The 61,376-nt window shown below is 40.2% G+C and overlaps 1 protein-coding gene across 1 annotated transcript; it reads left to right on the top strand.

The window, feature by feature from the left end:
• Window positions 1-2,443: 2,443 nt before the first annotated feature.
• LOC308394514 (NLR family CARD domain-containing protein 3-like) lies at window positions 2,444-37,098 on the top strand. The gene is made up of 10 exons (XM_080878869.1): window positions 2,444-2,557; window positions 17,633-17,688; window positions 18,003-18,287; window positions 20,023-21,814; window positions 26,542-26,715; window positions 27,000-27,086; window positions 27,238-27,411; window positions 32,669-32,842; window positions 33,352-33,398; window positions 35,576-37,098. The coding sequence occupies exons 2-10, from the start codon at window positions 17,637-17,639 to the stop codon at window positions 36,118-36,120; spliced, it is 3,330 nt and encodes a 1,109-aa protein (XP_080734995.1). The 5' UTR covers window positions 2,444-2,557; window positions 17,633-17,636; the 3' UTR covers window positions 36,121-37,098.
• The last annotated feature ends 24,278 nt before the right edge of the window (window positions 37,099-61,376 follow it).

Here is a 61,376-nt window from a genome sequence, read left to right as displayed (position 1 = left end):
AAGCACTTTGGCGAACGTGGGAAGGAAAAACTGAGTTTTAACATGAAGAAACCTCCAGCAGAACCAGGCTCAGGGAGGGGCGATCATCTGCTGCGACCAGTTGGGGTGAGAGAAGGAAGACAGGATAAAAGACATGCAGTGGAAAAGAGCCAGACATTAATAACAAGTGTGGTTCAGTGCAGAGAGGTCTATTAACATATAGTGATTGAGAAAGGTGACAGAAGAAGAAAAACTCAATGCATCATGGGAATCCCCCGGCAGCCTAGGTCTATTGCAGCATAACTAAGGGAGGATTCGGGGTCACCTAATCCAGCCCTAACTATATGCTTTAGCAAAAAGGAAAGTTTTAATTAAGCCTAATTTTAAAAGTAGAAATAGTGTCTGTGTCCCGAATCCAAACTGGAAGCTGGTTCCACAGAAGAGGGGCCTGAAAACTGCAGGCCGTCCCTCCCATTCTACTTTTAAATACTCTAGGAACAACAAGTAGGCCTGCAGTGCGAGAGCGAAGTGCTCTAATAGGGTGATATGGTACTACAAGGTCATTAAGATAAGATGGGGCCTGATTATTTAAGACCTTGTATGTGAGGAGCAGGATTTTGAATTCAATTCTGGATTTAACAGGAAGCCAATGAAGGGAAGCCAATGAAGGAGAAATATGCTCTCTCTTTCTAGTCCCTGTCAGTACTCTTGCTGCAGCATTTTGGATTAGCTGAAGACTTTTCAGGGAGTTTTTTAGGGAGAGTTTTTAGGACATCCTGATAATAATGAATTACAGTAGTCCAGCCTAGAAGTAATAAATGTATGAACTAGTTTTTCAGCATCACTCTGAGACAGGACAGTTCAAATGCAACAAAGCAGTCCTAAATATTTGTTTAATATGTGCATCGAAGGAGCTATCCTGGTTAAAAATGACTCCAAGGTTCCTCACAGTGTTACTGAAGGCCAAGGTCATGACATCAAGAGTAAAAAAAGTATATATATATTTTAAAAAAAAGAAAGTAAAAAAAAGGTTAGATACCATATTTCTAAGATTTCCAGGGCTGAGTACAATAACCCCAATTTTATCTGAATTAAGAAGCAGAAAGTTAGCGGCCATCCAGGTCTTTATGTCTTTAAGACATTCCTGCAGTTTAACTAATTGGTGTGTGTTATCTTGCTTCATGGATAGATAAAGCTGGGTGTCATCTGCATAGCAGCGAAATTGTATGTTGTGTCTTTTGATGATACTGCCTAAGGGAAGTATGCATAATGTAAACAGAATTGGCCCTAGTGCTGAACCCTGTGGAACTCCATAATTAACCTCCATTTACATAACTCTCCATTTACATAAACAAATTGGATTCTGAGCGATAGATGTGATACAAACCACTGCAGCTCAGTACCTGTAATATGTAATGCTCTAATCGCTCTAATAGAATATTAGGGTCGACAGTATCAAATGCTGCACTGAGGTCTAGCAGGAGAGGCACAGAGATGAGTCAACTGTCAGAGGCCATACGAAGAACATTTGTAACCTTTACTAAAGCTACTTTTTTGTGCTGTCATGGGCTCTTTTCGACAGAAAATAGAGCAAGTGCAATCATATAAATATCTTGGGACTGTAATCAATGAAAAACTGAACTTTGATGAGAATTGCAAATCGGCCTGTAAAAAGGGTCACCAGCGCCTTTACTGCCTCAGGAAACTTGCTCATTTCCACATTGACTTAAAAATTGTAACTTTGTTTTATCGTTCTTTTATTGAGTCTGTTTTATCTTTTTGTTTGGTAGCATGATTTGGTCAGACCTCTGTCACAGAGAAAAACTCACTGAATCAGATAGTGAGATGGTCCAGTCGCCTGATAGGTGAGTCACAGTCCTGTTTAGCCTCCCTGTACTCTACACAGATACAACAGATGGCTTAATCAATTCTTAAAAATGGTTCTCATCCTGTACGGGGTGAATTTCAGCTTCTTTCCCCAGGAGGGAGGTTTCTATTTCCAAGATGTAGAACAAAGTATTATAAAAACAGCTTTGCCCCTGTTGCTGTCACTGAACTAAATAAGATATGTTTTTTATTTGATTCATATTGTTCAAGTACTATATATGTGTTTTTTGTGAGGTTTTAACTAGGAATGTGTGTTCGTGAAGGGATGCCAAATGCTATCATTTTTCTGCAAAGCAAATTTACCTATGGGTATAAACAAAGTAACCTTAACCTCAAGGTCAGCTAAAAACAACTTTCACTAACACACTGAGTGTTTCTTTGATCTGTAGTCAAACCAGTTTAAAGTGTCACTACAACAGAAACTACAATAGAAACATAATTTTAATGCTTCGCTCAGTAACAGGACAGAAAGCCTCCAACAAACATTTTTACATGTTTCTAAATTGCAAACTTGAGAATTTCTGATATTGCTTAATCCCTGGTTCCCCACAAGCACCTCCCTTCCTGCTCTTCCTGTTTCGCTTCTCTTTGCTGATCTCCGTGTCAGACGACCTTCTTTAGCACAAACAGCACAGATCTGCCGGACTCACAGCTGGACCAACGAGGCAGAGTGGAACCAAACCAGCAGCAGGTTTGAATTCATCTTTTCTCTCAGACATTAGAGGCAGCTTGTGCTTCTGTAACTTAAAGCACTGAAAGTTCCTTCAGCACATTTCTTCTCTGCTCTCCTTTATTGACCGTCATTGTTCTTGCTTTCTAATGATGCACCATAATGTTTCGTAAAGCCCATCTTGTCGTCTTTCAGTAACCGTTTGAAATGTCCCTCTAGCCCCAATAGTCGAAGAGTTACATTAGTGCGAAGCGCACATTAAGTGCACCACTAAGCGGTGTTCACTTTTCTTTTTCCAGTCAGCTGTAGCTTGTGAACGCTTTGTGCTACCGTAATACACTAAATATCCCCATAAAACTCAGTCTCTCTTCTTTCAGTAACCATGTGAATTTTTTCCCCTAGCTCAAATGGTCAATGAGTTACGGTAGTGCGAAGCACACATGGTAAAATCTAGGCGGAGTTGAGTTTTCCTTCTGTGTTTAGATTTTTTTTTTTTTTAACTCTTTATTTTGTACTTTTTCCTTTGTATTACATACGGACAAGACAATAATAATAATAACACAACAACAAATACACAAAAAAAAAAAAAAAAAAAAAAAAAAAAAAAAAAAAACCACGAGAGGTCCCGCCCTATAAGGCTGACTGAGACTTATAAATTATCCATTTTGTCCACTGTTTTCGGTGTTTGTCAGATTTCAGTCTCAGAGTGTAAGTCATTTTTTCCATTGTATATATGTCCTCGATTACGTCCATCCAGTCTTCCAGTTTTAAAGGATCGCTTTTCAGCCAATTTTTTGTTATCACCTTTTTGCTTGACAACAACATAATCTTAAACAAATACCAGTCCTCCTTTTTTACATTTTCCCATATTCCAAAATACATTACTCGTGCCTCACACAGTACTTCATACCCCAACACCTTCGTCATTGTTGCCGCGATTCTTTCCCAATATGATTTAATATATTTACACTTCCAAAACACATGTGAGTGATTGGCGTTCCAGTCTCCACATAATCTCCAGCATTGTTGGGGTGTTTTCAACTGCTTGCTTTTGATATACGGAGTAATAAAAAACCTAATCACATTTTTCCAGCCATATTCTCTCCATCGTCTAGAGCTAGTGGAGTTATGCTGTGTGAGACATAAGGATCGCCAATCATCCTCTGACAACTCAATTTGTAGTTCCGATTCCCACTTTTGTTTAATATATAATGTTTCATTCCTATTCGAATTTTGTAGGCCATCATATAATTTCGAGAGAATTCCTGATGGAAGATTTTTATATGCACCTGTTATTGTTCCTATTATACGATTTCTTTCTCTCGAGAGCTTCTTTCTAATTTCTGTATTGTAAAAGTGTCTTAATTGAAAGTACCTAAATAAATCTGATTTATCCAATCCGAATTGTTTCTGTAGATTCTCAAAAGATTTAAATGTTGTCCCATCTATTAATGTACACATTGCTGTAATTCCTTTATTGACCCATCTTAAAAATGTGCTATCCCATTGTCCACTTTGGAATTTTCGAGAGTATGCAGGCCAAATCAGCAATTTACAATCTTCTGTAATTCTATATTTCTTCATTATTGTCCACCAGAGTTTAATAGTAAATTCAGTGATGAGATTTTTGTTCGTGGGCTGGGTAGTTTCTTCTCCCAATCTTGCTAGTGGGTGACATGATAGGCAATAATTTAACTCTATATGCTTCCATTTTGAAGTATATTCTGATGAACACCAGTAAACAGTATATCTCAGCTGGGCTGCATAGAAATATTCCTTGAGATTCGGGAGGGCAAGTCCTCCTTTTTCTTTTCCTGATTGAAGTATTTTAAATCTTATTCTTGGCTTTGTCCCTTTCCAAATAAATCTACTAACTAATTTATCCCATTTACCAAACTGTGCATCTGTTATTTGGACTGGTAATGAGGTGAATAGGTACAATAACCGGGGAAGCACATTCATTTTTATTACCTCTATTCTTGAGCTAAGGTCCTTGACAAGCGGAGCCCATTTAATCAGATCTTTTTGGATTGTGTTACTAAACTTCACATAGTTTGCCTCGTATAAAGTACTTGTATCACTAGTTAAATAGACACCTAAGTATTTGATCTTATTTGAATCCCATTTTAGTTTAAGTTCATTTTGTAATAATTCTTTGGGGAAATAATTCAGACAGAGTACTTGAGTCTTTTCGATGTTTAGTTTATATCCTGCGTTTTTACCAAAATATTTTAATGCTTTAAACAGCCAAGGAAAGGTCGTATCAGGATCCTGTAGATATATAATTATATCATCTGCAAAAAGACCTATTCGTTGTTCAAGTTTGGAAACAAAAACCCCTTTTAAGTCTGTACTTTGCCGTATATACTGAGCCAAAGGCTCAATATACAAAGCAAAAAGAGCTGGACTCAAGCAGCAACCTTGCCTAGTTCCTCTAAAGAGCTCAAAGCTGTCTGTCAAGTCCCCATTTATTTTAACTCTAGCCATTGGCCTATGATACAGGGATTGTATACACTTAATGAAGATACTGTCAAAGCCCATTCTCTTCAAAACAGCAAAAAGAAATATCCAAGAGACTCTGTCAAAAGCCTTTTCAGCATCTAAACTCACTAAGGCTGTTGGGATTTTTTCTCTATTAACTTCATTAATTATATGCAATGTGCGTCGTATATTGTCTTGTGTCTGTCGCCCCTTAATGAACCCTGTCTGGTCTTCATCCACCAGATCAGGAAGGAACAGCTCTAGGCGTCTTGTGATTATAGATGTAAATAGTTTATAATCAACATTTAAGATGGAGATTGGGCGATAAGAATCACAGTTTTCCTTGTTTTTACCTTCTTTCGGTAAGACTGTGATGATGGCCTCTTTCCAGGAAGGTGGAATTTTAGCGTGTTTTATTGTCCAATTAAAAGAATCTATCAAAATAGGGGCCAAAACCTCTTTGAAAGTCTTATACCACTCATTGGGGTACCCATCACTCCCTGGACATTTATTCGTCTTCAATCTCCTTATTGCCTTATCCAGTTCTTCCTTTGTAATTGGTTTAGTTAATAGTTCATTTTGAGTTGTCCCTATTGAAGGGAGGTCTAACTGATCCAAAAACTCTACAATTTCTGGTCCATTTTTCTGATCCGGTTGACTATACAATGTTTTATAATATTCTTGAAAGGTGTTTTTTATCTGTGTTGGTTCATATAGTAGTTCCTTGGTATTTGGATCTCTAATCTTGTTGACTGCATTAGTTATTTGCATTAATTTTAACCGTTTAGCCAATACTTTAGTTGCTTTGGAGCCAGACTCATAGAATGTTTGTTTTGTGAATCTCAGTTTCTTTTCTATTTCCTCCATAGTCAAATCACTTAGTTGTTTTCTTACGTTTTTGATTTTTTCGGCCAAATCAGGACTCAAATCTGTATGCTTTTTTTTTTCCAAATCCCTTAATTGTTGTTCTAATTTGGACTGTGTAAGCTTCTTCATTTTTTTGAGGTAGCTGGTCCTTGATATCAAATACCCCCGAGTTACTACTTTCACAGTATCCCAAATTATTGTTGGGTCTATCTGATCATCCTTATTGTGGGCAATACAGGTTTGTATTTCTTTTTTGATCTCTTTTACCTCAGATTCATTATTGAGAATACCAATGTTCAATTTCCATAATAATTTCTTATTCTGATTATGTAGGTGAATAGTCAAATGAATGGCGTTGTGATCCGACAAGTCGGCTATACCAATATTGCATTCTGTGACTCTATGTTTATCACTTCTATTTATCAAAAAAAAATCTATCCTAGAGTGAACCTTATGGGCTGCTGAGAAATGGGTATAATCCTTCTCCAGAGGGTGTAATTCTCTCCATACATCACAGAGATCCGCTTCCTTTATTAATGAGTTAAGAGATTTAGATTTATTATCTTTGCGTCTTTTTTTGCTTGTAGTATCTTTAGTATGATTTAATATACAATTCCAGTCGCCCCCACATATCAAGGTCCCTTCACTAAAGCTTATAATTTTTTCAGATAGTTTTTGATAGAATTTTGAGTTGTCCTCTGGAGGGGCATACACATTTATCAGGGACACCACTTCATTATTAATCCTCCCTTTGACAGCAACATATCTACCCTCCTTGTCACAGATTTCCTCTAACTTTTCGAAATTTACCGTGTTAGCTAATAAAATTATAACTCCTCTTCGTCTGCTATTCTTACATGAGCTATAAAAGGAATTTACATAGCCAAACTTTTTAAATTTTTCATGTTCTTCTTTTGACATATGAGTTTCTTGAATGAATATAATCTGTGCCTTGTGTCGTTTCAATTTAGATAGCAATCTACTCCTTTTAACTGGATTCCCCAGACCATTGATATTGATTGAAATAATTTTTATTTTACCTACACCACTCATAATTCGTACAGTGTGCAATGATCATCCCCTCTAGTTTAAGAAAATAAAATAAAACAATATTACTAAACATTAAACAAAAATTAAACACAAACTTGCGACTCCCAATTAGTAGGAAGAAACTGTCTCCCACCATGACCCCGTTGGTAGATCTAGGGTAAAAAACCTCCGTAAAGGAGGGCCCTATGAAATATTTGAGAACTGAAAAAGTAGTTCCCAAATTTTAGTCCAACGTATTTACCTCCATCCGGTGTTGCTCCTCCAGAACTTTGAATTTAAGAGGCCTATAATTTTCTGATCAGTAACAGGGGGAAGATATCCCCCGAACTAATCAGCATTTCTCTGAAATTCCTCCAATTTTTTTTTAACTCTCTGCCTCGGGGAAGAAATTTGCTCTCGATGGGAGATTGAGGCCCGTTTCCACTCTCGACACCTTCTGCTTAGCGCATCGTCTTCCTCAGATGCCGCCGGGATCTGGACATCGTATCCCCTCCTCTGCATCTCCATAGCCGCCTCTCGTACGTTACCGTAGTTTCTGACTCCGTCCTGCCAGTGGATCCGAATGCTCGTGTAGGGAGTTTGGAAGCGCACTCCCGCTTCCTTTAGTATCCGCTTAACTTCTCTGTATTGTTTGCGCTTTTGAACAATATCTGATGCATAGTCATGATCAAAGTAGATCGTCTTGCCATTCACCTGGATTTGCTTCTTTTTCCAAACTTCTCGAAGTATGAATTCTTTCGTTGTGAATTCCTGGAAATTAATAAGAATCGGACGTGGGAATTCTCCAGGGCGCGGTTTCTGTACAGAAATACGATGGGCCCGCTGGATCTTAAGTTCTAGCCCGGCCGGTATAGGTATCTCGTGCTGTAGCAGCTCCGAGACAAAGTCTTGGACAGATCTCCCCTCGGAGCCTTCCTCCACTCCAACCAGGCGTATATTATTTCTGCGGGATCTTGACTCCAGGTCCACCAGCTTGTTCTGAATAAATTTCTGTGTTTTCAAGCTTTGGAGGAGCGCTTCAATTAACTCCATTGTCACATCTTCTATATTTCCCACTCGATCCTCGGCTTCCCCCACTCTCTTCGACAGAGTTTTTATGTCCTCCTTTATCTTGTCGAGCTTACCGCCCAATTCCCGCTGTAGCGTGTTAATGCCTTCTCTCAGCTTTTCATTATCTTGTTTCATTTCTGATTTCAATGATTCGATGGCTTTTAGTAATTCGCCAGCCGAATCTCTAATTATGCCATCGGGGCTCGTGCAGTCTTGTCCTGTTGCGTTATTGGTATTTATTTTTGCGGCTTTATCATGTCCCCTTGGCATTTTGGCCTCCTTTTGCCTTATTCCTCACCAATTATATTCGTTTTGCTCAATTGAATTGTCTGTTGACGAGTTTTCGGTGTTTTAGATTCCTGATAGGGAGCTACCACCAAACGCGTCCACTCAATCCGCCATGACACCCGGAAGTCCAATTTTTTTTAATGAACTTTATTGAACACACAATGAGTGTACAACATACAAACAGATGAAGTATACAAAAGAACAGAACATTTCTGTGTTCAGACAGCTGTAGCTTGTGAATGCTTTGTGCTACCGTAATACGCAAAATATCCCCATAAAGCGCAGCTTCTCTTCTTTTCGAAACCTAGCTTTCTCTAGCATAAATGAAGAGTTACAGTCGTTTAAAGACTGCTTGTGAAATGGGCCCGTCGGCTGGCCATTGGTCAATAAAGCGTTAAGTTCTTCTGCTTTGTTTGAGTATTTCACCTTTTTCACTGATGCACTCACTTCAACCCAGAGGTCTCCTCACACTTTCTCCTTATCATCTTTTTGATGGACATTATGGTAAAAACTCTCTCATGATGTCATTTTATCTCTATGTGAATCCATATTTACTATGAAAGTCGTTTAACAACGCTATTATTTGAAAATAAGTGATGTACAGCAGAGTAAGCATTTCTGAGGCCACTGAGAGAAAAGAGGGACACACTGCCTGTGAGCTCACCAACACACACATTTACACTTGGTTTGTCTTCACAGCAAAAAAACACACTTCCTGCTCCTGATGTTCTGCAATTAAAATCTATTTAAGAATTGACACTGTGATTTGTGCTTTTAATTTGATTTTAATTCAACACACAGGAAATGTAATTTGTAGAAACAATGTAACGCAGTGTAACAGAGCAGAAGCACTAAAATAGACTGATGGATTATTCTAATATCAAGGATCAAGGACAAGTATGTTCAGTTCAGTTTTTCTTCTATAACATGTAAACGGCAGCTGCCTGTAGCTGTTAAGGTGGAACCTTTTCTGATATGCTACTTTAATATCAGTGTGACAGCTCTGACCATCAGTCGTTGTCTTGCCTGCTAATTTCAGAGGATTCAGCCTTTACAGAGCAATAAATCAAATACAAAAAACATCCTGTTAAAACTGTAACTGTAACAGTAACACGGTCATTATTTTTATTGATTGATTTATTGATTAACATTCAAATATCTCAGTGAATACAAAATAAAGATTACCACAAAGCAAGAAAGCATAAGACAAGGCTAATCAAAAGGTATTGGCTGAAGCATATGCTTTACACCAACACTTTTAACAAAAGATCTTTTAACATGCAGCTCATGTAGGGCTCAAAGCAAAGAATAAAACAAAACAAAGCAAACAAACAAACAAAAAACAAAAGAAAACAAAAAAACTTTGCACCTTAGATTAGTAACTACATTAAATTAAATTTCATTAAAATAATTGAAGCAAAACAACCAAGAGTTTCAGTATTATTATTTTTGCTCTTTTCATTCTTTATTTATATATTATTTTTCTAACACTCTATTTTTAAACATGCTTTCAAACAAGGAAAATGAACTACACCTTAACTCCTCTAACAGAAACACATCTGTGCTTTATGTTTGTCCTTATCTTGTTTTTTTGGGTTTTTTTTTTTAAAGAATTCTGTTCCCATTAAGTCATATTGACTCTCTCTGACTTTAAACAGCTTCTGAGTACTGCGGCAAAGCAAGTTATTTTGTGCTTTATACAGTATCTGTGCCATTTTATATTCAACTAAATCATAAAATAGAGAGCAATAAAGTGTGTATAATGATTTCTTGTTCAGGACATGCTTTGTTTTGTAGAGAATAGCAACTTTTGTTTTCACATGGTTTATATGAGACTTCCAGCTAAGCTTATCATCAATTATCACTCCAAGAAATTTATTTTTCCGCACACGCTTTCAATTTCAATTCCATTAACCCTGATTTTAGATTCATTTTTCATTTGTCTAGTGCCAAAAATAATAAATTTTGTTTTGTTTATATTTAACGATAACTTATTTATATCAAACCAGTTTTTTAATATATTTAACTCCTTTTCCACTGTAGTCAGAAGCTGTTCTAGGTTTTTACCTGAGCAATACAGAGTGGTATCATCAGCAACCAATACACATTTTAACAATTTGGAAACACTACATATGTCATTTATATATGATATGGATACTTCAGGGCCCAGCACAGAGCCCTGAGGAAAGCCACAAGTTACCTTCAACTGATTAGATTTTACATTATTGATTTCAACATATTGATATCTATCATCCAGGTAACTTTTCATCCACTTGTATGCTATGCCTCTTATACTATATCTCTCTAGTTTATTCATTAATATAGAATGATCAATTGTACCAAACAGCTTTTTTAAGTCTATAAAAACACCAACAGTATATTCCTTATTATCTATTTCAGTAGATATCCCTTCTACAACTTCCATCACTGCCATCCAAGTGGACCTTTTCGCTCTGAAGCCATATTGGTTATCACTTAGGAGATTATGCTTCTCAATATATTTATCAAGTCTATTAACAAATAACTTTTCTAAAATTTTTGAGAACTGTGGGAGTAGTGATATTGGCCTGTAATTAGTAAATTGACATCTCTCTCCATTTTTATGGATTGGAATAATTTTTGCTATTTTCATTTTTGAGGGAAACATACAGTGGGGCAAAAAAGTATTTAGTCAGCCACCGATTGTGCAAGTTCCCCCACTTAAAACGATGACAGAGGTCAGTAATTTGCACCAGAGGTACACTTCAACTGTGAGAGACAGAATGTAAAAAAAAATCCATGAATTCACATGGTAGGATTTGTAAAGAATTTATTCGTAAATCAGGGTGGAAAATAAGTATTTGGTCACCTCAAACAAGGAAAATCTCTGGCTCTCACAGACCTGTAACGTCTTCTGTAAGAAGCTTTTCTGTCCCCCACTCGTTACCTGTATGAATGGCACCTGTTTGAACTCATCATCTGTATAAAAGACACCTGTCCACAGCCTCAAACAGTCAGACTCCAAACTCCGCCATGGCCAAGACCAAAGAGCTTTCGAAGGACACCAGGAAAAGTATTGTAGACCTGCACCAGACTGGGAAGAGTGAATCTACAATAGGCAAGCAGCTTGGTGTGAAAAAATCAACTGTGGGAGCAATCATCAGAAAATGGAAGACATACAAGACCACTGATAATCTCCCTCGATCTGGGGCTCCACGCAAGATCTCATCCTGTGGGGTCAAAATGATCATGAGAACGGTGAGCAAAGATCCCAGAACCACACGGGGGGACCTGGTGAATGACCTGCAGAGAGCTGGGACCAAAGTAACAAAGGTCACCATCAGTAACACACTACAACGGCAGGGAATCAAATCCCGCAGTGCCAGACGTGTTCCGCTGCTGAAGCCAGTGCATGTCCAGGCCCGTCTGAAGTTTGCCAGAGAGCACATGGATGATACAGCAGAGGATTGGGAGAATGTCATGTGGTCAGATGAAACCAAAGTAGAACTTTTTGGTATAAACTCAACTCGTCGTGTTTGGAGGAAGAAGAATACTGAGTTGCATCCCAAGAACACCATACCTACTGTGAAGCATGGGGGTGGAAACATCATGCTATGGGGCTGTTTTTCTGCCAAGAGGACAGGACGACTGATCCGTGTTAAGGACAGAATGAATGGGGCCATGTATCGTGAGATTTTGAGCCAAAACCTCCTTCCATCAGTGAGAACTTTGAAGATGAAACGAGGCTGGGTCTTCCAACATGACAATGATCCAAAACACACCGCCCGGGCAACAAAGGAGTGGCTCCGTAAGAAGCATTTGAAAGTCCTGGAGTGGCCTAGCAAGTCTCCAGACCTCAACCCCATAGAAAATCTGTGGCGGGAGTTGAAAGTCTGCGTTGCTCGGCGACAGCCCCAAAACATCACTGCTCTCGAGAAGATCTGCATGGAGGAATGGACCAAAATACCAGCTACTGTGTGTGCAAACCTGGTAAAGACCTATAGTAAACGTTTGACCTCTGTTATTGCCAACAAAGGTTATGTTACAAAGTATTGAGTTGTATTTTTGTTATTGACCAAATACTTATTTTCCACCCTGATTTACGAATAAATTCTTTACAAATCCTACCATGTGGATTCATGGATTTTTTTTTCACATTCTGTCTCTCACAGTTGAAGTGTACCTCTGGTGCAAATTACTGACCTCTGTCATCATTTTAAGTGGGGGAACTTGCACAATCGGTGGCTGACTAAATACTTTTTTGCCCCACTGTACCAGTTCAAAAGGACAGATTACAAATGTATGTGAAAGGTCGCAGTATATATTCTATAATACTTTTAACTAATATCATGTCAATACCAAAACAGTCAGTGGACTTTTTATTTTTAAATGTTTTCACAATGTTCATTATTTCTCTATGAGTTACAGGACCAATAAACATGGAGGACAAATTCTGAGTAAAATATATATTAAAATAAATAAATAAATAAATAAATAAATATATATATATATATATATATATATATATATATATATATATATATATATATATATATATATATATATATATATATATATATATATAATTACAGTGAAAAGGCAGTTTCTATACATTGTATTGATGAAATCTGTTGTTTTCTGATGTCTATTTGGGTTTCAGCAAATTTATATTAAAATCACCACAAATTATTGGTGCTTTTTTTTATCATTTAGGTGGCTAAACATAGCAGAAAGTTTTTCATTGAATGTGTCAAGGCATGACCCTGGTGACCTATAGATGCAACTTATAATTATATTGTTAGCTTTTTCAACATGGATTTCAATAGTAACACATTCCAATACGTTATCTATGGTGCTTGACGTACATTCAATCAGACATTTGATTATACTCAGACTGACAGCAGCTTCAGTGCATTTACTTCATGTTTGTCTGATTAGACACAATCACTGCTGCATTTTAGTGTCTCTGCTGGAACTGCACCAAAACTCCTTCATTCACCATCCCAACACTGAGAGGGATGTTAGAGACACAGGGACACCTTCACCTCTCCCCCTAGAAGTTCCCCTGGAGCTGAGAAAGTACCAGAACACAAAGAGAAGAAAAGACGTCTTTTCAGGAGGTAAGAAGGAACCCACTTCAGTTTTCATCCACTCAAGCAAAAGTTCCAGCAAAACAAATATTTGAAAGATTAGAAATTAAAACATCAAATCTATCACATAGATCAGCGGTCCCAGACCTTTTTTGCGCCACGGACCGGTTTATGCCAGACAATATTTTCATGGACCGGCCTTTAAGGTCGCGGATAAATACAACAAAATAAAACTAGTACTGGTACCGAAAAAAAGAAAATTTATTCATAACACACGTGAAAAGACCAAGGAAAACCGAGTAAACGATAAAAACAATAACAAAAAAATGCTGAAAACCAATAAAAACCCTGAAAACTATACATTTCACACCTGAGCCTAAACTCTCGCGGCCCAGTACCAAACGACTCACAGACCGGTACCGGTCCGAGGCCCGGGGGTTGGGGACCGCTGACATAGATGACCTTTGACCTGAGCAGGAAGAAGAGAACAGCCTGAGGTTTCTCTGGTTTATACTCCACCTTATCCTAGTCTGTATGACATCAGAAACATAGCAACCGCTTAGACACCCCACTTCCTATTTTTTTTCACAGCTCTCTGAGCCACTAACAGTCACATGACTGTAACAACATGAAGTTGATGAACTTAATGAAACGAGAAACAAGTTCCTCTTCTAACACAGGCAGATGTGCAGAGACATCTTTGCTCTTGGCTCTGTGGGTTTGCACATCTGGTTTAGATGAGATTCTGCTTTCTGTCCAACATTTTTGGACCCAAATAAAAGTTCAGATTGTACTACAACACACAACACAGAAAAAAAGTACTAACCAGGTAATAGTAATTGTCACAGAACACGGAGTGTTCAGGTAACCGCAGCTCAGAACTATGTACAAGTTTTATTTAACTGAGGAATCTTTTAACAAAGCTAAGGAAAAGAAAAACTAAGGCTCATGCCACGGGGGGAAACAAGGAGCGTGGAGCCCAGGAGTGCCGTAATCGGGACCGTGGGGAAACTGCAACAGAAAGGGGAGACACAGTTAACAGCATGCAGGTTCCCAAGAAATGAACAGCTAGACTTCATACAGTAAGTTGCCGAGGCTTACAGGTAGAGCAGGACCGTGGAGCTTGGACGGGAGAGGTGCCCGTGAAGGGAATCCTAGGGAGGGAGGCAGTCAGGCAGGAGGACAGGCAGGCCACAGGCTTCCACGCCGAATGCTGGTCACACTGGGAGGAGACTTACGGACTGGCGAGGAGAAGCCGTCAGAGCTGGCTGAAGTAGTCCTCTGGTGATTGCCTCAGATGAGACGCATGTGGTTTGGAGGCGGCACAGCCCGAGGGTGTGGCCACGGCAGCCTCCCACGGCTCCCTGGATGCCGAGCCACGGGCCGTGACAGCAATAATACCAAACGTGTTTTCAAACAACTTCAGTAAAACATCCTGTTAAAACTGTAACTGTGTTTAACAGGAACAAGGTCATTGAAATCATCACTTGGTGCTGCTGTCTCTTGTGTCTGTACAGAGTTTGAACCAGAAGGCTGAACTCTTTTTCAGTCACATGATGTTTCTCTGTCTCTGCATCTGTTTCTCTGATTGCAGCTGCATTTGAATGAACTGGAACGTCCAATTCTCCAACACGTTAACTCTGCTGATCCTTGGTGTTTAAATAACATTTCTTTCTTTGACTCAGTCTGCTGTCACTTTGTTTTAGAGAGACAAAGAGATTTCAGATTAACTGGTGTTCCTGTTGCTCCAGCACTAAAGGACAATGCATGTCACCGCCAGAGATGGGCAGTTTCTGATTACTTTTTTCAAGTAAGATAAGATGAGATAAGATAGAACTTTATTAATCCCTCGGGTGGGTTCCTCTGGGAAATTCGATTTCCAAAAAAGCACAGCACCGACAGAAGTTACAGAGTTACAGAATATTATATATATATATATATATATATATATATATATATATATATATATATATATATATATATATATATATATATATACAGAAACAAATATAAATAAAATATACAAAGGGGATAAATAGAATAAATAGGAATAAAAATAAAAATACAAGTGAATTGCACATTTCAAGTATTGAGGACTATTGCACTGTTGACTATTTACAAAAAGTATTGCACAAGGTATTGTACAGTGAGGTGAAGAGGCACTACAGCTTAGTTGTTCCCCCCTCCTTTGTCCTCCTGTCTCCCCTCCCTCTCCCCTCCAGAGAGGAGTTAAACAGTTTGATGGCGTGTGGGACAAAGGAGTTTTTAAGTCTGTTAGTTCTTGTCTTGGGGAGAAGTAACCTGTCACTGAACAGACTCTTCTGGTTGTTTATGGCCGTGTGCAGAGGAAGCCCAGCATTGTTCATAATGTCCAGCAGTTTCTTTAATGTCCTTTTCTCTGCCACTGTCACCAGAGTGTCCAGCTTCATGCCGACCACAGAGCTAGCCTTCCTGATCAGTTTCTCCAGCCTGGATGAGTCCTTCTTTGCTGTGCTGCTCCCCCAGCACACCACAGCATAGAGAAGTACTCCAGCAACCACCGACTGGTAAAACATCCTCAGGAGCTTCCTGCAGATGTTAAAAGACCTCAGCCTCCTGAGGAAGTACAGTCGGCTTTGGGCTTTTTTATACAGGTGCTCTGTGTTGCATGACCAGTCCAGTTTATTGTCCACCCACAGCCCGAGGTACTTGTACTTGTTGACCACCTCCACCTCCTCCCCCTCTATCTGAACCGGCAGTGGACCTTCTCTGGACCTCCCGAAGTCCACAACCAGTTCCTTAGTCTTTGAGGTGTTGAGTTGCAGGTGGTTTGTGTGACTCCATGCAACAAAGTTCCTCACCAGACTTCTGTACTCGAGTAAAGTAAGGGATTACTATTGCAAAAACGGTAATTAGATTACCGTTACTTTCCCGTAGGAACGCTGCGTTACTGCATTACTAAAACCGTGATTTTTTTAGCAAGAATGTCTCATGACAGTGACGTAAGCGAGTGCGACGTTCGTGACAACAGCTGTGTGCAGATCAACAATGGATCATATATTGAGTGCGGGAGAGAGTATGAGTGTGCAGCGTTTAAAGCTTGGAAGTACTGACCTTACTTTGAGTTTGATTCCATAAAAAGTAACAAAAACATTAGTGTCCGTTGTGCGTGGGAAGAAAACTTCTTTTAACCGCGAAAAAAAAACCCTAAACTTCCAAGCAAGCACTGGGAGTGCGCTACCACGTAAAGGGAAACTCACAGAGAAACTCGCGGATTCTTCAACTGACCGCTGCGGCACAGCTGCACCAGGGTAAACCTACGCCTATGCCACTCCTGCTTTACAGGTGAAAATAGAGCAACAGGACCACTAGTCTTTGATGTTATTTATTTTATGCAGTGTTTTACTTGCATCTATTTGAAAGAGTGAGTGTAAACACACAAAAAAATATATATTTTATGTGCTGGAATGTACAGAAAATAAGTTTAAATGTTAAACAAATTTCTTCCAGTCAGAGAATGTTGCATAGAATTAAATTTTTGCTTGATGCATAAAGTTAAAAGGTTAAAACTAATAAAACAAGTTTTAAAAAGGGACTTTTCCATTTGATTACATTTTGCATGATGGATTATGCATTACAAGTAACGCGTTACTGCCCATCTCTGCTGATTACTTTTTTCAAGTAACTTGACCAACACTGGTCACCGCGCTGATGCCTTTTCAGAATTGCAGCAAAGTTAATAAACTTTTGGCTAAATATTCTTAATTTTTCATATATATATATTACTGTAGGGGGATCACACTCCCATACCCAGTTTGGGTATAAAACTGAAGACTGACAGTATAAGTTAAGGATGAGGATAAGGATGCATTTGTGGTTTATAAGGTCAGATTTTTTATTATTACACTGAACTAATACCTGAAAAAGTATATAAAAAATCAACCATTATTACCTTATTATCATTAAGATAAGATAAGATAAGATAACTCTTTATTGTCATTGCACAGTCATACATAGTACAGTAGTACAATGAAATTGGAAAAACTGTCCTACGTCGGCACTACATATAACACAACACGACACGATATGACACATCACAACGTAACAAACAACACAACACAGTATATTAACTTAGTATAAAAAAGAAGAATAAGTTACCACCACATTCACATGTCATTGATGTTTTATTTCAAACAGGTCCGTTTTGGATGTATGTGGCTGAGACACTAAAACCTAATATCAATAAAATAACGTGACACATGACTGTGTTCACAGTTTCTTCTGTTAAAATCGTCTTCTCATGTTTTCATAGAGAGATGATGAAAGAACCTGTAGAAGAATCACCAACTAAAGCAGCTTCCACAGCAGGTAGGAGATCAATGGTTTGTCTGATGAGCTGTATGGATGTAAAGAGACAAGGTACAATCCTTTGCCTTTTTGTAACACTTATTGGAAAAAATTTGTCAGAGCACTTGCACATAGTTATCTATATACTGTCTTTAAAAATGGTCACAAATTCAAATCTGTTGCAACATGTCTTAATCTTTCTTTGGCACATTTTCATAACATGACAACTGTCAGTCTAAGGGGCTTGGAAAAGAAAGCAACTTCACTCAAAATGATCTCCTTGTCATCAATGTTTGAGGGGGATGCATGTTTATGTCTCTTCCTTCTTCTTGTAGAAGAGGAGCTTGCCAGGGTGCGGTCAGCTTTTGTTTGGAGGGTGTCAACAGAAATCCTTAAACAGCTCCTTGAGGCCCTTGTAAGTGACGGTGTCTTAAATGAATTGGAGAAAGAATCAATACTGGAAGGGAACCCAGTCAGAGCAGATAAGGCACGTTGCTTCATTGATACAGTGAGGAAGAAAGGGGACAAAGCCAGCAGGATCATGGTCAGACATCTTCAGACTATAGATCTCTCCCTTTTCTCTCAGCTGCGTTTATACTCTGATCCATCTGCTCAACAAGGTGAGTCCACTTTTCTCTGTAGTTTGTTGAGATGTGAAGTGTAAAACCTCAGAATTTAATATAACGAAAAGCAGAAAGCGGGAACTTCATTCCACAACATACATTTGGATTTATTAAAGGGCTGCTCACAATGGAAAAAAAAAACCTTTTCCAAACGGCCATGACCACTCTAACAACAATCATCACATGTACAAACTACAGACTACTGGAGAATAAAAAAAATCTCTTAGAGACATGCTGAAAACAACTCCCTGAAAAGTAATGAGGTGGAATAAGAAGTATGTTGTACTAACCAAGGGTTTTAAGTGTGTTGTACTTACAGAGTAGTAAACTAAAGTATTAACTTGAGAGAAATTATTTCACATAAGCGTTTAACTTAAAATAGACTGCTCAGAATTATTTTTTTAACATAGATTTTTCTTAGCTCTATTTATGTGAACAGTAATCTTAAAACCGTGAAAAACTAATTGCTTTAAAAAAAAAAGTAGTGTCACTTGTGTGACTTCTTGAGTGCTTCAGAAACCCATGAAGGAAAAATATTCCAGTCTTCTATTAGTCACAGTGTGCATAATCTCTTTTTGAGTTTATGGCAGGAATTTAATGTGAAATATTGAATTCCCTTCAGATGTTTATTTTAAACAGTGTAGGTAGCAGTTGAAAGACAGCATGAAAGTTTAGTGGGATTTTTTGTGACAAAATTTGGAGAAGTCCAGAGTTGAAAACCTGTTTAGTTTGTAAATGTTCCCATTGGTTACACAAGCCACAAAGCCAATTTTTTATTTTACATATGTAGGTTTAAAAACCTTTAGTGTGACTGCGCAGAAGTTCCATTTATTTAAATTATAACAGAACAGGAGCTTCTTTGGTTTGGTGATGATTTGTTGTATCTCAAGCTGAGCATCACTCAGTGAATGAAGCCAGATGTATTTTTCATGACATCAAGATTGAAGAAGCACAAATAACACAACAATCCAAACAAGAGGAAAAGTAATTTAAGTAACTCTTTGAGACCATTCATTAAAATGTCAGTGGAAGTACACACTTGATCAAAAAGAAAGAGGAAAAGATTTGAAGAGAAAAGGCACCTCTTCACATTTGCAAAGTGATATCTTTGCCCGTCCTTCATCACAGAAGCCTGTTTAAAACCAAACACAAAGATGGTAAATGTTGGTATAAGTGATCAGTCGTCACCATGCTCTTGCCCTGTGTACAATCACTAAAAGACACAGATTTGATAATATAATAAAATGACCTAAAACTTGTTAATGGGAAAGCTGGTAAATATATGATCGTTATGTGATGGCTAATATCCATCTGCTTATGTCCAAGAAGATAGACTAAATCATTCACTGTTGAATATAAACAACGTCAGCAGCTGTTTGGTTCTCTCCCATTTCCTCATCATGCTGTTAACAGGCAAAATACTACCTGCTGTCTCTTCTCCAGGCAGATACCCTGAAGCGAAAAAAAACTACAAGAAATATGAATAAACATTAGAATGTAAACAATGTCCGGCATCCAAGCTTTTTGGTTTAGTACTAATGCAACTGAAACAATTTTCTCTTCACTTTAATAGCAGGATGGTGCACTTATAATTAATGAGATTTCTTCAGTATTGTAATTTGAGATCTAAGTACGTTTGAAGAAAAAATATGTAAAAATGCAAAACAAAAAAAGAAGACAAAGAAATAAACAGACTGTTTTTTTTTCTTGCTATTTTTAATGATTTATTTAGAGGCTCTTCAAAGTTGTCAGCCTCGGCTTAAATCTAAGTTGAAGAAGAAGTTCCAGTGTGTGTTTGAGGGGATCGCTAAAGCAGGAAACCCAACCCTTCTGAATAAGATCTACACAGAGCTCTACATCACAGAGGGAGGGACTGCAGAGATCAGTGATGAACATGAGGTCAGACAGATTGAAACCGCATCCAGGAAATCAGATAAACCAGAAACAACAGTCAGACAAGAAGACATGTTTAAAGATTCACCTGGAAGAGATGAACCAATCAGAACAGTGCTGACAAATGGAGTGGCTGGCATTGGGAAAACAGTCTTAACACAGAAGTTCACTCTGGACTGGGCTGAAGACAAAGCCAACCAGGACATCCAGTTCATATTTCCATTCACTTTCAGAGAGCTGAATGTGCTGAAAGAGGAAAAGTTCAGCTTGGTGGAACTTGTTCATCACTTCTTTACTGAAACCAAAGAAGGAGGAATCAGCAGCATTGAAGACCTCCAGGTTGTGTTCATCTTTGATGGTCTGGATGAGTGTCGACTTCCTCTGGACTTCCACAAAACTACAATCCTGACTGACCCTTGCAAGTCCACCTCAGTGGATGTGCTGCTGATAAATCTCATCAGGGGGAAACTGCTTCCCTCTGCTCGCCTCTGGATAACCACACGACCTGCAGCAGCTAGTCAAATCCCTCCTGACTGTGTTTCCATGGTAACAGAGGTCAGAGGATTCACTGACCCACAGAAGGAGGAGTACTTCAGGAAGAGATTCAGAGATGAGGATCAGGCCAGCAGGATCATCTCCCACATCAAGACATCACGAAGTCTCCACATCATGTGCCACATCCCAGTCTTCTGCTGGATCACTGCTACAGTTCTGGAGGATGTGCTGAAAACCAGAAGGGGAGGACAGATGCCCAAGACCCTGACTGAGATGTACATCCACTTCCTGGTGGTTCAAGCCAAAGTGAAGAAGGTCAAGTATGATGAAGGAGCTGAGACAGATCCACACTGGAGTCCAGAGAGCAGGAAGATGATTGATTCTCTGGGAAAACTGGCTTTTGATCAGCTGCAGAAAGGAAACTTGATCTTCTATGAATCAGACCTGGCAGAGTGTGGCATCGATATCAAAGCAGCCTCAGTATACTCAGGAGTGTTCACACAGATCTTTAAAGAGGAGAGTGGACTGTACCAGGACAAGGTGTTCTGCTTCATCCATCTGAGTGTTCAGGAGTTTCTGGCTGCTCTTCATGTCCATCTGACCTTCATCAACTCTGGAATTAATGTGCTGGAAGAACAAGCAACCTCCCAGAAGTCTGAAACGGGACAATCTACACTTAAGCACTTCCACCAGAGTGGTGTGGACAAGGCCTTACAGAGTCCAAATGGACACCTGGACTTGTTCCTCCGCTTCCTCCTGGGTCTTTCACTACAGAACAGTCAGATTCTCCTACGAGGAATGCTCACACAGACAGGAAGAAACTCACAGAGCAGTCAGGAAACAGTCCAGTACATCAAGAAGAAGCTCAGTGAGAATCTGTCTGCAGAGAAAAGCATCAATCTGTTCCACTGTCTGAATGAACTGAATGATCGTTCTCTAGTGGAGGAGATCCAGCAGTGCCTGACATCAGGAAGTCTCTCCACGGAGAAACTTTCTCCTGCTCAGTGGTCAGCTCTGGTCTTCATTTTACTGTCATCAGAAAAAGATCTGGATGTGTTTGACCTGAAGAAATACTCTGCTTCAGAGGAGGCTCTTCTAAAACTCCTACCGGTGATCAAAGCCTCCAAAAAAGCTCTGTAAGTAAAAATGTACTCATCCTTTTATTTTTGAAATATTGATTCTACTTAACAAAAAAACAATCAAGTGAGCAATTTAAGCAATATAAACATCGTGATGGGTGCTGATCCATTAAAAAACCTTAAAAAATTCAAATGAATGATCATCTGCAAGCATATGATCCTTTTGAATTGTCAGAGCAGCAGAAATTATCAGCATTTCTGAGACATCTGTGGGTTTATCACTTATCAAAGTACCTTCCAGAACTGTTTTCTTTGTACCAAAAACTCATCTACCAGTCCGGTGTTCTGTTACTGTTTACTCTTCAGTTATCATTCATTTAATCTCTGGTGTTCTAAAGTAATTTCTCTGCATTAGTGCACTGCTCAGTTCAATATGGGAGTTAAGTTTTTTCTATATTATTATTCTTTATTGCGCTGGTTTCCAAACTAGGGTACGCCTACCCTCGGGGGTATGGGAGAGGCTGTAGGTGATACGTGGGACGGGGTAATTACCAATTCAAAAAGCCTAAATTTGCACTAATACAGTTTAATGTGGCTATTACATACATGTGTATATACCACCCTCTGGTGTTTAGCAAAACAATTGCCCTGACAAAATACATGGGTGCGACTTCCCCAATTGACTGACGCCTGACTGTTGAAGTTGCACTGTTGAAGAAATGGACAAATGGTTAACCAAAAGAAAATGCTCTGCCACCGAAACAGCGGCCACTACCACCAATCAGCTCATATCTGAAGATGCATTTGCCAGTGACCGCACAGGTGATTGTTCAACAATGTGTTTGTCAGATTGGGATGCCAGCACAAATGTATCTGTGGTTACTAGCCAAGTATCTAGCATAGAAGGAGACAGTCATGTGGAAAGTAATGAAGGGTCTGATGTGGAGCCTCAAAGTGGGAGAAAGCATGTCACCTCTGACTGTAACACAAAGAAGCGCAAATATGATGACAATTATATTTCACTGATGTTCACATGTATAAATACTGGGGATTTTCCCAGCCATAATGTGATAATTGTGCAAGTATTGTTTCACAACTCAATGAAACCTTCAGTATTGCACAGAGATTTAGAGACAAATCATCCCCATTTGAAAAATAAACCATGAGAACATTTTGAGCGACAGCTAAAATCACTTTAAACAAGTAAAAGCTGCATTCGAGTGCCGGATCCTATGAATAAAAACAGACCACAAGCATCTTATATGGTCAGTTTTAGAGTGGCTAAAAACAACAAACCCCACACTATTGTGGAGGACTGCATTCTCCCTGCTGCTTTAGATATGGTAGTGAGAATGTTGGGGGAAAAGGCAAAAAAGACAATACAGTCCATTCCCTGTCCATTACAGTCCCTCCATCATCCCTGTGCCCAAGAACAGCAAACCCTCATCCCTGAACGATTACCGGCCAGTTGCACTGACCTCGGTAGTAATGAAGGTGTTTGAGAGGCTGCTGAAGAACATCATCTCCTCCTCCATCCCAGACACCACAGATCCGCTGCAGTTCGCCTACAGATCCAACAGATCCACAGAGGATGCCATCGCCCACGTCCTACACACCACTCTCAGCCATGTGGACAAGAAACAGGGTAACTATGTGCGAATGCTGTTTGTTGATTACAGTTCAGCGTTTAACACAATAGTGCCCTGCAGACTGTTCACAAAGCTGAGGGATCTGGGACTTAACAGCCATCTGTGTGCATGGGTGTTGGACTTCCTCACTGGCAGAACTCAGGTGGTGAGGGTGGGCAGGTGCTTCTCCAACAGCATCACCATCAACACAGGAGCACCTCAGGGTTGTGTCCTCTCGCCACTGCTCTACTCCCTCTACACTTCAGACTGTGTGGCCACCCATGGCTCCAACACCATTGTGAAGTTTGCTGACGACACAGTGGTGTTGGGTGCCATCTCCAACAACGATGAGACGGCCTACATGGATGAAGTAAAGAATCTGGCATCGTGGTGCCAGGACAACCACCTCCAGCTGAACGTCAGCAAGACCAAGGAGCTGGTGGTGGACTTCAGAAGGGGTCAGCACAGAGACTACAAGCCCATTATCATCAATGGAGCTCCAGTGGAGAGGGTGCAGTCCTTCAAGTATCTTGGTGTCCACATCTCCTCAGACCTGACATGGGCTGCCCACATTTAGGTCCAGACCAAAAAGGCTAGGCAGCGCCTGTATCACCTACGACAACTGAGGAAGTTCAGGGTCTCTCCAAAGATCCTGAGGATTTTCTATACAGGTGCTGTGGAGAGCATCCTCACACAGAACATGACATCGTGGTTTGGGAACAGCTGTGTGAAGGACCAAAAAGCTCTCCAGAGAGTGATCCGTACAGCAGAACGCTGCTGCAGGATTGCTCTCCCCCCGCTTCAGGACACCTACGCCAGGAGATGCCGGACTAGAGCAGCGCAGATACTGAAGGACCCGTCCCATCCTGGCAACAAACTGTTCCAACTTCTGCAATCTGGTAGAAGGTTCCGCATCTTCCGGGCAAGGACAGAGAGACTCAAGAGGAGCTTCTATCCCCAAGCCATCCGTGCCCTAAACACACACACCCGCCCTCTCACATCATCTATAATTGACTGAGTCAGGACTCTTCCAGACACTAAACCAAGGCACAATGTACATTTCAATTCCTTTAATTTTAAATATGTTTATATTGTCTATCCTGTAAAATAGTCAGATGTCTATTCATAATAATGTACAGAATTCACCTGCTTGCTGCCACTACTGCACATTCACCCAATGTATATATATATATATATATATATATATATATATATATATATATAAAACACCCAGCACGCCCCTGCGGGCGGTTTATCCTTCAAGCTCGGGTCCTCTACCAGAGGCCTGGGAGCTTGAGGGTCCTGCGCAGTATCTTAGCTGTTCCCAGGACTGCGCTCTTCTGGACAGAGATCTCCGATGTTGTTCCCGGGATCTGCTGGAGCCACTCGCCTAGCTTGGGAGTCACCGCACCTAGTGCTCCGATTACCACGGGGACCACCGTTACCTTCACCCTCCACATCCTCTCGAGCTCTTCTCTGAGCCCTTGGTATTTCTCCAGCTTCTCGTGTTCCTTCTTCCTGATATTGCTGTCATTCGGAACCGCTACATCGATCACTACGGCCGTCTTCTTCTGTTTGTCTACCACCACTATGTCCGGTTGGTTAGCCACCACCATTTTGTCCATCTGTATCTGGAAGTCCCACAGGATCTTAGCTCGGTCATTCTCCACCACCCTTGGGGGCATCTCCCATTTTGACCTCGGGACTTCCAGGTTATACTCGGCACAGATGGTCCTGTACACTATGCCGGCCACTTGGTTATGGCCACTTGGTTATATATATATATGTATATATATATAATGTTCTTCCTCTACACCCCCCCCCCCCCCCAATTTTTTTGCACATGTTGAGGAGCGTGTCAGGCTACATTTCACTGTGTGTTATACTTGTATAACTATGCATGTGACAAATAAAGAACCTTGAATCCATCATCAAACAATGCTGTCTCATCAATGCAACATCAGAAAATGTTTTACAGCAGCTACTTCAGCACATACGCCACAGTGAATTTTACGCAATACAACTGAATGAGTCCACGGATGTGGCTCCTTGTATATTTGCACAACATTCATGAAGGAACCGTCAAGGAGAACATGCTGTTCTGTAAACCACTCGAAGAAAGGACAACTGCAGTAGATATTTTTCAAAAGCTGGACACATTTATGATCACACATGGACTCGTGTGGGACAGATGTGTTGGCATCTGCACTGATGGTGCATGGGCCATGACTGGGAGACAAAGAGGTGTGGTTTGTGTGTACAGGCAGTAGCGCCAGATGCTTCTTGGGTACACTGCAGCATCCAGAGAGGCTCTTGCTGCAAAGGGAATACCTGTCCGTCTGAAACATGTCTTGGACACCACTGTAAAAATTATTAACTTTTTGAACTCCCACTTATTTGCTGCATTGTGCAGTGAGATGGGCAGCGAGCCTGAAACTGTATTACTCCACACAGAGGTTTTCTTGCTCTCAAGAGGGAAAGTGCTGCCCTGTTTCTTTGAGCTGAGGGAAGAACGTAAAGTTTTCTTCAGTAACCATCCCTTTGAGCTGTCTGAACATTTGCATGATGTAGAGTACCTTACGTGCCTGGCTCATCTGTGTGATATATTTTCCCGTCTGAACGAACTCACTCTCGGATTACAAGGCATTTCTACAACCATATTCATTGTTTATGATAAAGTTGTGGCCATGATAAAGAAGTTAAACCTTTGGAAGAACTGCATGGTCAAAAACAACACAGAAGCACACATTATCAAACAGTGTAAAGCATGACTGTAACATGCACCTTCAGGAGCTGGCGGCGCAGTTATGCTGATACTTCTCATAGACGGGCAGGTTAAATGATTGGATACATTACCCATTCACCTCCGTGCCTACTTCGTCATCAGTGTCTGAGCAGGAGAGCCTAATTCAGATCACCACAGATGGATCTCCTAAAAGACCCTGCGCACTGAACAGCCTGTAACTTATTTATATGCAAATACAGAAGTGTAATTAGGATTTTAAGGAAATTTAAATAGTTTCCTTCATTTTATGACTTAAGAGATTTCTAGTTAACCATAACTTCTAGTGGACTCCAATATATTAGTTTTTATTGTTTAGGTTGAACAAATGCCATAAATATAATCTTTCTGTATTTTTTCTTATTTTTTTGTAGGCTAAGCATCTGTGAACTTTCAGAGAGAAGCTGTAGAGCTCTGTCGTCAGTTCTCACCTCCCAGTCCTCAAGCCTGAGAGAGCTGGACCTGAGTAACAATAGCATGGAGGATTCCGGAGTGAAGCTTCTGTCTGAAGCAGTGGAGAGTCCACATTGTAAACTGAGAACTCTGAGGTCAGATCAAATATATTCATTTTTTTTCTTTTGGTCTTTTTTTTCAGCTGACAAAATTAAACAGTTAAAAATTTAGCCCATAAATGTCAGCTTTATGAATTGTTGTTTTTACATTAGTTTTAAGTGAAACTGTCACATTTTTAACCTGTTTAACCTCAGATGATAAGGATTCTTTAAAACACACTGCAAGTAAATAGCGCTAAATGTAGTAGTAAGTAGCTCCTTACTGAACCCTGATTACAGTTTAACGAGTGTTGTTTCATTGTTCATGTTTTAATTTTCAGACTGAGTCTTTGTAATCTCTCATTGAGAAGCTCTGACAGTCTTTCTGCTGGACTGCAGAATCTGAACTGCAAGCTGACTAGTCTGAGGTCAGATCAAGACATATTTTGTTTCTCAAAATTAACCAATTAAAGTCCATCCATTTTTTGTTGCATGTTATGAGGTTTCCTGAAGTATTACTGAAAAAAAAAGTGATTAAATATATGAAACATATTATTTATGTTCTTGATTAATTTTCAGACTGAGCGCCTGTAACCTCTCAGAGAGAAGCTATGAAGCTCTGTCCTCGTTCCTTAGCTCCCGGTCCTCTAGTCTGAGAGAGCTGGACCTGAGTAACAACAATGTGCACGATTCAGGAGTGAAGCTTCTGTCTGGCGCAGTGGAGACTCCACAATGTAGACTTAAAACTCTCAGGTCAGGATTCAAAAATGTTCATACACTGTCATTTAAAATCTATATTGTTGCACAAACAGCTAAGCTTAGCAATTGTTAAGTGACCTTTTATTTACCTTTGAGTGGATGATTCTACTCTGAAAAACAGTCATAACATTTTTTATAGTCACGTTTTGTTTTTGTTATCGTTTCTTTTTAGAAAATTACTTTATGAACTGATAAACTTGCATATATATAGCCATTATGTGTCTATGACATACCAATATCCTTTCATGCTGGTAGGACAAAAACTTCCAAATGACATGTTTAAGATTCTTATGGGCATTAATGATATAGAATTTTGGGAAACATTATAGAAATGTCTTCATAGAAATAATCAGTATAGGAGGTTATTGGTGATATTTATTCACTGTTTAATTTTAATTTGTACAACATAATGTTACATTTCTTAAAATTGAGATTTTTATTCTTTCTTAAAAAAACAGAAGTCTTTATTTCAGAGGAACTTCTGTCCACTAAACATAAAATCCCAATTTCTGACAGTATTCTGAAGTTTCTTGCAGTATTGATTGTACATTACACAATTACACACAAAAAAAAAAACGAGAATTTTGAGCCTGACTTCATCATAAGAGGAAGATAGGACAGCTGAGTGAACTTCAGTGACTCAAAAAAGCAGAGAGAGAGAGAGAATTATCTCAAAAAACACCCATGGTTTGAAGGAGAAAATAAATCCTGCCCAAATATCAGTTCTAAGTCATATTAATACAGAAAGTATATTTTTGTTAGAAAGTAGGAAAAAACCTAAACATAATAAAGTTACTTAATTGTTATTCTAACCTTTCCCCTGCATTATGGGCAATGAAAAACTGATGGAATGTTTCATAAGACTGTAACCCATTTATTACAGGTGACCTATTTGTTAACAGTTCTCTCAAACTTTTTTTTCACTTTCTTTTTTCTCCACTAACAATTTTGGTGTAAATATTTCATAAAGGGGAGAAAACAGTTTTTTGGGGGTTTTTTTGGATTATTATTTTCAATTAATTAAAAAATAAGACTCATGGTAGGCATTACTGAAGCAGTTCCGACCATGGGTTTGACTTCCCCAAAATACCAGACCAGCTTTTGCTCCTCCCACAAAACAGCTTTAAACCTGTGTGGTTACCACAATAAATGTAGTAGTCTTCCCCAAGTATATTTCATTTTATATACAATGCAGTGCCTCTTCATTCTTCATATATCCATGCATGACATTTTGATAGACTTGGTTTCAGATTTTTTGCAGTTTATTGCTCTTGTTTAAGGTCTGAAGTCCTTGTACATGTAGCAACCCACTCGTTATACTGAGTCTAACCCTGCTTGCCTCAGTTTCGACTTCCTAGTTGGGGTGTTGGGTTCTTTATAGCACAGATTCCACAAATGGTTGTCGTATGGACAGGAATCAGGGATACTAAGAGTAAACCCCTGCATAAACATTAAAGAAAGAATTGACCCCAGACCACTCTTTAGGACAGAAACTGAACATTTACTGAACATAAGGGTAGGACAGACAAAGTACAAAAACACACTTTTTTTTTTTTTTTTTAACTCAAATGATATTACAGTTTCATTCAGTAAATGAAATATACTCTTTGAATACCCTTTAAAATGATATTAAGTCTTAGTGGTTAACTCACTGATACCTTATCAGAAATACGCTATGTAAATATACTAAATGCGCTATACTCACATATAGGCCTCCGGCACACTGACATTCACACTCATTACAGGCCAGTTTGTCAGCTGGAAATCATTCTACAATTGGAACAGCAGTGTAGCTGGTGATATCTCAGCTCCAGAGTTTTACTGCCATCTCCCGTCAATTTAACTGTGATTAATATTTAGAATGGAAATTACACATGATGTGAAAAATTGCCACCTAGCAATTTTTAGTAGATTTCTTTAAGAAAAAAAGAGTTTAAAAAGGTATTTTAAGCAGTCTGACAAAATTTGCTATTACATATGTTTTGTTTTATAATGTCTAATAGGCTTTATACAGTTAAGTACAATCACGGCATGACAGAAAGACAAGCTTAATCTCTCTATTAAAACAAATACTATACATGTATGCTCGAATAATAACAAACAGGTGAGATGTTAGAACGCTTTTATTTTAATTTTTAGTAGACAGTCAAGCGACATGCCGGGAGTCCGCTGTTCTCACCAGCTCTAATGAGCCTTGACCTTCCAGTCAGCCATTGAGCTGGTGGGCTAACAGACCTCTCCAAAAATATCAGAGCACTTTTGCAAATATGATAAATCGAGCAGATATTATAGGTCTACACAGCTACATTCTCATCTGAAAATATCTTAATAGTTTATTTTGTGTCACAGAAACAATAATATTTAAAACTTTTAGCTGCTCTTCTCCGCTATTGCTGTGTTTGAGTTTTGGACAAAAGTCCATAGGAATTATAAGTACTTACTGCGGAATTCCTATCCAGGCTACATCCAGTACATACACTTCTTTAAAAGCTCTCCACAGCAGTGCAAGGCAAAGCATGCAAACAGCAGGGTAGTCAGGGTACTCTCTCAACTAATCAGATAGCCCCTTAACCTACATCACATGGCTAATTTGCGTTCCTTTTCCTCTTTTAGCAGCACAAGGACCCAAAGACCTGACGTCTACTGAATCTCTTTATGTCTTTAATATTTCAACAAACAAAAGCAGGAAAATGCAAAATAAAAAATAAAATAAAAAATACGTACTGAACAAATCAATAGGATAATACATAATAAATAGTATTTGTTCATATATAATCTGTATTCATATGTAGCCTCTTGAAAACAATTTTGATATTTTTAAGCAATATTATACTTATTTTGGCCTTATTTTCGCAATGCTATTAAGTAAGTGGGCTCTGGGTTCTTTTTTCAGTGTACATTCGTACTGTATAATTTAACTTACTTTTAATTCACTTGTCTGATTTGTAAAAGTAGTATTACCCACGAAAATGAACAGTAGTGATTAACAGTGCAGTAAATTACACCATACACAATGTAAAGTAGATCTTCGCAACAGTCCTTTAATTAGCCAAAATAATAAAACGGCATGTTTTAATATTCGGGCTAACCGAAAAACAGCAATATACTAACTGTACAATGAATCCCCACATACAGTGTAGACCACTGGTAATAGAAACAATTACTGACCCAAAAACTAAACATAAAGCTCGCACAAATACATCCTACTTTGCAGGCCTATGCTAATACTTGAGAATTTAGCAATCCAATAAGATCTCCAAACTAAAGTCTTTTCAGTAAAAGGGCAAAAAATGCGTCAACAAATGCGTTTGCGCTGACAAACACCTCCTTCATTTCCCCAGATTTGAAGGATGGGTCAGGTTCGTGGCCCAACCTATTTCAGAATTCATAGCACGGCTCAGCCAGTTCCAGTTTCCGAATATGGTGTCAGCTACTTAGCTGTATTATTACTCTTTCTGGGTCACAAAATGAACTTTTAAGATATTTTCAGATGAGAATATCCATCCATCCATTTTCTGCTGCCGGGTTGTGGGGGCAGCAGCCCAAGCAGAGAAGCCCAGACCTCCCTCTCACCAGCCACCTCCTCCAGCTTGTGCGGGGGAACACCCAGGCATTCCCAGGCCAGTCGAGAGATATAATCTCTCCAGCATGTCCTGAGTCTGCCCCGGGGCCTCCTCCGGTGGGTCATGCCCAGAACACCTCACCCAGGAGGCACCCAGGAGGCATCCTTGTCACATGCCGAAACCACCTCAACTGGCTCCTTTCAATGTGAAGGAGCAGTGGCTCTACTGATCCTGGTCCTGCTTTTTCTCCTGATTGGCCGAACTTCTCACCCTATCTCTAAGGGAGATGCCAGCTAACCTTCGGAGGAAGCCCATTTCCGCCGCTTGTATCCGTGATCTTGATCTTTCGGTCGCTACCCACAGCTCATAACCATAGGTGAGGGTAGGGATGTAGATCGACCGATAAATTGAGAACTTCGCTTTTACACTCAGCTCTCGCTTCACCACAACAGCGTTTGCACCACTGCGGCCGCAGCACTAATCTGTCTGTCGATTTCCCGCTCCCTTCTCCCATCACTCATAAACAATACCCCAAGATACTTGAACTCCTCCACTTGGGGCAGGAACTTGTCCCTGACCCGGGTTGGGCACTCCACCTGGTCCTCAGCCGAAAGATGAAAATGTAGCTGTGTAAACTTCAAATATCTGTTCGATTTATTAAGACATCACATATTGGCAAAACTGCTCTGATGTTTTCGGAGACACCTGTTATTCACCAGCTCGATAGCTGATCAGGAGGTCAAGGCCCACTAGAGCCGGCGAGAAAATCGGACTCCTGGCGTTTTCAGATCTGCCACGGTCTTTTGCTTCTTAGGTTAAAGATGACATATAAATCACTTAGATAACTTAAATATGTTGCTTGGCTTTTGGCTTATATTAAACAATGCACATATGTTTTTACTCATTTTACATGAATTTTGACTTTTTAATAAAATAAAGAAATTGAATAAATGAATTTATCTCTTTGCTATTCATAATCTTAGACTTTACTTATTTTTTACTATTTATGCATTTTTAAAATCTGGGTTATGTTATTAAATGTGTATATTCTCTGCACTTGTTATAGATGTTCACATGACCTATAAAAGTCCAAATTTCAAAAGGTGAATGTCATATTGACCTTCAGGTTGGGTTGTGGTTGGAAGTCCAAATTGTGGACCTAGTTTGGATGTCGTATAATGTCCAGAATGGACCCAATGGGATCTGCATGTCTGTCCTATGTCCAGTGTTTAGTGGGTTATAATAACTAATAGAAGAAAGAAGAAAGGTTTTATTATATTGACCATACATACAATACACAAACTTCACGTTAGGGAGACAGGAATGTGTAATGTGTAACACAAAAGGGCAGATCAGGAGAAAAAAACAATTTCTGCTCCAACTTATCCCCAAAGTAGTTGGCATGAGGAGAAGACAAAAAAACTTCAGCACATAAAAAGCACAAATATCATCACATCATAACACCATAAACACACAAGACAAGCAATATGGGGGAGTATGCCAATGTGCAAAGCTGCATCTTGGACGCAGCTTTCTCGCTAATATTGTAGTGTGTTGCCTTACTCTGTTAACTTGAAGTGACTATTGTTGTCCATTGGGAATTGTCTCTTATAAATAAAGGTAAATGAAATTGAATGGATGGAAATTGAAAAATGTTAGCTCACAGATGGAGTGTTGTGTGTTTTCAGTCTGTCAGGCTGTTTGGTCACAGCAGACGGCTGTAGTTTTCTGGCCTCAGCTCTGAGCTCCAACCCCTCCCATTTGAAAGAGCTGGACCTGAGCTACAATCATCCAGGAGACTCAGGAATAAAGCTGCTCTCGGCTGGACTGAAGAATCCACGCTGGAGACTTAAGACTCTCAGGTATGGGGAAGAGTGTTTGATTGAACAGGAAGAGAGTACTTGAACATATTTATTCTGGATTCAGCTGTGAATGTAGAGAACAGTTAACATAAAACCTACGCTTAAGCTGAGAATGATTTTTGTTGAACAAAATGTGCTTTGCTGATAATCATCCACAGCAGTTCACTTAGTATAGTGTTGTTAGCTACCGTGCTGTTAAATCTTTGTATATATAAATAAAATATTCAAGGATCAGTGTTTGTTGCCTTCTTCACATATTTAGGTTTGTATTACCACAGTCAGAGATCCTGCTGTTGTTCATTTTATTATTTTTAACATTGTATGCTAGCCAACAACAGTCGCAATTAAATTTTTATTGTTATATTTTGATGGAATAGAATATATATTTGAAAATGAATGATTTTCTAATTCTCTGTTTGTCTTCATTAAGTTGTCAGTAATCAGACAATAACTCAGACTGGAAGTAATCTTAATGACATATGATTTTTCCTCTCCCCTCCTCCTTCCAGGTTGGAGCCTGCTGGAGTCCGATGGTTAAAACCAGGTCTGAGGAAGTGTAAGTGTGTTTTTAATGTGATTTATTAAAACAAAGCAGTACACATCCAACCATCTTCTGTCAGGATGCCCGGCTTGTTGACCCAGTGTTTCCAGTTAAGCTTTGTCACCATTGAGTTTTCTATCCCCGTTTCCTGTTTTACTGTCTTAGTTATCTTTCTGTGTGCATTATGTTCTGTTCCACTTCCTATGTATTGTTAGTTAGATTAAGTTCAGCTATGTACTTACGTGTTTCTTATCATCCCCATTATCCAGTGTATTTAATCCGTCAGTTCTCCTCAGTTCCCTGTCTTGTCACAGTCTAATCCATGTGTGTGTTACCCAGTTCAGTTTAAGTCAGCTTATGTTCTGTCCATCCATTCCTTACAATATGCACCATCTACTTCCCCAATCTGCCAGCGAGTCCTGCATTTAGGTCCCCTCTTCTCTCTCACCACACCACACCACGATGCTGATAGAATGACGAGACTCGTGCTGCGAAGACATGATATGAACCCAGTGGACCTCGAATTATACCAGTGGCAGCAGGCAGCATTCTTCTTTCTGGAAAGAGAGCTGGGGGTTAATCTGTGGCTTATGCTCCAACATGAGCATGTCTTTGAGGGGATTCATCTGGCTCTGGAGAGTCCTTGAAGGCACTGCAGTCCTCCACCTGCTGCCTCACCTGCACGCGAGCCTTAGCCATGGGAAATAGGCGCCAACCGCTGATCTCCGGCTGCTCGGTCCTCATGCGTCCACCTACTGCCTCATTCACTAGCACTCCCACCTTGTCGTGTCAAAGCGGTTCCGCCTCCCATCTCATCCTGATGGAGGTTACATCATTCAGCAGGTCTGTTGTTTCAGCCAAAGCTCCCGCTGCTGCTGCTGCCGCTGCTCTCGCAAGCTGCAATATCTGGTGGTGAGTGAGTCAGACATTTTTCTTCATTTTCACCATGAGCCAAAGACTCCTCCTCACCATAGACCAAATACCATTTCTTCTACTAAAAAAGCCAGTGATTAGTTATTGTCAACCTATGGTGGACTGTCAAAAAAAATGTCATTACCACCCTGCACCCATAAAAACTGTTTTTCCCTTTTTGGCTTCACAAAGGACATTCTTAAGTCCAGATCTGATCACTTCTCTCGTCCTGTCTCCATGCCAAGACCTGTCTCCCAGCCCCAAGACCTGTCTCTCAGCCTGCTCCTGTTCGCAGTGCCGTTAGGGCCCAGCCAGTCCCTGTACCACTCCCCGGGCAGATAGCACTCAGCATTTCCTTGCACCCTTGCCAGTTCCTCAGGTAGGGGCAACTGACGTCCAGCCGTCACCCATTCCCATGCCTGCTCCCAGGGCAAGGACAGCTGAGACCCAGTCCACTCCAGCACCCATACCTGTTCCCCGGGCTTGGGTGACTGGTGTCCAGCCAGCTCCTGCACCTGTCCCTGCACTGAAGCCACTCAACCCATCCCTGCATCCATACTTGTTTCTCGAGTTGGGACGGCTAGGGTCTGGCCAATTCCTCCACCTGTTCCGGTGCCAAGTCTCCACCAGAGGTTTCCCACCTGCGGGTCCTGCTTTTTCTCCACTAGAGAGCTTTGCCAAATCACGCCACCAGCAACCTTCCCACCTGTTAGAGGTGTCCCATCACCTCTGCTGGTCCACAGTGGAGCATCGCGGGTGCTGCCGCTGGCCACACAACCACCCACCTGAACTGATTTGTCTTTGGCACTGGCCACACAGTTGCCCACTCGAACTGATTCATCTTACGTGCTGTCCATGCGGTCATCCACCCAAATTGAGTCATCTTAGCAACTGGTCACGCGGCCGCCCACCGAAACTCATTTATTTTCAACTCATTATCCAGTATATTTAAGTCATCGGTTTTCCTCAGTTACTTGTCTTGTCCTCTAATCTGCATGTGTGTTTTCTGGTTCAGTTCAGTCTACCAGTCATTCAGTTTCAGTCAGTTTATGTTCTGTCCGTCCAGTCCTTGCAATAAACACCATCCACATCGTCAATCTGCCTGCAAGTCCTGCATTTGGGTTCTCTCTTCTCTCTCACCACACCACAACACTGACATCTTCAAACTGTCACATCACTGATTTACATCTCCGATGTCAGTAGTCATCATCAAAGTGTTAATCAATGAACAGATGATGGATCCATAACTGCAGTTGGATTGTGTTTCTTCTCTCCATCAGATTCCTGTCAACTCACAATCGACACAAGCACAGTAAATAGAAACCTCAAACTGTCTGACAACAACAGGAAGGTGACACATAATATTATGGAGGTTCAGTCATATCCTGATCATCCAGACAGATTTGATGTTTGGCCTCAGCTGCTATGTAGTAATGAACTGACTGGTCGCTGTTACTGGGAGGTCGAGTGGAAGGGAAACATTTCTATATCAGTGAGTTACAGAAGAATCGGAAGGAAAGGAAACAATGATGACTGTTGGTTTGGACTCAATGATCATTCCTGGAGTCTGCACTGCACTGATGGTGGTCCTCAGTTTGTCTGTCACAATTGCAGATCCACAACCATCCCCCCCTCCTCTTCCTACTCCTCCTCTGTCTCTAACAGAGTAGCAGTGTATGTGGACTGTCCTGCTGGCACTATGTCCTTCTACAGAGTCTCGTCTGGCACTCTGATCCGCCTCCACACCTTCAACACCACATTCACTGAACCTGTTTATCCTGGATTTTTATTGTCTTTTCATGGTGCCTCAGTGTGTCTGTGCTGAGTTGAGTATAAAGAGTGTCCTCCTGTTAGAGAAATACTCTACGCATTTTAAGGTTAATGGATTCAATGAGTTGATGTTTTAAACTGTTCTAAATGATTCCTTGTAAACTTCTTCCTCTTCACTCCTTTAAAGATGGAAGCTACAATTATTCAAGGATCCATTCTTAGGAATATTTTAATGTGCCTGAATAGCACTGCATATGCTGTGTTTCACTTTAGTTTGAATGAAACATGAAATCTATCACAAAGGGCCCTGGAGTAGAATCTGGTGGATTTTGGTAATATACATTAGATTTGTTTTGATGCTAATTTTTTTTAAGCTGTTTCATTGTTATGATTTCAGATCTGAATTTTATAAAATGCTGCATCAAAAACAAAGACAGATGTGTTTGTCCACAAATGACAACTACCTCCAAAAGCACCTTTTAAACAACCTTCTGTATTTTGAATACATTTCTCAGTTTGAGCTGATGTTTGATATCATTACTATTTTTCATGACTTTTTCAATCACTATCATATTTTACTGTTTCTATTTGAATTTTAGCTTAGAGCTTATTTTTATTGTATGCATATCTCTAATGCAGCCACAGCAAAACAGCTGCCGGATGTCATGATCCTGGGTCCGGTGACCCAGTGCTTGTGTTTTGATTATTTATTAATATTTAATCTTCTTTGATTTAATGTTTTTCATAGTTTAGTCTTTTGTATTTCTAGCTTCCTAAGGCTACACTAATCCGGATAAATTTTAAAACATTTTTGGCTAAAAACACTACGCGTCCACACTAGTGTTTTTAATCATTTCCGAACAGTTGTTCGTCAACACTGAAACACCTGAAACGCTTATGTTACTGTTTTGCGCATGAGTGAAATGTAAGATGATTCAACCTGCGTTATTTCTGTCTGCCGTTTATTTACTTTCCGGCTATTCATCGCAAAACATCGCACCAAAATGTTGAGGAAAAGCACAGAGTTTTTTAAATGGACTAATAATGAGATGTAGTTGTTGCTGTGAGTAACACAAAAGTACAAAGTTGCAAAACTGATTGAAAATTAAAGAATTTGAAGAAAAGCTATCTGAAGCATGTACAAACTGATATTAATTAATCTTTAATAGGGCTGTCAAAATTGAGAGCAAACAAAACAACTACTGTATAATGCTCTCTGCTATCTTAGTTTAATTAGTCACATGACTGCATCACATGACTAAAATGCGTCATTGTTTCCGAAAGCCAGTGGTTACGCTGTCCACACTGCGACAGCGTTTTCAAATGTATCCGCTTTGGAGAAAGGTTTCAAAAAGTTTTCCTTGACCAAAAACGCCATCTCAGTGTGGACGGAAGGCCAAAACAGAGAGAAAAAGAGTCTTTTTCAAACGAAAATGTATTAGTGTGGACATGACCTAAGTTATTTAGTATTTTGTGATTTCTAGTTCTTAGGTTTTGTTCCTGTGCCTTCCATGGTTTGTGTGTTATGTCTCTAGTGTAGGTTTAGTTCTTTCTCCATGTTTATTCCCAGTTCTGTATCTCAGTGTGAATTACACATATATATTTTATTGTGATAGTTCTGTTTCCCGTGTGATGGTATTCTGTTTGTATGCCATCGGAGTGCCATATGGCTGAGCACACACGGTCTGGGTTCAAGTCTAACCCACGACCCTTTGCTGCACGCCTTCCCCTCTGTCTCTCCTCCACTTTCCTGTCACTCTTCACTGCACATCTATTTGATAAAGGATGAAAAAATGTTGAAGGGCTTGGGTAACTGTTCATTTCATTATATTTTGAAAATGGGAAGCAGGCGCAGTAATTAATAGAAATGTGCGCACATTCATGGAAATGCAAAATATATGTCAATAACAGTTTGTACAACTCTGATGAGCCGTGGTATGACCACCTTTATTCTTCAACACAGCCTGAAATTTCTTAGGCAGGTTTCTTGTAATTTTTTAAAGTAGTCTTCCGGAATAGTTCTCCAGGATTTGTGAATGACATTCTGCTCCACCGTGTTTTACAAATGGCTGTAGACATTCACTGTTGATCCTCTCTCTTGACTTCCACACATACTGATAGTGATTTATGTGTTTTCATCACTCCATCAGACCTGTTGCCACCTGTTGATTTTGACACAGAGTTCCTATGTAATTTGGCATACCCCGTATTTTTCTCCCCATTTCCCTTCCTTAGCAGTGGCTTCTTGACAGCCACTCTTCCACTGGGACCACCTGTGATTATTTTAAGTGAACAGTACAAGGATCAACTGAAAGTCCAGAGGTATATCTTAGGTCTTTGCTGAATTTATGTTGTATATTTATGTTTGAATGATTAATCATTCAAACATAAATATACAACATATATTTATGTTGTATATTTATGAATTTATGTTGTATATTTATGTTTGAATGATGAATCATTCAAACATAAATATACAACATAAATTCAGAAAACAAACAAAAAACATTTTTCTAAAAATGGTCAATTACAGGGACTGGACTAAATATGAGTGAAAAAAAGGTGGAATGTCCAAAGATAACTATTGCTTAAGAACACTTTTTAATTTTAATTTTTAAGAAGTCTGAACCCTATCCCTAGTTCTTGAGACATTTTATGATTCTACTTCATTTGCTCTCAACAACCTGACTGCCTCGGACTCTAGACTGTACCAAGATACCTTCTGGATTCAGTCCAGCGTGACATGTGAGAGAAACATCAGCCTGACGGTGTGTATGACAGTAAGTAAGAAAACAATGGATATTTGATAACCAAATAACCACCACTGAAACTTGCTGAAGTAGGTGAAAAAAAAAACCTATATAAAGAAATGATATCTGCTCAAACATTAAAGTGACACACTAATGAACAAATAGTTAGGATCAGATCAGATTCTGAATAATAAGTATTTGAAGCAGTTGGCATGATGAGGATCAACCTCTTTGTTAATATTTTTATATCTCTCCTGTCGTATTAACTGTAGAAAAATAAACAGAAAAAAATGAAATCAAATTAGAGAAATAAACATTTCTGATGGTTTTACTTTTTGGAAAATTAAAAATTAAAAAAACAGAGAGTCACTTAATGGAAAATGAGAATGAGGAGATTGTGCCATCTACTGGTAAGAGTGAGTCAGCTGCTGAAGACTTAGTGTCAAAATAAGGACATAAACAGCAAATTCATACAGAAACTTATAAACACCTGTTTGTATGTTGTGAAAAGTAAAAGGGAAGAAGACAGCATTATTAAATTGAGATTGCACCTTTAATTTGGTTTCTAAGCTTAGGAGACTTTGAAGTGCTCTCTGAAGGAGTGCTGCATTGATTTGGAAAGTGATGAGGACAAAAGTATTGTTCAGAGCTTCCTTTAGAATTTAAGATAATTTAAGATAATTTTCATCTAAATGGGACAAAGTAACCATTCCCTGGGTCACTCTGAGGAACCACTGTCCATTTCTCTGGTGCATTAATGACAGACCTCTGTCATACTGTGACACTTCCTCCTTCATGTTTGACAGCTGATGTCACACACTGTGGAACCATCCTTTCGCCTACTTGACGGCCCACAAAGATCCTCCGTGATGAACCGAAAATTTAAAATTTTGATTTCTAAGTCCATAATACCTTATTCCAGTCGTCCAATGGTGGTGTGTCATGGCACAGGCAAGCCTCTTTGTCCTATTCTAATGTCTTAGCAATGGCTTTCTTGCTGCCACTTGTCCTGTCAAACCTACAGCTCGAAAATCTTCTCTTCACAGTTGAAACTGAGACTTGCTAATTACGACCAATATTAAACTGTGCTTGAAGCTATTGTCCTGTCAGCCACCTTTTATGCAAGCTGTTAACTTTCGAAAATTGTCATCTGATTCAGTTGTGGCTTTGGCTCTGCCAGACCTCTTCCTGTCAAAGTTTGTCCCAGTTTCTGAGTGCCTTCTGATGGTGAAGGAAACTGTACTCACTGACACCTTTACGTTATTTTCAATATCTCTTTAGGTGTTATTTTTAAGTGTTATGATGGTCTGTCTGTCTTTGATTGTTAATTGCTACTTTCTACAGTCCAATACTGTCCAGCTGTTGCTCACGAGGGTATGGTACCACAGTGGGTTCCAACACTGCTTTTATACAGACAGAGGAGGTTGTATATAATGCAGAAAAGTTGGAACACCTGTAGGAATTAGTAGCACCTTTCAAGGCTTGATCAACCTCCTGTGTTATAGAACAGCTTTCAATTGTTAACCCATGTTGTTGTGTCTCAAAAGGCCTTTTTGTATAATTCTGAAATGTACATTATGTTTCAGTTTTGACCTTACCTTACCTTTCTTTTAAACCTCTGGTATTTCAACACTTACCTTTGTACCATTTCAAGTTAGTCATTGGACTTGGACAACTTGAAATGCAACAAATAACTGGAAAAATTGGGGTATTCTTGAGAAACAAAAGTTTCTCAAAGGTTAAATTTTTGCCTCTGATGGTGGTGTTCTTAATGTCTTTTTTCTACAGATATCTGTTCTTTTTGAATTTTGTGTCCAGCAACATGTTTCAATTATTTGTCTCAGACCCAACAAAAGGCTGCATCGTCATTGGCTGACCTATCTAGGAAGCTTTGAATTGTGAAAGTACCAGATCCATAATGGATATTTACATAATTTCATTTATCTGCACTCATTTATAACAAAGTCTGAATAAAGTTCAGGTGTTGATGCTGCTCATTGATTGGATGGTTGGTTTCATCTCTGCTCTCAGTCTTTACTGCACAGGTGAAGGTAGAAAGTGTTACTGGATTTATAGACTGGAAACAGAGAAACAGACTGCTTTGCAGTAAAAATGCTATTTTCTAAACAAATAATTAAATAAAAACATTTTAAAGAAAGTATGACTGTGTCAGAGCTTAACTGTGATCAGTGTGTTCAAACTAGTTGCTACAACATGGATGTCTGCATACGTCAGCATGTGAACTTTACTCTGCCTCAGACAGACTGATCATTATATATCAAAACATGAATACACACACACACACACACACACACACACACACACACACACACACACACACACACACACACACACACACACACACACACACACACACACACACACACACACAGTCCCTTTCACTGGTCCTGCTTCAGCATTCAAAGCGCTTTATACAACTTGCCTCATTCAACCATTCACTTTTTCTACATAAGTGCTCTAGCTAACAGTAGCATACATTCATACTCTAATAGATGGATCAGAGAGCACCTACAGGTTCGTATCTTACCCAAGGATATTTGGCTGATAACAAGGAGAATTTAGTTCCACATTGATGCAGGCACTGAGTGAATACATAATGTGAGGGTCTGTTCAGTTAAATATTTCTTGTTTGATGCTTGAAAAGCCCCTGGACTGGTTCGACCCTGGTCGCTTTTACACAACACTGGATTGAACCAAGGGTTACCAGCAAATTCCCTTGTCTGCGGAGTTCAAGGAAAAAACAACCTTCTCCACTCCGTAGTTTGTACCAATTTGTCACACTTTCATTTGGCTTGCTCAGAGGCCCTGCCACTTTTCAGTGCCTAATGGAATGGGTGCTGCATATGCTGCCACCTACTTAAATGACATCATCATCCACGTCAGGATGATGGAGGAGGAGGAGAGAGAGCAATATGTTAGCTGAAAAGCTGCTCAGACAGAGTGTGTCAAGCTCATAATCAATAAAGCATATAGCAAAGTGCAACACCGTGTGAACTTTACTTTAAATTAAATAAATCTGATCTGAATTATAATCTGTATAATTTAGGTATAATCTTTATAATCTGAATTAAAGTGTGAATCAGTGAATCAAACCTGAATTGTCAGCCTTTATTTAGCTCTGTTAAATAACATGTTGTTACTGTTGATGCATCACAAAGATCAGGTGTAGTGCAAACTGAAACTATGCTGCATGCAGTTACTAGTTTTTCTAGTTTGCTGATGGGAAGTTCTGCGGAAGAACGTTTCTTGAGTGACAACACCCAACATAATAAAAAATACTATAAAAATACTTGAGACAATAACTGCGCGTGTCAAACACAGCAAAGCGAACCTCTGGTGAAATAAAAGAACTGTGACTGCCGCTGCCTTTTCTCCTTTAGTTGGCACCAGAGCAAAGAGGCGGACAGGACGTGTGAAATAAATTACATTTTAGAAACCTAAGTTTTATATTTTTCTATTACCTTTTTTCCCCCACTGCTCTGTCTGCTGTTGAAGGGTTTTCCTTCTCAGAGTAACAACTGGTGTCCATGTGTATTTGATTCTTCATCTTCAAACATGAGTCTTTAAACCCTGAAGAGTGTGACTGTTTTGCATTGACTGATCGTGACAGTTTATCTGAATCTGAAAGCTTAAAAGAGAAACACACAAAAATCTAAATTTCCTGCAGAGCTTGTAACTCCATCACAGTAGTTAGTACAAACTAACCTGTTTATCCTGCACAGTTAGTCTACCTCTGTTTGTTTTGCAACACGCTTCACAATATGAAAAAAATATAATGGTAAATGGCCTGTATTTGTATAGCGCTTTACTAGTCCCTAAGGACCCCAAAGCGCTTTACACATCCAGTCATCCACCCATTCACACACTGGTGATGGCAAGCTACATTGTAGCCACAGCTACCCTGGGGCGCACTGACAGAGGCGAGGCTGCCGGACACTGGCGCCACCAAGCCCTCTGACCACCACCAGTAGGCAACGGGTGAAGCGTCTTGCCCAAGGACACAACGATTGAGACTGCCCAAGCCAGGGCTCGAACCAGCAACCTTCTAATTACAAGGCGAACTCCCAACTCTTGAGCCACGATCACCATAATGTCACATGTACAAACCCAATATCTGATTTAAAAACATGAAGACTTCCATGTAAGCTTTACATGAGCAGTCCTTACCTTTGACTCTAACGTCTCTTCTTCCTTTCCTATCTTTGTTACCTTTCTCCATCTCTGAGTGAAGTTAGCTTTCTTTTCTCTCCCTGTGAAGTATAGCAGCTGGACCATTGGCTAGCAACACACTGTGTGAGAAACTTTACACATACAGTTGTGCAAAAAAAACCCTGTCCCACTTTTAATCCCTGGGTTTGGTGCCCGTCATCTCTTTTTATGGCACATTCTCTGCTAAATAATAAGTGAACAGGACTGCCTTTCATGTGTTCCTGGTACTCTCAAATTGGCTCGATGTTTGGAGAACCATAACCTTAACTGTGTTAAACCAAAAGTGAAAATATAAGAAGTAGAAAGTACAGATATTTGTTTAAAAATGTAGGAAGTAAAAGCAAAAAGTATTTGTACTTAGTTACTTCCCACGTGTGAGTAAATGTAACATCCATTGAAAGAGCATTTCTACACTCAAGCACTAATCAGGTTCAGAGGAATGACTGGAGAGACAGCCGGCTGAAATCTGTTTTCCTAATATTTCTGCTCTGAAGTGTACTAATATAATCAAAAACAAAACAAAAAGGGATTCCCAATAACAAAAGCGAAAAATCTTTTTATGTTCAGATTTATTTTTCTGAATCTCCACAGCAGCAGGTGGAGGAGGTGGTGCCCTCAAGCAGCAGATTCTGTTTGCTCCTTTGACTTTGGTTCTACAATCAGAAGGAAGTTGGTTTACAAAGAGGGAGGAGAATTCAAATGGCTTTTGGACAAAGGACAAACTATACTTTAATAAACTGAGGATGGATGGATTATGCCAAACTTTTAATTTTGTTAAATGCTGAAGCTTAAAAAATGGATTCAGAAGTGAGTGTAAGAGGTTAGTTTGTTTGTTTTTGAATGTCACAGCATATCTGAGTGAAAAACTCAAGTCAAAGTTTGTTTCTTTAGCATATTTAAAATAACCTCAACTGACCAAAGTACTGCACAGTCTAAACAGAATGTGCCTAATTAACTGTGATTAAAATGACAATTAATACTAGAGTTGTAGTCAAGATCGCCTAAACCGAGACCAAGACAGACCGAGTCAAGACCAAGACAAAGGTGAGATGAGACCAAGACCGAGACAAAAAAGTCTTTACAGTTTTTCTCAGTCGCTTTGGTGCGTTTCTCAGATCAGAATTGAAATTCTCATAACTATTAGTTCAACCTCCACAACACTCAGTCATTTGTGCACATCATAGTAGCAATTTCTCCTCTCTCTGAACAAACTGCAAATGATTTTGGACATGAATCAGTTGCTTCCATACATTTCCCTGCTGCTTTCTGACATTTCCATTTGCTTATGTCATGTCAGTCAAAAGTAATCATACCTATGGATGCTGAATAGTCGTTCCCAATAAAACTAATAGTCATGCATCCATTGCTTGAGTCATCACACACAAAATTGTTGAACTAGTTATCACATGCCAAATATTGGCCATCTGTCAAGCAAATCCTATACCTTTCTGTATCATTTTTCCTGGAAATGTCTCCGAAATTGAACAATTGATCTCAGGTGAATTACAGCTGTCACTCATGAGGAGGCGTGTGAAAGTTTAGTTGTAACCAATGACAAACAACTTGTTCACTGTCAATTATGGATGAATCCTGTGAATCCCCAATTGGCAAGCATATATAAACTGTGCAGGAGCTAGTGTGTACCATTTCTACATTTCTGTGACACAAAATGGAAGGTCAGCACCGTGGAAGAGGGGTGAGGATGGGGGGAGGAAGGGGAAGGGGAAGAGGGAGAAGAGGCAGATATAGGCGGATTCCTAATGAAATAAGGGCTACAATTGTGGACCATGTTGTCAATCACGGCCTCACCATGGAGGAGGCTGGTCGAAGGGTGCAACCCAATATTGGAAGAACTACTGTCAGTTCAATCATCCAAACATTCCGTAGGGAAAACAGGTATGCAAACAGTAATACACTGTACTGTACTGTGCCATCTCAGACACATCACATGTTACTGTACTGTATTTGCAATTTCACAAAAAGTTCACTCTGCACCACATAGGATTGTAAGACAACCTCGCGGAGGCGGAAGAGGGCCCCTTCTTACCCCACAGCAAGAAGAAGCCATTTGTGCAATGGTCATTGCAAACAATGCAATAAAGCTGAGAGACATACAAAGCGCTGTCATAGAGAATTACACGGTATTTGGCAATATTGAATCTGTTCCAATTTCAACAATTGACAGAGTACTCAAGACAAATGAAATCCACATGAGCAAATGGCCCTGCTAGCAGCCATGGATGCAGCATGTGACGACATCACAGCAGGGTCCTGCAGAGGATGGATTCGCCACTCCAGGAGATATTTTCCTCGCTGCATTGCGAGGGATAACATCTGTTGTGATGTAGATGAAAATATGTGGCCAGACAGACAGGAGCGTCTGGATGTGCCAGAATGATTTACTGTACTGTTACATGTGCTGTTTATTGTTCACATTAGTGCACAGCTCTACCAAATGGGTGATTTTATGTTTACATGTATTCTACAGTGCACAAGTGACTGTAGCATATTTTTCTTTTGCACAATTCTGTAGGATTACAAACACTTCTACACAATGGAAATGTGAAACGTACGTATTCAGTGTCTCAGTTACTCCCAAGACTCCCATAACATCTACAGTGACTTTACTGCACATTTCAGATGGCTGTACAGGTAGGCCATAGTGCTGTCGTCAGCATTTTCAGGTGTCACCAATTTTTTTTTGCAATGGGAAACACTGAAATTATAAACTATTATAGTGGAAACATGACAATGTCATTTGACTATCTTGTTCATAAAGATGGTGTCAAGACTTTTCATTTTGATGGCACTGACAGTTTCATTGACATGGATACTTGGTTTTGAGGTATGGATAATCAATTCTGTGCATGTGACGTGCTTTTGCAGGCTATCCACTAGGTTTTGCAGTTTGCACTAATTGTTTTGGGAAATGCACTAACTGCTGTGCAAATGTTAATGGTGTTCTGAGAAACGCACCAAAGCGACTGAGAAAAACTGTAAATTAAGAGGGGATGGCAGTAAAAACTCCGGAGCTCTGATGTCAATAGGAGACTGCCATTCTAATTGTAGAATGATCTCGCTGCATTCTTGGGAAGTCTGGTCTTCCGTGTGAACTTACGAGGTCCAGACTAAATAAAACGTGAGTATGGACTCGCGTACTTGAGTATTTGGAAATGGCCTAACAGTCTGCAGTTTATGAACTAACCTCAGCTAACGCCAGCTAACTATGTTAGCTCGTGGCTAGGTAACATACACTCTTAAAAATGCTGGGTTATTTTCATAACTCAACTGCTGGGTAAAAGCCTTGGGTTAGTAGGTTGGGTTATTGTGACCAAATATTGGTTCTGAAATCATGACTCAGGAGTTGGGTTGGTAATGTACCGAGTTCTTCAGTTCACTTCATAGCTTGACTAACTCTGTTAGGTCAAAATTTGCTTGGGGTATTTGCTATTTAGAGATCACTGTATACAGAACAAATAAAGTATGAGATTGGGTGTGGCATTTGTAGGAAAAAGGTAAAAAAAAAAAAAGAAAAAAAAGAAAAAGGAACACAGTCTACCTAAACTGTTTAATTTAATTCAATTATTTAATTTAACCTAAGTGACCTCTGCGTTGATAACAATATCAGTGTTTTTCTTTTCTTTTGTTTAAAAATTACAGGATGTGTGTTTCAGCCCTTGCAGAACTCATAGGCCAGCATAGGTCTACACAATGTCAGGAAAAGGCTTCATTCTATCAGGAAAAAGAATTCAGCACCAAAGGAACCTTAAGAAACCTTTCTTAAGAACCTTAAGAAAATGTTCATCTTGCTTGGTACTAGAAGATAGATTTGTTTCTGCTTTTTGCAGCAATCGAAGGTCTTTTGATGGGTGCTTCAAAGCATTTTTTGTTTTTGATGCAAGTTACCCAAAGTCATGCCCACAGGTTCGGGAATGCCTTCTCACTGTCATCTATCCCAAGAATAGATGAATCCCAGGGCATGAATCAAATATGGTCAAATGAATGAGGGCTCATTTAGCTATGATGGAAACGTAAAATGTTGCTCATAAAGGTGCATGAAATGATCTGAGAGGGAGATTCCCTCTTGCCACTTTTCCAAAGTGTCAATGTCTGTTATGTACTGAGATAATCATCAACTTATCAGTTTTTTAAAGTTAAGAGTTTTTACATGTAATTTGTTCTAAAACCAGAGCTGGCTTTACATAGCATGTCTTTATGTGTATTAACATGTACATGTGCTGTAACCAAAGACTGATTTGAAGTAATGGATATAATACAATGAATTATATATTTTTTGTTACTTGCATTTTACTTTAATTGACATATGTTTTATGAATTTGCCATCTATGTTCTATGTATAATATGGCAATAAAAAGCTTTTTTGATAAAATCTGTTTTGAATCTAGTTTTCTGAATTTTATAATAAGTACAAATCTTAACCCAAACGTTAATGGTAATATAACCCATGTGATGGGTTTTGACTTTCGACTCAATTTTTGGGTAACCTCAACTTCAAACATTGGTCAATTTAACCCAATTTTTGGATAGTTATCCTAACTCAGTGTGCTGGGTCAAACCAGTAACCCAACCCTGTTAAGTTGCAGCAACCCAGCGTTGGCTCGGTCCATATTTGACCCAGCGTTGGGTTACTGAAGTTTTGCACATCCCATTCTTCTTATTAATTGGTGTTGAAATTTCCAAGTAAGAAATGCATTCCTGCCCGTGCACTGCTGGCTCTGTTGTGCTGGCTATGGGTCATTGTGTAACTGATGCCTCCAACATTAACAGGACTCTTACATTAGAGCCTCTTATTGCATGTTTTGTTTGGGCTTCCGGCAATCAGAATCAGGGAAACTTTATTAATCCCAGATGGACATTGAGTTATTTAATTAAAAAAAAACAAAAACAAAAAACAGGTTATACTCGAACCCAGACCGGCTGCTCTCAGTCATGCGATATATGATTACATGCTAATCCAAGTGAGCTAATCGTGCGCCTAAATGTGATTAATCATCAAAATTCGAGAAGCCATAGAGAGGGGATAGCCTAACACAGTGGTTCCCAAATTTTTTTTGCTGGGCCCCCCTTTGTTTTACAAGAAAAATGTTCGCGGCCCCTTCGCGCGCACACGCACACGCATGCACGAACACATCCTCCAACCACACACTCATATTTTGCTCCATTGCAGTTTATTTCACACCTCAAACATTTAGTAAACAATTAAGCAAATACAAGTAATCTGCAATAAATTACAGGTAGTAAGAAAATTAACTACTAACTCTCTTACGCTACGTCCGCACCTACACAGGTATTTTTGAAAACTGTTTCGTCCACACGTAAATGGCATTTGGAATCACTGAAAATGGAGATTTTTTAAAACTCCTTTTTTGCGTTCACGTGTGGACGAGGAATACAGAGTTCGTCACGCAATGTCAAAGGGATGGCTGTGTGCCATGATATTGTTTACATGAGATGAATTGCAGAATAGCAGATAGAGACAAAATACTGTTAATCTGACTATCGTCAGGTTTTACACGCTTACATATACACACGCAGTTACCGTCCCTCCATTTAGAAAGGCAGAGGCGTCACGGTGTGATTATTTTACGTGTAGTTGTTTTTTTCCTGTGTAATAATATTCAACATTGCTATCAATACATTTTTCAAAAAATGTCTCTCTGTGCAAAATGGGTTCAAAAACATAAACAACTGTTGGATGCTGTTTGTCCGTGATTTGAACAGGGGGAACAAATTGCGGCAGGATCAGCCTAATATTATTTGTATCCCACTGTAACTTTACTGTATAAAGAGCTAACATCTCCAAATTTTCATTATAAGAAGTGTTTGTGAACTAAAAATTAAAAGAGTGACATACAAGAGTGACCTGTCCATCATGCTAGCAGTGTCCAAGCATTCATTTTTCTTTTTCTTTCTTTTTTTTTAAAATTCATACCCCCCCCTCCAACACCTGCTATAGCTGATGTTATTCCAGGGATGGACATATGAAGGATTTTATTTACTTTTTTAACTGATCCCCAGTACTAACTGCAGGTAAGGTGAAGCTAACACAGCCTGTTTTGGTTTCCAGAGTTAGAGTACATTCATCAAATTAAAGTGGCTGTCATAAGTTGAAAAGATGTTATCTCAGAGTTTACTTTTAAAGTCAGAGTTTGTGAAGCATCATTCCTAGAATAGGGCCCTGGTCAAATATGACTCCAAGATTCTCCACAGATTAACTGGAAGCCATGGTAATGGCAACCAGAGTAAACATCTTGTTAGATATCATACTTCTAAGATTTTTAGGGTCGAGTACAAAAATCTGAGTTTTATCTGAATTTAGAACTAGTGATTGTGATTACGTCAGACTGCAAACAGAGGGTGAAACAGGTTGTTTGCATGGTGAGCAGTGAGTTGATCTTGCAACTGTTCATTTAGCTAAACTTTAAACTCTGTGTGTGAAACACTCATTCTTTGTTTTAAAACTCAAAAATATGAATTCCAGACAAATCCAGTCAGATGTAACAAATGAGTTTTAGTTTAACTTTCTAAAACTAATGTGTGAAAGACTTATTTATTTCATTTCTTAAAATCTTAAAATCCCAGTTTTTGTAAGGTAAAGACCGTACAATAACACTGAGAAAACCCGAACAATCAAGCAGACCAAGGTCTTTGGTGACAACGGCAAGAAAAAACTGCCTTTTACCAGGAAGAAAATGTCAGGTTGCAAATTTTGATGTCGATATGATAACCTTATCCATACAATGCTGCAGAAAGACAGCAAACAGCAAAGAGATACATATCTGTATGGGCATATCTGACCCTCCTTTCTTGTCCATAACACATTATCCAGCTGCTGGATAACTTTCCACTCTTTGTCTTTTGCTTCGTCAGTTATAAGTTTTAACTATGGGTATTTTCCCAATTTTCCAGATCTCAATGATACAACAGGGATTGATTAAACGTGTCACGGTTCTGGGTCAGTTTTGATCCACTATTTTGAGTTCTTATGTTTTGGTTTATTTTTTTCATTATGGATTGTTTTTGGTTTCTCTGGTGCTTTGATTATTATGATAAATCTATGTTTTAGTTATTCTGGTGAGGGATTAGTTCTTAGGGTTGTGTCTCAGGTTTAGTGTAGGTTTAGTTCTGTGTCTAGTCTGCGTCTTTGTGTAGTGGTTTCTTGTTTCCTGTCTTATTGTGAAAGTCCGGGTCTTATGTGAGTGTATTTAGTTTTGCCTCCCTTGTCTTGTCTCGTCTCATCAATTACTTCCAGCTGTGTATCTACCGTGTGTTTTCCCTGCTATCAACCATCATCTACCCTCATCTACTTTCCTTCATGTTCAGGTTTGCAGTTTTGTAGTTTTGTTTTTTCCCAGTATAGTTTAGCTTTTGTTCCATTCTTTCATTGTTCACCGTGTGCTTTATATTTTCAGTAAACCACCTTCACATATCAGCGAGTGTCTGCATTTGGATCCTCCTTTATTTTTCCCTACACGGCTCATCCCACTTGCCGTGACAAAATGTGTTTGTCAGACTTTTACTCCAATCAGTATGTCAGTGTACACATTGGTACACCTGGTGCAAGGCCAGGTGCACAGTAAAAACAGTAAAAACAATTAATCCTCCTGACAGCTTTCAGAATCAGAATCAGATTACTTTATTGATCCCTGGGGGAAATTATCTTTTGTTACAGTGCTCCATTATAAACCAACATTAAGACAAGACAGACAATACGCTAACTAAGAATAGTACAATATATACATATATATACATACTTACATAAGTCACTCATAAATAAATAGCTGGAAAAGAAACATGTGTAGTTGTAGCAGTAACCAGTGTGTTAAGTGGATGCGTTGTACAGGGAGATGGCCACAGGCAGGAAAGATTTCCTGTGTCGTTCAGTGGTGCTTTTCGGTAATCTCAGTCTCTCACTGAACGAGCTCCTGTGACTCACCAGCATGTCATGGAGTGGGTGGGAGGTGTTATCCAACATTGTCTTTATCTTGGACAGCATCCGCCTCTCCGACACCACCTTGAGGGAGTCCAGCTCCATCCCCCACAACATTGCTGGCCTTACGGATTAGTTTATTGAGTCTGTTGGCATCTGCGACCCTCAGCCTGCTCCCCCAGCATGCAACAGCATAGAGGATCGCACTGGCCACAACAGATTCATAGAAAATCCTCAGCATTTTCTGGCATATGTTGAAGGACCTCAGTCGCATCAAAAAATAGAGACAACTATGGCCCTTCCTGTAAAGTGCTGTGGTGTTTTTAGTCCAGTCCAGTTTATTGTCAATGTGTACTCCAAGGTATTTATAGTCCTCCACAATGTCAACACTCACCCCCTGGATTGAAACAGGGGTCAAGTGTTTCCTGGTCTTCCTGAAGTCCACGATCAGTTCCTTGGTCTTTGCCACATTGAGCTGCAGATGATTCTGCTCACACCACGTGACAAAGGAGTCGACCACAGCCCGGTACTCTGTCTCATCATCCCTGCTGATGCATCCAACCACCGCAGAGTCATCAGAAAACTTCTGAAGATGGCAGGTCTCTGTGCAGTGGCTGAAGTCTGTGGTGTAGAGGGTGAAGAGGAAGGGGGAGAGGACAGTCCCCTGTGGTGCCCCTGTGTTGCTGACCACCTTGTCAGACACACACTGGGAGACGTACATATTGTGGTCTTCCTGTCAGGTAATCAACAATCCAGGACACCAGAGAAGCATCCACCTGCATCGCTGCTAACTTATCACCCAGGAGGGTCGGCCTGATGGTATTGAAAGCACTAGAAAAGTCAAAAAACATGACCCTCACAGTGCTCGCCGGCTGGTCCAGATGGGTGTAGACATGATTGAGCAGGTAGATGATGGCGTCCTCAGTTCCGAGACGAGGCTGATAAGCGAACTGAAGGGGATCCAGATGTGGTCCCCTTCAGTCCCCTTCAGTCCCCTCTGTCATGTTTGCTGCCAAAAATAGGCTATAAAAATTGTTAATGAGGGTTTTTTGGAACATTTTGGATAGTAGGCTGTCAGAGAGAGAGAGTCACGGGTGCAACAACACCTTCACCCATTGACCGTAGGTACTCAGGTGATATGTCAACAATTCTCAGAACCACCTCAGCTAGCTTTATGGGTGGCTTTTTAAAAAATTGTTGGGATTGAGGGAATGCAGTTAAATCAGCCCTTAAAGAGTTCATGATACTAACAGCTCACCTCTCTGCAGCAGACACCTGCTGGGCTTTTTTTTTTTTTTTTTTTTGTGTCCCGTTTGGATCTTCAGCCATCAGAATTGTTGTCTTAAGGCCAAGAAAGATACCGGATTTATTTTACCAAGTGGATCATCATGGCCTTGCCATTTGGTCCATTTGATTGACCTTTATTATAATTATGAATTTATTTTATTTTCGGTTGCTACAAACGGGACAGACATGACTGGGGGATAGGACAGGGAGAAAGAATGAAAGAAAGAGAGGGAGAGAAAGAAAACCAAAGGGGAGAAGAGACGGTGAGAAAGGGGGGAAGAAAGAAAGAAAAAGAAACAAAACACCTGGATCACCTGTATGGAGAAAAAAAAACAGAAGAGAAAGCAAACAAAAAAAAGAGCAACATAATACAAAAACAGCACCATCACAATAAACTAGCTAGCAGTAGATAACAGTAGATACTAAATATTAAATGATATTGTGCAGCACGCAAGATAGACAGCGCACAATGTGCTTCGAGGCAGCAGCCAAGAAAGGTGTAGTCCGCGTCTGTGAACACCCGTGTGTACACCTGTGTGCATACCTGTGTGGATCAGCATGCTTGTATTCCAAAGGTTTCTCAGTGTAACGATCTGCTAGGGAGTGTGGGGAGCCATAGCCCCGTCCACCAGGGTATGAAGCAGGCATGGAGGAGATCCAGGCCCCAGATATCCAGAGGCCCCAGAGTACAAGGACCCGAGGAGGACCACCAAAAGGGGGGGAACTGTGCCAACCTCCTGGGAAGAGCTGAGTAGAGCCCCAAATGAGAGGTCACCCAGCAGCTACTGAGCAGAGGCGAGAGGGGGTTGCAGTGGCATGCCCGCGTGCTCTGCCGACAGCCAGCTGTGCCAGAGAGGACCGAGCTTCAGGCCCCGAGGCCAGAGGCCTGAGGGCATCCCACCCCCCGGAGGAGGCCTGACCGAGCCACAGGCGCTAGGCCCTGCCAATTGGCCACCAGGAGTGAGCCGGTACATACATGAGCACCCAGACGCCAAGGACCACCAACACACCAATGTCTGAGGGCATCAGCCACCGGCAGGGAGTGTGGTGAGGGGAGATAGGCCTCCGTACTTTGGAGGGCCTGAGATGTACCCAGAGAGGTTGAGTCTAAGACCCAACCTGACATATAGACACAGACGAACAGGCACACGCGGACACAAACGTGCATTCCCACCCCCTTATACACAACCAAATACTCGGCACTCACCCAATGTGTAGACAGACACAAATAGACACTGCACAGACAGTCGCACTCCCCAAACATACTCTATATCCCAGGTCCAGGTACCCCCGCCCTCAGAGGGGCAAGCCGCACCTAGAACCAGGAGATGTAACCCTTCTCTCTGGGGTGGAGGCAAGCAGACCACCTCCTTATCTGCAGTAGCAGGGAGGCCCCGCATCCCACACCTCAATCTGACGGCCAGAACCTCCTCCCAGCCCCTCAGCCCTGACAGCTAACAGAACCGGGGTGAGTGAAGACCTCAAACCTCCCTACACCCGCTCATATGTAGTGTTGCTGTGTGCTGTTCTAAAGTGCATTTAAAACTCAGGAGAGCATGGTACTTACTTCCTCTCAGAGAGCAGCACAGCTCCTCCCAAAAACCCTTAGTGTCTAAATGCATTTAAAATTGAGGGTAGGGCACCAGCGCCAGAGGTGGGTTGGAATACACCGATCATCCTCTGGATGCTGTAAAACGTGTCCACCCCAAGGCCCTATATGTATGTGTTATGTGAGAGTGTGAGTAATGTGGATGTCTAGGTTGCAGAATAAAATTGAGGCACAGGCGGCCAGAAGGGGACAGAGGGGGGAGTGCCTCCCCTGCACCCTGGTGACATACCTGCACCTAGGGTTGCCAACTCCCTGAAAAATAAATAAGGGACACCTTGTGGCCAGGGCCGGGCAACCCAGTTGTCTTCACCCTTCCCAGTGTGGTAGCTCTTTTTTTTGTGTGTGTGAAATTATTTTTTAACCATTTGACTTGAATTTGATTTAAGCAGATGCATATTCTTTGTGATATGACCGTATGGGAAACAAATGATCATTTAGCCATTTATTTTTAGCTCAAAATGACAACATTAACACAGTAAAACAGGTCTCTTTCTTAAACAGAAGCCTGTCATGCTTAACTTTTGAGAATACAAGTAAATCTTTCTTTAAAAGAACTCTGTCCTGCTTAACTTAAAATTATATAAATTAATAGAAAGCAATAGAACGAAAAATATTCTTGTAACTGTGCACATATAGTGCATTTAGTACAATTGGCTTCAGCTGAGGTATTATTTCAGCTTTTCTAAAGCTAATCAGCTGCTCCTGTTTGTAAACCCGCTTGTTCCCATGATTACGCATCTTAACTCATCATCATTATTCATCTATATATTACTTTTATGTATTAGTGATCTATTTGTTGTAATCATCTATCCTTGCAGTTGTTTATTACACAAAATAAATTTCATTATCACACTTCTGGCCACATAGCGCTGATATTCACTGCACATGCCCATATTAACCTTAACCAGAGGGTTTAAAAAAAACAAACCAGTGTTTACATACCATAACTGCTTCTGCCGTGGCCTGGTGGACAGAAAATTGGTTAAGGGTTCCCCGAGCTTTCACGCCCCTCATGTTCTTCATGTGCCCACCACTAGAAGCATGCCTATGGAAAAAGTGCGCCGGCACACAGTGCAGTGCGCTTTATAGGTGTTATCATGCACTTTTCCAGCCAGGTGTTTTCCTTTTCCCATTCCTCCCTGTACTTTTGCAGCCTTTTTTTTCTTTCTCTGAACGAACAAACATTGCTGCTCTAATGTTGGGCTAATGCTGGGCAGACACTGTGCGATTTTTTCAGTCGCGCGATTCAGCTCCTGCTCAAACTGTACGATTGACTCGCAGAGGTTAGAAGTTCATAGGTCACGATGATCTCACACTATACGGCCCAATGCTCTGATGCGACCTCAGTGCTCACACTGTGCGTACATAAAATGAAGGTTATAACAGAAATTCTGTCGCTCGCTCTCCCTCTCTGTCTTTCACTCACACAGACACACCACCATCATCAACTTTGCTAAATTGCTAATGAAAAACATTGATCAGGCAGTTGTGATTGAGCATCAGTGTAGATCCAACTATTTTCAAGGTTGTTGTGGTCGTGATAATTTTGTGAGGCCACATCGAAAAGGCTCGGATGAGCTTTCCAAAGTTCTACAAGTTGTGCCTCCATCGCTTGTGTGCAGATCACACGCTGCACTGCCGTGCTGCGCCGTCTTTTTCGCTGACATTTGTGTTTGCGCGTGCGCAGTGTGACAAACTGCGGTGACACCCTCACGGCGGTCGCGAGGATTTCAAACAGGTTTGAAATCCTCACGACCAAGCGATTGATGATCGGGAGCTGGTCGTGAGGTGTTAATCACGTCTCGTTACCCCACGTATACTACACGATGCACGACGCACGATGAAGGCCAAAATCGGGCCGATCGCCAAAACGGTCGCACGACTCAAAAATCGGCTCAAAATGGGCCAAAAATCGCACAGTGTAATGCTGGGCTTACACTGTGCGATTTTACATAAACCTATAACAGCCGATGTTCTGACACAGTAAATAAATCACATCAACACAACACAGAACAAAGAAAACAAAAGTAGAATAACTGAAAGTAATGGTCAAATTAACAAAGTAGGACTGTTTTTTTAACAGAATGAGATTTTGGAGCACTGAAGCCCCGATTTTTGAGTCGTGCGACCGATTTGGTGATTGGCCCGATTTTGGCCTTCATCATGCATCGTGTAGTATACGTGGGGTAAGGAGAAGCGATTAACACCTCACGACCAGCTCCCGATCATCAATCGCTCGTGAGGGTGTCACCACAGGTGCTCACACTGCTCACGCGCAAACACGTAAACGTCGGTGAAAAAAAGATGGCGCAGCACGGCTGTGCAGCCTGTGATCTGGACACAAGCAATGGAGGCACAACTTGTAGAACTTTGGAAAGCTCATCCGAGCCTTTTCCATGTGGCCTCACAAAATTATCACGACCACAACAACCTTGAAAATAGTTGGATCTACACTGCTGCTCAATCACAGCTGCCTGATCAATGTTTTTCATTAGCAATTTAGCAAAGTTGATGGTGGTGGTGTGCGTGTCTGTGTGAGTGAAAGACAGAGAGAGGGAGCGACAGATTTTCTGTTATAACCTTCATTTTATGTACGCACAGTGTGAGCACTCAGGTCGCATCAGAGCATCGGGCCGTATAGTTTGAGACCCTGCACTCTAAAAAATATTCGTTGTGTTTGTCGGTAGAACTTAACAAAAAAGCATTTTTCTGCTAAAAAAAGTAAGTTGCCTACATGTACACGTTTCAGTGAGTTGAATAATCAATGTTAGAAGTCAGTGCAACACAAAAATTAAAAAACAGCTCCTTAACTTAAATGTTTGAGTATATTGAATAAAATATTTTTGTCATCAATCAACAACAGAAAATATTAAGTTTGTGTAACATGTAAAAATGAGTTTCAACATCCTTCCTGTTTGAATTGAGACCATTCAGACAGACGAGGGCAACCCCGTAGCATATGTTCGTATCGTGCGCAACAGTTTCTGGATTCTTGTGGCTTCGTGGGAGAAGAGGTGTGTTTGCCCTCGACTGTGTTCGGTGAGTTAAGTAAGTACTGAATTCTAAATAGATGAATTACAAGTTATATTTGTACACTCTAAAATGTCATATTAAAAAAAACTGAAATTTGATGGTTTTAATCGTAATTTAGCAAAGTAGAGTTGTTGTTGTTTTTTTAAGTTTAGCTAGCCGTTTCTTTTAGCTAGCAAACGTTCCTCACAAATAAAAGAGTACAGATACAATTAAAACATGTCACTTGTCAGGGTACATTTGGTTAGCTGATAGACTATGCCGACAGCAGAGCATGTTCAATTTGAACCCGTATATGTTCAAATTAACCGGTCAGTAGCTGCCTGCATTTTTATCATGGTGTCAGAGTAAATTCGTGTTTCCACAAGATGGTCTCGGGTGAGGTAACTAATTACTGACAGAGTCAAATGTGGTGAATTTATCCCTGACTAAAAGTATTTCTATCAATTGTGTTGATGTTCTAAGCTCGACTGGGAATTCTGCCTGAGATTAAAGTTGGTTGACCTAGCAAAAAAAAAAACCAAAAAACAATATTGTGTGTGTGTGTGTGTGTGTGTGTGCGCGCGCGCGTGCATACGACTTGCATTTGCTTTCTGTAATTGTAAGCATAATGTAAAGTGTGGGATTGTGGCATGTCCACAGTGGTATTTAAATAGTTTAAAAGAAATTTCTCTTGCACATTTGGATTTGACACCTTATTACAAGTTTAAACTGCAGTCTGTAGATGTCAATTTTAAAATTCAATTTTGTTCAGTCTTTATGATTAATCTTTTTCAGTGTTGCATTGTAGTGTTTTAGAGAAGGTTTTATACTTAAAATAGCTTGTTAACTCAAAAGCTTCAATAATTCTTTGCATTACAAAAGGTTGCAGTAAATTTCAAAATGCATTGGACTTGCAAAATTTGCAAGTTTGAAACATCAAGAAGGAATGAGCTCTTAAAGCATTACAGGCTTAAACATAGCCATGGTGGACTGTTTATACCTTGCCTGTACTGGGATTGTTACTGCTCATTTGAACATGTGCTTCTCATAGGAACCGAAAACACACTCCTCACTCATTGGATGACTTCAAGCCTGAGCTGATACAGAGGTGTGTCAGTCGTTTGAATGCAGGAGATGATCCTCTTGAGGAACATAATGAAAATCCATTGTGTGAAGATGTAGCAAATGAAGAGGATGAAGAAATTGGGGAATTGCCTAATTTAATTGAGAAACATTTAGCCCACCTACTACTAAAACTGGAAAGTATATATAATGTACCTCGCAGGTGTATTGATGAATTAGTTGTTACAGTTACAGTTATAGTTCATGTCATTCTCTGATTCAGGTCCTATTCATCAAAAGCACAATTGTGCTGTTGATGAAATTTAGGTTACATTTACTTTTAGTCACTTTATCCTATTGCTAGCAAAGTGGGCATTTAAAGCAGGCCAGTGTGTAACAGTTTAAATTGAAGTTACAAAGATTAAATCTTTATTTCTTTTAAAAACATATTTAAAATCAATATTTGGCACAATGCAAGTCACATAAATGTAATAGTTTTGACTTTTCACCTAATAAACTGTAAGTTTAAGTTTTGTTTTGCTTTTTTTATTCTCCAGAGTTCGGTGGAAATGAAGAGAGAGGTCGCAATCCGTTGCCTGAAGGTGTATCTGAAAGAGAAGGAAGAGGATCTCTTCAGAGAACAGCTGGTAGGTGAATCTCGCATTCTTTTGTGTTTTATTTTTAAATGGCACATAAAATGCTGACATGTTTCCATTTAAACTACCTACTTGCCAGGATGGTGAACAACAGTTCCCAGAAGAAGTGGTAAAGATTGTAGACACCAGACGAGCAGCAGTGTCTCTCCCAGCTGTCGGTAAAATTGTGATTGAAGGAACAGCAGTCCTGGAAGACCTTGATGTGCCCAGAGTGTGTGCCTTAATGATGGGGCTTATATACACTCTCAATCTGAGCTACCCAAAACAAGTAAAGAACACTCTAGAGGTATTTCTGGAACTTGATGGGCTTAAACCAGTCCACGGGTAATGTCTGTTAAGTGCAAACTTCTGTCATGAAACGAATGTGAATTGGACTGTAGTATTCCGATGTGCCTGTTACGTTTTTGTATGCAGTCCTAGATGAGTGTAGTTTTGAGAAAAGTTTGTAATACATATAATCTTAGCTTTGGATTGTTCTGTTGTTGAACATTAAAATCTTTTGTCATTTCCTTGATTCTGCGACAAGTTGAACAAGTTGATACCAATTTAAGTTAATGTTAATGTACATGAAGTACTTTTTTTTTTTAGTCATTTATAATTAAAGGGCTGCTGTAATGTCTCATTTATGTTGTATTGACACAGAAGTGTATTACTTTGAAAATGTTTTGTAATAAAATAATCAATTGGAATAAGTGAAATGGCTTTGTGTGATTTTTAGAAAAGCTACTATAGAAACCTAAACTAATTGGCATGGATAATTGTGAGTAGGATACATGTAAAAAAGTTCGTTGGTGTAACTCAACTAATTTAATTTCTCAACTTAATTTTACCAGAAATTTTAAATTAATATTAGGTTGCATAAACTTAATTATGCTTGTGGAGGTCAAGGTAAATCATGTTGGTTTGTTAAACAAGTTGAGTTAGCCAAACCTAAAAATTACTTGCTGAATTTACTTAATAATATGCAAAATTTGTAACTTAAAAAGCTGAGTGGAAATTGTTACCTTACTTTTTTAAGTTGAGGCAACAAAATATTTTTTAGAGTGTGCATCGTGACCTACCAACTTCTAACCCCTGCGAGTCAATCGTGCAGTTTGAGCAGGAGCTGAATGTACTGTCATCCGAGACTTGCACCGCAGTGTCGGCGTTTGTTTCCCTGTTGGCCATGCTTCTTGTTGTGGTCATCTGTTGTCTTCCGGTATTTTCTCCGCAAGCGACCTTTCCTCAACCAATGAGATGAGCGGTAATCTGAATTGTCATACTCGAATTGTCATAAGTGTGCTGTCAGCTCATTGGTCACAAAGCAGGAGAGGGGCTGGGAATTATGTTTTCAAACAAAGCGTTAATTCCATAAACATTTATAGACTACTTTTGATTCTCACTGTATTACGGGACAAAGTGCGTCCCTTATTAGCTCAATACGGGACGTGTACTTTTGTTTCGAAATACGGGACAATTCCGTTTTTTAAGGGACGGTTGGCAACGCTACCTGCACCCCAAGCCCTGCGTGTGTGGGTGGGTGTGGTAGAGTGGGAATAGGGAGGCAGCTGAGGATGGAGAGGGAAGAAAGGGAGGGGCAAGCGGCCCCTCTCTGGGGCCAGCTCCCCCGCTGACCCCAGTAGGCACCCCACACTCTGGAACCCAATAGGGCAAGGGGGCCCAGGCCCATCCGGACCGAGGGCCCGCAGCAGCAGCAACGCCCAGCCCCACAGAGTCTGAGGCAGCCCACCTGACTCCACCCCAGAGAAGACTGCACCCACCCCATCATCCAATCATCTCCCAAACTACACAAGACAATAGACACCCAGGTTGAGTTCATTCTCCACCTCTCCTAAATCTCTCCCCCCACCTCCAGAGTAAGCTCTTGTAGTGAGGAGACCACCTGCAAAGACATAACAACCTCCCCACCAGTTAGAGAGCCCCCTAGTTGGGCCGATGAACCAGAGGTCCCCTGCACTGGGGCTGAGCCCCCCTGCACCCACCCGCCCACTGCTCCGGCGACACAACAGCCAGGACCCAAGCCCCCAAGGCCCGGCCAGCACCCCAGACCGGGGGGCGGAGCACCTCCAGACCCCCAAGCCTCCACGCCCGTCCCGGATCCTCCCAGGCTACCAGGCCAGTAACCAATGTCCACCAGCACAGACCCTCCCCCATCTCCGCTGTATGCCTGCTGGGCTTTAAAATTACTGAGATCCTTTAAGACCGGTTACCCTTTAGGACTCACAGTAGGGTTCACTTTCAGGTTGGTTTCTGTCAAAAAAGGAGGAGCACAGTTTTAATTGAAATCAGTTAAAGGTCCATCTGAGTTGATTAATAAGTTGAAGATGATGATTAGGAAATAAACAGTTTTTTTAGTTTTAGTACATCACCACTGTAGATTAAAAACCACATAATCAATGTATGATTCAAGCACAGACTTTGTCTTTAATGGGAAGGGATTTATTAAAAAAGTTACCTTACCTTTCACTAATAGTCCTTGGATAAACTGAAATCATCTTATATGCAAAGAATATCTGTGGTGCTTTTCCATGTATCTGCTGACTTAATGAAGGCCCAGTTTAGATAACCACATATTTTAAGTGCTGTCTTATGCCAGTGGGTGGTGGGGGTCAAAGAGTAGCTACTGGTCTGTGTGTGTTGTTTTCTTTAACATTTGGTCTTCAATCCTCCAGAATGAGCACACCACAGTACAGGAATAATAACCTGTTGTCTTTGGTGTCCTCCCCTGGTGAGCTTGATGTTTCCATCCAGTGT

Source organism: Rhamphochromis sp. 'chilingali', assembly GCF_963969265.1.
Source record: "Rhamphochromis sp. 'chilingali' genome assembly, chromosome: 3".
NCBI classification, from domain to species: Eukaryota; Metazoa; Chordata; class Actinopteri; order Cichliformes; family Cichlidae; genus Rhamphochromis; species Rhamphochromis sp. 'chilingali'.
The sequence above is the reverse complement of the archived record's forward strand: the minus strand, read 5'-3'. Positions and strand labels throughout refer to the sequence as shown.

Excerpts from the sequence above, each read along its gene's own strand:
- LOC308394514 (XM_080878869.1), top strand. The coding sequence starts at position 17,637 with ATGATGAAAGAACCTGTAGAAGAATCACCAACTAAAGCAGCTTCCACA. Across the intron at positions 17,689-18,002 it reads TAAAGCAGCTTCCACAGCAG|AAGAGGAGCTTGCCAGGGTG; the intron begins GTAGGAGATCAA and ends TTCTTCTTGTAG. Across the intron at positions 33,399-35,575 it reads AAAACCAGGTCTGAGGAAGT|ATTCCTGTCAACTCACAATC; the intron begins GTAAGTGTGTTT and ends TCTCTCCATCAG.